We start from the raw sequence: 71,695 nt of genomic DNA, 5'->3' as shown, positions 1-71,695 counted from the left end.
GAGTTGAATGAAGGGAGCCAGGACATGAAACTGCTTGAGGGCCTGGAGCTAGAAGAGCCTGACAAATCATTTTTTATCGTTACTGTGTCCCTCAAGGTAACAGTAACCACCAGGCCCAGCCTTTCTTTCCCACAGTCAGAAGCACTGGAAGGTTCTACTTAAGACTTCAGGGAAGCCGGGCGGTGGTGGCGCACGCCTTTAATCCCAGCACTCGGGAGGCAGAGGCAGGCGGATCTCTGTGAGTTCGAGGCCGGGCTGGACCGATAGCCTCCAAAACAATACAGAGAAACCCTGTCTCGTAAAAACAAACAAAAAAAAAAAAAAAAAAAAAAAAAAGACTTCAGGGAAGAAAAAAAAAACAAGAAACAAACCCTCCAACCCTATTAGTATTTTATGGCATAGGAATCTGGAGTGCAGAGAGATGAAATAGAAACTGTAGGCCAACTCACAGCCTCCATTTTTTCCTTCTTCTTTCAAAAACAAACAAACAAACAAACACCAGCTAGGTATTATGTAACCCAGGCTAGCTTATTCCTCACCAAGTAGTCAAGGATGACCTTGATTTTCTCATCCTCCTGTCTCAATCTTCCTAGCGCTGGAATTGCAGGTGTGTGCTATCACATGTGGCTCACACGGGCTTTGGAATGTCACACATGCTAGGTAAGCACACTGGACCCTTCAACCAATGTCCCAAGCCCTCTTTCCCCGACATTTTTATGTGTGACCTTCAGGGCCTTCAACACATCTACTTCGAGTTTCTAACCCAATTCAAGTGTGAATTGAACCTTACTGCCATTATCAGGTGCTGCGGGGGACGGACCCACAGATGAAGGTGAGCTCTAGACTCCAAAGTTGTCTTTCTCTCTTTTTAAGGACGCGCGCGCACGTGTGTGTGTGTGTGTGTGTGTGTGTGTGTGTGTGTGTGTGTGTGTGTGTATGTTTGTATGTTTGGGGTTTCCCAGAGAGCCTAGAAGGGGATGTCATATCCCTTGGGGTTGGAGTTACAAGAATTTGGTGACCCTCGCTGTGGGTCCTCGGATGGAGCAGTAAGTGCTCTTTACCACTGAGTCAGCTCTTCAGCCCAGAACTTCTCCAAGGAGCTAGCTTAGTGAAGCCATAGCTCTTTAAAAATCTTTAAATTTTATTTCATTTAATGTGTGTGGGTGTTTTGCCTGCATGTATGTTCATGTACCACACGTGTGCCTGATATCCACGGAGGTCAGAAGCAGGTGTCAAATCCCCTGGAACTGGAGTTACAGACAGCTTTAAGCACCGAGTAGGTGCTGGGAATTGCCCAGGTCCTCTGGAAGAGCAGCCAGTGCTCTTAACTACTGACTCACCTCTCAGATTCTATTCTTAATTCTCTTAAGAGAGGCTGGGCAGCCATAAATGGTCATCTGATAGAGTTTGAATTTGGAATGCCCTCAAATGTCCATCTATTTGAGGACTTCATTCCACAGCCTGTGACATTACTGGGAGGCGATGGAATCTTGAGGAGGTGGGGCCTACTGGGAGGATACTGAATCATTTGGAATGTGTCCCTGAAGGAGGATAGTGGGACTCTGGCCCCTCCTGCTTCTCTCTCTGCCTCATGGCTCCCTAGACAGAAACAGGCTTCCTTTGTCTTGAACCATTGCCACGATGGACTGGCCACCGTTGGGCCAACAGCAATAGAGCCAAGAGTTCTTTGACTGAAACCTTTGGAAATGTGAGCCAAAATCAGCATTCCTTCTTTTTAAATTGATCATTAGAAGTGTTTCGTCATAGTCACAGCAGCTTAGTAATAGTCCACCCCATAAAAACAGGCACTACTCTCATATTTGCACCTCCCATATCGCGTTCAAGTCCGAGTCCAAACCCTTGTCACACCATTCCAGACAGAATTAAGGCCATTCTGTCTGTGACCCCTCCAGATTCTCCAAGGGTTCTTGTAGGGATCAAATGAGACTGTTGTCACACCATTTTTTAAAGATAAAAATAAAAGAATTGCTCAGAGGAAGAATGTCTGCAGGGGAAAGGTCTGGCTAGCTGTATGATTTCATTTGTTCAATTCTTTTAGGAAAATACAGAGAAACTGCTGAGGCCTGCAGGGGCCGTTCTGGGCACTTGGGAGACACAAAATCAAGTAAAGTGTGAATCCTTATTGAGAAGGGGATGGGAAGCCAGGCAGGAAGAATACTGGAACTACACATGACATGACAAAAACACAGTGTGTCTCCAAAGGACACACGGGTCATTCTATGTGTGTGACGTCAAATCTAATCTGTTAGGTTCTATTGGGAGCACACACCAAAACTAGGAGGTCTTCCAGCCTCAAGGGCCTTCACCTTTTGGGGAAGACCTAAGTGAGACATTCCAAACTACCTGGGATCCTGGGGTCTGCTATGACTTCTGAAAATGAAAAGAATTCAAAGTCATTTGACTGGGAGAAAGTTACGGGGTCAGGAAAGTTAACAAAACAACTTCTTTAATTCCTGCCTGCCAGCACAATTCATTGTTTGATTTCCTTTTTAAAAATATAGATATCTTAAAAGAAACAAAAAACAGAAGAGGGGCTTGGGGGATAGATGGCTTAGGCAGTAGTACAAGAGCAAGGTCCTGAGTCTGAGCCCCAGCACTCACATAAAAGGCCAGATGTGATGCACAATCTTGTTGTCTCAGCACTGCGGGGGACAGGGACAGGTAGATTCCTGTGGTCCATTAGCCTCATCAGCAAGCTCTAGGTCCCAGTGAGAGACCCTGTCCTTAAAAAACAATACATGAGAGTGAACTGAAGTGAAGGTAATGGAGGAACGCCATTTACTGGCTTTCTCTCTCCTGGCTTGCCCAATCTGTTTCTCTCTCTCTCTCTCTCTCTCTCTCTCTCTCTCTCTCTCTCTCTCTCTCTCTCTCTCTCTCTCTCTCTCTCTCTCTCTCTCTCCCTATCTCTTTCTTTCCCTCCTCCTCCTTCTCCTCCTCCTCCTCCTCTTCCTCCTCCTCCTCCTCCTCCTCCTCCTCCTCTTCTTCTTCCTCTCAAGAAGCGTTTCTCTGTAGCTTTGGAGACTGTACTGGAACTCACTTTGTAGACCAGGCTGGCCTTGAACTCAGAGATCTGCCTGCCTCTGTATCCTGAGTGCTGGGATTAAAGGCAGGCACCACCACTGTCAGCATCAGCCTGCTTTCTTACAGTTTACAGGACCACCTGCATAGGGGTGGCACCATCACAATGGCCTGAGCATTCTCTTACCAGTAAGTAATTGAGAAAATGCATACAAAACTGGAGAGATGATTTGGTCATTAAGAGCACTGGCTGCTTTTCCAGAGGTCCTGAGTTCAATTCTCAGCTCCCACATGGTGACTCACAACTATCTATAATGGGATCTGATGCCTTCTAGCATTCAGGCATACATGCAGACAGAGCACTCACACATAAATAAAATTTATCAAAAAAAAAAGAAAAAAAGAAAATGCGCTACAGACTTGCTCCCAGGCAAATCTATGGAGTCACTTTCTTTTCCTTTTTTTTTTTTGCTTTTTTATTAATTTACTTTTTACATTCCAATCCTAGTTCCTCCTTCCTCCTCTCCTCCTGATCCCCCACTTCCCCCATCCCACCTTCCATCTGCCATCTGCTCCTCGGAGAGTCTACTAAGTCTGTCCCATCATCTCGTTGAGGCAGGATCAAGGAACCTCTCCACCCCCACACCCCTGTGTCTAGGCTGGGCAAGGTATCTCTCCATAAAGAATGGGCTCCACTAAGTCAGTTTGTGCATGAGTGTTAGATCTTGGACCCATTGCTAGTGGCCTCATAGATTGTGGAGGCACTTTCTTGATCTACAGTGCCTCTTCCCAAATGACTCCAGCATGTGTCAAGTTGACATAAAACTAGTGAGGACAGGTGACAGCTATGCTGTTGGCCACAGGAGCAGCAAGTGGCAATTGAAGTTTGGTTTTAGCTCACCAGAAGGAAACTCTGATGGGCTCATCTTGTTTCCAGGCCTGCAGACCCTGGAACGTCTTTTGCTTCGGCTGTGTCTCTGCATGTTTGCTGCAGCCCTCTTTCTCTGGCACTGAGCACGGTGTGAGTGGATGTGGGGAGGTCTCCACTGCCTGTAATAAAGTGTGTCTATCTCTTGGTAACACCCCGTTCTACCAGCCATTTTCACCTGTGGATTGTCAAGTAGATGGCCCTTCCCTAAGCTGTGCTGTCTAAATTGGTAATAATAATGATAGCCTATACAGAGTTTTGATGGATAAAAGTAAACACAAGGATATGTTTCACAGCTAGGGCCTGTGGATTTCACCTAAGGAGCTGCATGGATTGTAGCTCAAGTTAATGATTGAGAAAAACCAATTGAGTCCCAGGAGCCCAACTAGTTTGAATTCTTTTAACCTTAATATCAGGATATATGTTCACAGGTTTCAGAGTGCATCATAGCTGAAACACAGCTTTAAAAATAACAAAGTTAGACTAATATGGTATTGTTAAATAGCTTTGAGGTGAACCCCCCCAAATCTAAAGTTTTAGAAAGGCACATAGTTCAATGTGAAACTCTAAGGTCAGGGAATAAGAACAAAGCAGCCCAATTATCATTGGCTGACATACCTTTCTTGCTAGGATTGGTTGATGGCCAAAGGGGATGACTAATTCCTTATACACATTTTTTTTGCCCTCAATCTTCTGATATTTAAAAAAAACTATTGAGTGGGTATGTACCCTAAATATTTAAAGTTGAGCTGATTGATTCTTTTTCATATATAAAAGTTTAGGTTAGGTTTATGATTCCTTTAAGGTTCCTTATAAGTAACAAATAAGTAATAAAGTAATTGGCCCTTTCTTTGTAGCTGCAAAATGCAGCCTGCCAGTAAAAGACCTGACAAGAATAGCTTGCTTCCTCACATAGTTCACCTATAACAAGTTGCCTGAGTGTGGATGTATGTAAGTTCTTGGGATAATTTGTTTTTCACCTGCAGTATGTAAAATGTTTAATCATATATGAGATATGGAAAACATGCTTTTTTCTTTTTTTACTATTTCTTTTGTATTCATTGTAATCATTCACTTGAAAAACAGACTGTAATCACATTGTAATTCTTATTACAATGCCTGAAAAACTTTGTTGGGATATATAAGCTACAGAAAAAAACTATACAGTAGAAAGAACACAGAAAGAGTATGAGCGAACAGAGAATAAAGAAGGAAGCCATGAAGAGAGTGTGTGAGTGTCTTTTTCCCTAAAACCCCTCAGATAGAAAAGTCTAGTTTACGCTGACTCCATAGACTCCTCTCAAACCCTGTGTTACTGAAGCATGCTGGTTTGTGTGGTTGCAGGGGCATGTGTATGTGCGTGCACATGTGAGCACATGTGTGTGGAGGCAAGAAGACAACCTGGGTATTATTGAAGTGTCTACTTTTTTTTGATAGAGGTTCTGCCTGACCTGGACCTCACTGGTAGGCTGGCTGGTCCAATTTGTACGTCTTCCTAGGTCTGGGATTACAAGTGTGTATGCACTCAAAATGCAGGACCATGGGGCGGTCATCTGAGATGTAAGCTGGGCAGGGAATCAGATAAAGCAAGAACTTAGGCAGTAGCACAGGGTGAGTGATGGTTAAGGAGATCACAGACGCTTTTCATCACGTGGATTCTGGGGATGGAGCTTGGCTCCCCATGCTTGCACAGCACACATCTTATCAGCTGAGCATCCCCCAGGTATGGGGCCAGTTTTCATTAGAATTTCAGTTGTTTTGACTGTTTTTTTTATTTTATGGGTGTGAGTGTCTTGACTACATGTAAGAATGTAGTGTGCATGCCCTGTCCCCATAGTTGATAACCACTGGTGGGTGCTGGGATCCAAATTCAGGTCCTCCTGCGGGGAGCAGTGATTGCTCTAAACCACTGAGCCATCTCTCCAGTCCCTAAAGAAAAAAATGTAAAGGCAAGTATTATCTTCTCAAGAGGTATGAGAATTGTTAATAAGATCTTAAGGACAGAGGCTGCAGTGAGACTAATGCCCATGGAATTCCCATTTCAATATTCATATTAATCATAATGTTTCTACCACACATGATTATACAGCTCTCCATTCAGTGGCTAATCCATTCGGTGCTATGGACTCTGACTTGGAAAACAAGGAAGCATCTTCAAAGGGACTTGAGATAATTTGCCTCTAGATTTTTCTGTTCTCAAGGCCATCTAGTCAGTGGAGTTTGTACAGACTGCTGCCTGCAGAGGTAATTATCTTCTCATTCGCTCAGGGCAAGGTCCAAGGTTGGCTGTGTTGCCCCCTAAGTAACATTGTAACTTATCAGCATCCCCCGGCACGTTGGTGTGGTCTGGAAGGAAAGGGGGTGTGCTTTGTCCCCATGCTCTTTGATTTGTGTGGGCATATTTACTTACTGGGTATATCTTTGGGTACACAAATGCAAGGAAATCCCCCCTGTCATTTTTCACACATGGCATAGTGCACATGAGAGGTCTGGCAACTTTGGGAGTTGGTTCTCTCCTTCCACCAGGGGGTGCTGGGGCTCAAACTCAGATCCTCAGGCTTGGTGGCACGTGCCCTCACTCACAGAGGCTTGATGCTATACCTGTCACTCTTGATATATTCATCTCGTCTTTCTTTGAAATCTTACCATGAAAAAAATTCATTCTTTTTCAAGTTAATTTTACAATTTTTTACTGTTTATTTTATGTGTATGGGTATTTTGCATACATCAATGTCTGCGTACCCCCTAAATGCAGTGCCTTTAGAGTCCAGAAGAAGGCTTCAGATCTCTGAAACTGAAGTTACAAACAGCTGTGAGCTGTCATGTGGGTACTAGGAATTGATCCTGGGTTCTCGGTGAAAACAGCCAGTGCTCTTAACCTCTGAGCCATCTCTCCAACTGAAAACAACTTTTCTTTTTTGGAGGCAGGATTTCTCTGAGTAGCCCTAGCTGTCCTGGAACTCACTCTGTAGAACAGGCTGGCCTTGAATTCACAAAGATCTGCTTGCCTTTGCCTCCTAAGTGCTGGGATTAAAGGTGTGAGCCACTACTGCCTGGCTTGTCATTGCTTTTAAAAATCATAAAAATGGCATGCATTTACTGTAACCAGAGACAGTGCTAATTAGGATCTGTAGAGGAAAATTGAGTAATTCCAGTAATTCTCAACTCTCTCTCTCTTCCCATCCCCTGGAAGCAATAATAATTGAACAATAACTTCATGTGTAATTTTGTACATCTTTCAGATTTCATGATCATGACATACACACACAAAACACACACACACACACACACACACACACACACACACACACACACACAACCCACCAAGGGTGAGAAATTACTACAGGGAAGGGATCTTCTTTAATACTGTGAGAAAATGACGATATAAAAAAAGTCACTCAGGTTTTTTTTTTTTCAACATATAGCCATGCCTGACTGGCCTGTTTTATTGAAGGACATGGGGGTAACAACAAGTGAAGACAGCTGGGACCCCAGGTAGGGAAGAACACCCTCCCCTCCCCGTATGCACCCACTGCCCCCCCAAAAACAACCAACTATAGGGGAGCAGCAGAGACAGTGACGGGGGTTTGGGGAGGGCAGGGAACAACACTCGAGAGCAGCAGTGAAGAGACCATGCGTGTGCTGAGAGGGCCCGAGGTGGCCCTGGATGAGTCTGTCTTCCTTGCAGGCATGTATAAAAATAAAGGTAGGCCTTTCTTCCCCCGCCCCTGCCCCGCCCAGTGCTGCTGGCCACCGTCCCAGCTCAAGTTATCACCGAATTGCGATCAGACCCACATCTGTCAGCTCTGGATCTTCTGTGCTATTACAGGGTTCTTTAAATGTTCGCTCAGAGCCTGGGCGTCCTTTTGCATCTGCTCCAGGATGAGCCTCATGGCTGGGTCACTCATAATCTGCTGCACCTCAGGGTCAGCCGTGGCTCGTCGTTTCACATCCTCAGGGCTGTCATGTCTGTTGTACAGCGCTGGTAACCATCTGCTGCCTCCTTACAGCTGGAGTCCAGGTCTCGCACCTTCTGGTACACATCCAGAGCTTTTGTATAGTCCCTCATGGCTTCCAGGGCGGCTGCTTTCCGTGGGTAACCCTTGATAAGGATTGGCTCCAGCAGGATGCACTCCTCACAGTCCTTGAGTGCCAGCTGAAACTCCAGGAGCTTGGTGTAGCAGGCAGCTCAGTTACTGTACAGTTTGGTATCTTTTGAGTCTGTTTAATGGCTTCTGTATAGTGCTTCATGGTCTAGGGGTAGTGTCCTTTCTGGAAGTGTTCTCCTCCAAAGCCAAGTCAGGGTTGATAGTATGCCCGTCGCTCTTGCTCCTTCAGGATTTTCTCTGCCTGCTGGCACTTCTTGAGCACATCTGGGGTTCTGTGCTCTGCCAGAGATTTATTGTAGCAATCAATAGCATCCTTGGACCTTTCTTCTTTGAAATCGGAACTGCCAATCCGGGCATAAGCTTTGGCACTCTGCTGGTAATCCTCTCGGTTCTCTCTGCCCACTTCAATTGCCTTCTTACACAGCTCCCGGCATTTGTTGTAGTCGCCTTTCTCAAAGTGCATAGCTGCTTGATTAGTTATGTAAGTCATGTTGGTGCGGTCCAGCTCCTTGGCCTCCTTTTTGGGAGGAGGTGGGGGTGGGGGTGTTGCTGCCTCTTCCTCTTCATCCATACTGTCCAGATCAGCCCCAAGGAGGACACTGAGAGTAGTCATGATCCAGGGATCTTGTATTTTCGTGGCCAGGTCTGAAGGCTTGTTCTGTAGCTGTTCTATGAGTTTCTGGTAGGTAGGGTCACTGAGCAGTGTCGTTGTCCTGGGATCATCCTGGGTACAGATTAGGCAAGTTGAAAGGATTCATGAATTTCCTCTCTACCAACCTGGCCTCCGTGTTCTGCAAGCCCTCCTTTAGCTGGAGGTTATTGGCTTCATGTTTTAAACCCTCTTCATAGGTTCGCTTGGCTTCTTCGAACCGGTTTAGGAACTCAAGGGCTCCTGCTTTTCTTGAGTAACCCTTGCCCCAGCCAGGCTTCAGGTCAGTCTTGCAGCAATCCTCATAGGCCTTCTGGTAGTCTCCTTTCTTGGCACAGGCTGCAGAGCAGTTGCTACAGAGCACATGGTTCTGGGGATGGAGTTTAATTGCCTCAGAGTAGCACTGTAAGGCGTCATCAGTGTTTCCAGCACTCAGGGCCTTTGCCCTTCTCCTTTAGCTCATTTACCTGGGAACACTGTTGAATCAAATTCATCCGCCCCGCCTTCCCCACTCAGGTTTTTGTATCAAAAGATTCCATAGTCTTCTGCTCACACTTTTAAATTTTTATTTATTTTTCTCATATAATACATCCTGATCACCTCTACTCCTCTCAGTCCTTCCCCCTACCTCCTCTCTCCCCCAGGTCCACTACTCCTTTGTTTCTTTTCAGATAAGAGTAGGCCTCCCAAGCATATCAACTAAACATGGCTTAACAAGATGCAATAAAACTAGGCACAAACACTCATACTGAGGCTGGACAAAGCAACATAGTAGAAAGGAAAGAGTCCCAAGAGCAGGCAAAAGAGCCATAGGTGCCCCCACTGTCACTGTCAAGAGTTCTACAAAAGCTTCAAGGTAAACAATCACAACATATATGCAGAGAACCTAGTGTAGACCCACATAGGTGCCCATGATTCTGCTTCAGTCTCCTTGAGCCCCTATGTGCCCTGCTTAGATGATTCTGTGGGCTATTCTACTGGTATCCTCAACCCCTCTGGCTTCTACAATCCTTCATCTACCTCTTCTTTGGGGTTCCCTGAGCTCTGCCTAATGTTTGGCTGTGTGTCTTTGCATCTGCTCCCATCAGTTGCCAGAAGAAGCCTCTCGGATGACAACTGGACTGGGCACCCATCTATGAGCATAATATCATTAAGAATCATTGACTTTTTTTCTGCAGGTCATTTTTGGATCTACCCTAGGTCTCTGGGCCATCCATCTTTTGTTTCCTACCTATCCAGGCAGTGTTGGGCATGGGTTCCCTCTTGTGTCAATCCCACAAGCTGTAAACTGCCATTGCCCCAGCATAACTTGCAGGAAGGACAAATTGTGGGCCAAAGGTTTTGTGGTTGGGTTGGTATTCCAGTCCTACCACTGGATACCTTGGCTGATGCCTTAATTATGGTTTCCTTTAAAAGCAACTCTTATAAGGAAAACATTTAATTGGGTGGCTTACAATTTCAGAGGTTTATTTATTTCACTATTATTATGCTGAGAGAAATGGCAGCATGCAGGCAGACATGGTGCTGGAGAAGGAACTGAGAGGTCTACATCCAGTTCGGCGGCGGAAAAACACTCGGCTCATCTGGGTTGCTTGTTTGTCTCTTGTGAGTAATTTCTACAATAAATACTTACTTATACTTTCAGTAAGTGTGCCGTTTATCGTTGCAGCATCCCACTCCCTATGAGCTTATGGGAGCCTATTACATTCAAACTACTACGTTCCACTCCCTGACCCCCATAAGCTTATAAGAATATCGTAATTCAAAATACATTTAATCTAACACCAAAAGTCCCCATAGTCTATCACCATCTCAACAGTGTTTAAAAGTCCAAAATCCAAAGTCTCTTCTGAGATTCATGTAATCTCTTTAACTGTAACCTCCGATGAAATAAAAAAAAAATATAGTGGCACAGAATATATACTACCATTCCAAAATGTAGGGAAGGGAGTATATGGAGGAAATTCTGGACCAAAGCAAGACCAAAAAACCAGCTGGGCAAGCTCCAAGCTCTGCATGTTCATGTCTGATGTCAGAAAGTTTTTCAGATCTCCAATTCCTTTCAGCTTTGTTGACTGCGACACATTTCTTTCTTTTTGGCTAGTTCCACCCCTTGTTAGCAGCTTTTCTTGGCAGGTATCCCACAGTTCTAGCATCTCCAACATCTTGGAGTCTCCAAGGCAATCCAGGCTTCAACTTCACAACTTTATGAAATGGGACACCCCTGACACATGTCTCGCCTAAACAGTTTCCTTAGGTGTGGAGACCAATTCTATAGCTCCTTTCTTCCATTCTTAACTCCAGAACCATGTGGCCAAAGCTGCCAAGTTCTGCTGTTTGCTGGGACTGGAACATGGTCCCTTTGTTTAGTTGCATCTTCACCAGCTTTCTGTTTTCCTTCACAGCCTAAGTTTGGCTATTCTTGAATTTGTCCTGTGGACCAGGCTGGTCTCAAATTCAGAGATACGACAGCCTTTGCCTACTGAGTGCTGGGATTAAGGCATGCACCAGCATACCTGGCTCTAAACTTTTCTTTAGGTTCTTTTAACAAGTTGGAATCTTACCCTGAATACACCACTACCTTAATCCATTTCTTTTTTTTTCCTCTTCCTTTTTTAAATTTAAGTTATAAACAAGCTTGCTTCACATGTCAATCCCACCTTCCTCTCCTTCCACTCCTCCCCCAATCCCCCACCAGGCCCCCTAGTCCTCCACCCAATCTCCACTCTGATCCCCAGGGAGGGTGAGGCCCTCCATGGAGGATCTCCAGAGTCTGTCGGTTTATCCAGGGCAGGGCCTAGGCCCTCTCCCAAGATTCCAGGCTGAAAGAGCATCTCTCATTGTGGGATGGGCAGCCAAAGTCCATTTGTATGCCAGGGATAAATACTACCCAAGGCCCCATAGATTGCCTAGGCCTCCTCACTGGCACCCACTTTCAGGGGGTCTGGATCAGTACCATGCTGGATTCCCAGCTATCAGTCTGGGGTTCAAGAGCTCCCTCTTGTTCAGGTCAGTTGTTTCTGTGGGTTTAACAAGCCAAGTCTTGACCCCTTTGCTCATCAGTCCTCTCTCCCTGTCACTGGGTTCCTTGAGTTCAGTTCAGTGTTTAGTTGTGGGTATCTGCTTCTGTTTCCATCAGTCATTGGTTGACAGATCTGTTTCCCAGACTCTCTGGCAATGGGACTGTAGGCTGGAACTCCCCTGATCCATGTCTAAAATCCATTTATGAGTGAGTACATCCTGTTTGTCTTTTTGTGACTGGGTTACCTCACTCAGGATGGTTTCTTCTAGTGCCATCCATTTGCCTGCAAATTTCAAGGTTCCATTGTTTTTTCTATTCTGTAGAGAGATGCGAAGTGCCACACCCTTAAGATGGCACTAGCTTCCACCTTCTGCTAGCCCGACAGCAAGTGCTGTCTGTGATAAACAACTCCTTATTTGGTCAAGGCTGGATATCAGGTTTGCTTCCGTGTATGTGGACCAATCTGCTGTTGCCACATGGCTTACCAGGGTTGGCCGCCCAAGGGCCTTTTTAAGCTGTGGGTGGGCACTCTCCGGGGTCAGAAGATTGTTCAAGGTTCCTGAATAAACTGCTTAAAGAAGAGTCCGAGTGTTGCGTCTTCCTTGCTGGTCGAGGTAGTCGTGACAAGTGGTGGCCCGTATGGGGACCCTCTGCAATTGACTCAGAACTTTCTGCAGTCAGGGCATCGCGCTGGTAAGTTCCCAAGGTAAGGTGGGATAAAAAAGGGACCAAGACAAGAGCAGGGTAAAAAAGAAGAGAGTGGACAGCCTTGTCTTGCTCCTGATTTTAGAAGAATCGTGTTGAGTCTCTGTCCATTTAGCTTGATATTTATTGGCTGTTGGTTTGCTGTATATAGCTTTCATTAAGTCTAGGTAAGTTCCTGTTATTCTGGATCTCTCCAAGACCTTTATCATGAAAGGGTGTTGGATTACATTGATGGATTTTCATATGTTGAACCATCCCTGCATCCCTGGAATGAAGCCTATTTGATCATGGTGGATGAGTTTTCTGATGTGTTCTTGGATCCAATTTGCCAGTATTTTATTGAGTATTTTTGCATCAATGTTCATGAGGGATATTGGTCTGAAGTTCTGTTTCTTAGTTGTGTCTTTGTGTGGCTTCGGTATCAAGGTTATTGAAGCCTTGTAGAAAGAGTTTGGCAAAGACCCTTCTGTTTCTATTGTGTGGAAAGCTTTGAGGAGAATTGGTAATAAGCTGTTCCTTGAATTTCTGGTAGAATTCTGCATTGAGGCCATCGGGACCTGGGCTTTTTTGGTTGGGAGACTTTTGATGACTGCTTCTATTTCCTTAGGGGCTATAGGTCTATTTAAATTGTTTATCTGTTCTTGATTTAATTTTGGCAAGTGATATCTATCAAAAATTGTCCATTTCCTTTAAAGTTTCAAATTTTGTGGAGTACAGCTTTTCAAAGTATGATCTGATGATTCTCTGGATTTCCTTAGTGTCCATTATGACCCCCTTTTCATTTCTGATTTTGTTAATTTGCATGTTCACATTCTGTCGTTTGGTAAGTTTGGATCAAGGTTTGTCTATCTTGTTGATTTTCTCAAAGAACCAACTCTTAGTTACATTGATTCTTTGCATTGTTTTCCTAGTTTCTACTTTATTGATTTCAGCCTTCAATTTGATTATTTCCTGCTGTCTACTCTTCAGGGATGAGTTTGCTTCTTTGTGTTCTAGGGCTTTCAGTTGTGCTGTTAATTTTCTAGTGTGACTATTCTCCAATTTCTTCATGTGGGCACTTAGTGCTATGAGCTTTTCTCTTAGCACTGCTTTCAAAGTGTCCCATAAGTTTGGATATGTTGAGTCTTTACTCTCATTGAATTCTAGGAAGTCTTCAATTTCTTTTTTTTTCTACTTTGACCCAGGAATGGTGCAATTGCACATTATTCAATTTCCATGAGTTTGTAGGGTTTCTGTACTTTGTGTTGTTGGATTCTAACTTTAACACATGGTGGTTTGATAAGGCACATGGAGCTATTCCAATTTTTTTTGTACCTGTTGAGGTTTGATTGTTGCCAAGTATGTGGTCAATTTTTGAGAAGGTTCCATGTGGTGCTGAGAAGAAGGTATATTCTTTTGTGTTTGGATGAAATATTCTATAGATGTCTGTTAAACCCAATTGGGTCATAACTTCTGTTAGTTCCTTTGCTTCTTTGTTAGGTTTCCGTCTGGTGGTCTCATCTAGTGGTGAGAGTGGAGTATTGAAGTCTCCCACTATAAGTGTGTGAAGTTTCATGTATGATTTGAGTTTTAGTAATGTTTGTTTTACCAACGTGGATGTCTTTGTATTTGGGGCATAGATGTTCAGAATTGAAACTACATCTTGGTGGATTTCTCCTGTGATGAGTATGAAATGACCTCCTTCATCTCTTTTTGATTGATTTTAGTTTAAAGTCTAATTTGTTAGATATTAGGATTGCTACCCCCAATTGTTTCTTGGGTCTATTTGATTGGAAAATCTTTTCCCAACCCTTAACTCTGAGGTAATGCTTGTCTTTAAAGTTGAGGTGTGTTTCTTGTATGCAGCAGAAGGATGGATTATCTCTTAGAATCTATTCTGTTAGCCTGTGTCTTTTTATGGGAGAATTAAGACCATTAATATTGAGGGTTATTAATGACCACTGATTGCTTATTTTAGAGTTGTTGTTGTTGGTATGGATTTTCACCCCTCTTTTCTTTTGGCTGTTGGTAAATTGGGATTATGTATTGTCTATGCTTTTCTGGTTGTAGTTAACTTCCTTGTGTTGGAGTTTTCCTCCACAACTTTCTGTAGGGCTGGATTAGTGGGTAAGTATTGTTTAAATCTGGCTTTGTCATGGAATATCTTTTTTTCTCCATCTATAGTGATTGAAAGCTTTACTGGGTATAGTAGTCTGGGCTGGCATCCATGGCCTCTTAGTGTTGGTAGAATATCTATCCAGGACCTTCTGGCTTTCAGTTTCCATGGAGAAGTCAGGTGTAATTCTGATAGATTTGCCTTTGTATGTTATTTGGCCTTTTTTCTTAGCTGCTCTGAATATTCTTTCTTTATTCTTGATTATTATGTGGTGAGGGAATTTTTTTTGTGGTCCACTCTATTTGGTGTTCTTTAAGCTTCTTGTACCTTCATTGGCATGTCTTTCTTTAGGTTGGGAAAGTTTTCTTCTATGATTTTGTTGAATATGTTTTCTGTCCCTTTGAGGTGGTTTTCTTCACCTTCTTCTATACCTATTCTTCTTCTTTTTTTTTTTTTTGTTTTGTTTTTCCAGACAGGGTTTCTCTGTATTGTTTTGGAGGCTGTCCTGGAACTAGCTCTGTAGACCAGGCTGGCCTCGAACTCACAGAGATCCGCCTGCCTCCACCTCCCAAGTGCTGGGATTAAAGGCGTGCGCCACCAACGCCCGGCTATACCTATTATTCTTAGGTTGGTCTTTTCATGGTATCCCATATTTCCTGGATATTTTGTGTTAGGGATTTGTTGGACTTTGTGTTAGGGATTGTTAAGATTTTCTTTGCTCAATGAATCTATTTTCCCCCTAGTGTATCTTCAACACCTGAGATTCTCTCTTCCATCTCTTGTATTCTGTTGGTTATGCATGCATCTGTAGTACCTGACTGTTTTCCCAGCTTCTCTATTTCCAGCATTCCTTCAGAATGTGTTTTTTTTATTGTCTCTATTTCAGCTTTGAACCCTTGCACTGTTTGAATTGTTTCCTGTAATTTTTGTTTTGTCTTTTCCTCTCTTTCTCGAATTTGTTGGATTTTTTTGTTTGTTTTTTCTTCCATTTCTTGCATTTTTTGGTTTGCTTTTTCTTCCATTTCTCTAAGGGATTTTCTCATATCCTCTTTGAGGGCCTCTATCATTTTCATGAAGTTGTTTTTAAGGTCTTTCTCATCTGCTTCATCTTCATTGGGCTGTTCAGGTCTTGCGGGTATAGAGTCTCTGGACTTTGGTGGTGTCATATTGGTTTTTCTGTTGCTGGGTGTGATTTTACATTGTCTCCTTCCCATCATTTCTTCCAGTGGGTGCGAGCAGGTTCAATACTCTGGTGGCTGCTGGGTGTGATTTTACATTGTCTCCTTCCCATCATTTCTTCCAGTGGATGTGAGCAGGTTTAATACTCTGGTGGCTTTCCTCTTGCATGGATGCAGCTGGTCCTAGTATCAGGGCCTTGGCAATCTTTGGTTAGGTTGGACCCTGTCAGGATTGGATCTGCAGTGTGCATTCCTCAGGTCTCTGGTGGTTCTGCTCAGAGCACCAGAAGTTAGGCTCTCCTGTCCCATGGGTGGAGAATTGGACTTGGACACTGGCAGTCTCTGGGTGGGCTGGCTGCTGCTGGGATGGGAGTTGCAGTGTGCAGTCCCCTGGCTTCGGCTAGTTGTGTGCAGATTACCAGAAGGGGGGCTGTAAACACGCCAGGCCTACTTAGACCCGTGGGTGGAGAAAGGGACTATGGTGCTGGCAGTCTCTGGGCAGGCTGAATCCCGTCAGGATGGGATCTGCTGTGCACAGTCCCCAGATCTCTGGTGGTTCTGCTCAGGTCACCCGAAGGTAGGCTGGAAACAGTCCCACACGTACCTGGCCTGTCCCATGAGTGGAGAATGGGACTTGGATGCTGGCGGTCTCTGGCTGGGCTGGCTCCTGCCAGGGTGGGAGCTGCAGTACTCAGTACCCTGTCCTCAATTCTTAATCCATTTCCTAATCTATTTAATCTCCTTGAACACAGGATTTGGCTTTATTCCATGTCCCAGTACCCCATTCCATAATCTATACATTTTGTATTTTTAATTTTCTCAACTTGCTCCTTTTCATTATAAATCTTTGCTGAAGTTAATACTAATAATCACAAGATAGAGTCTACACTAGGCTGTTTTGAGATTTCTTCTGTCAATGGAATTAATCTAAATCTCTTCACTTTAGCCTTAGGCAAATGTTTTGGAAAAGGGCCAAAAGCAGCCACATTCTTCACCAAAATACCATAAGACCCATCTCAAAGCCACATATTAACATTCTTCTCCTCTGAACACTCTTGATCTCCACATTTCAAATAACTCTTAGCACCACTGTTTTCCATGCTCCTATTAGTGTGGCCCATTAAGCAGTGCTTAAAGCATCCCACTGCTTTCCTAACCTCCAAACAAAAACAAGGTCAGGCCTTTCACAGCAATATCCCAGTCCCCGATACCAACTTCTCTCTTAGGGCTTTTATTGCTGTGAAGAGACACCATGACCATGGTAACTCTTATAAACAGAAAACATTTAATTTTCAGAGTTTTAGTCCATTATCATCTAGGTGTGACACGGTGGTGTGCAGGCAGACATGGTGCTGGAGGAGTAGCCAAGTGTGCTACATCTTGACTTGTAGGCAACCGGAAGTGGTCTGTCATACTGGGTATGGCTTGAGTATCTATGAAACCTTGAAGCCCACCTTCACAGTGTCATACTTCCTCCAACAAAACCACACCCACCTCCCAGTAGTGCCACTTCCATTTTCTTTCAAACCACCACAGGGGTAAACACAGCTGCTTGAATTTCAAAATGGCAGTTGTTACAGCATATCTGGAAGGCAGAGTTTCTCAAGCCCTTCTTCATAAGCCTAGCTAATTCACCATTTCCTCTAAGTGGCACATCCTTTCACGAACTTCCCTTGAATTTGTTAGCCTGCTCATCCCCAGGCCTAGGAAAGTCACTTCTATCCTAACAACACGTCTGAGTTATTACAACTCTTCCATACACCTTGCTTCACGATTAGGTGGCATGGGAAGTCAATGACAGGAGGCTGAGGAGGGAGTACACAGAACTGTGGGAGGATATTTTGGTGACACTATACAGTCACTTTCAGAAGCCAGTGGAGGTATGCCCTTCATAGTTCTTAAGCTAATGATAAAGCAAGACAGAATTTATTCATAATTAAAGCTGGCAGGGGATGTCTTAAGTCACAGTGAAAGCCAAAATGGAACTAACATAGGACCATATGACAATGAGAGTCCTAGGCTAAGACAAGAACTATAGACAATGACAAAAATGAAAATGTCCAGACCACTGGACCATCCCCAAACCAGAGCTTCCTCTGAAGTGCAGATTGTGGAGAAGGGGTTGAGAAATAGGTCTCAAACCAGCTGCAGGGGAAGCACTCACCTGGTGCTGATGTTGATATGCTTTGGGGTTAAATCTGAGGAGAGGTTTAAGGCCATCCCAGAGGTAACTTTGGGCTGGGCTTCTGTAAACAAGATACCCCTGCTCTATGGTGCTCCTTGCTGTTGTTGATTCTGATGCACCAGCCTGACTCCATTTTAAGATTAAAAGCCATCTTGTTGAAGGTCAAAATGAGTTCATTCCTGTTTCCTGCAAAATTTGGATTTGACCAGGTCTTGACCCATCTTCTGGAATCTGACATATCCCACACCCTATACCCTGACCTCTACTCTGATAAGATAAAAGGTTCTGCCAAATAATTTTGATGTATTCAGGCAAGTTTCCACATAAACAAAAGTCCTCTGGAAATCTCCCAATCCCTGGAAACCCATACCCTTGAAGTTTTGGGGCTAATATAAACCCTACCTTCTCCTGTGTTTGATACTATTTTCCCAAACCCCACTTAAGGGAGACATCCCTGTCTGACAGAAAACAAAGCTTGCTTAATTTGACCAAAGAATTTGGGTAATTATATTTACTGGGTAGGATTAACCCTTCTACCATATATCCCCTGTGATGGCTATTCTTGGTTGTCAAGTTGACTACATCTGGAATTAACTAAAATCCAAAAGGCTGGGCATACATGTGAGGGATTTTTTTCCTTAATTAAATAATTTGAAGTGAGAAAATCCACTTCTAATCTGGATATTCGAGGTAGGAGACCTACCTTTAATCCAGATCTTTTGATGTGGGAAGACCCGTCTTTTCTCTGGACCCCACCTTCTGCTGGCCACCTGTATAAAGGACATGGATGGTGGGAGCTCTCTTTTGCCTGTTTGCTCTTACTCTCACGAGCAAGTCCGTTCTTTCACTGGCATTACAGCCTGCTTCTTCAAGATTTCAGCATATGCTGAAGACCAGCTGAGACACCCAGCCTCATGGACTGGACAACTACTGGATCCTTGGATCTTCCTATGGTAGACAGCCATTGCTGGACTAGCTGGGCTACAGCCTGTAAAAATTATAATACCCCCCACATGTGTTCATTCTATAAGTTCTGCTCCTCCAGAGAACCCTAATATGTAAAGAGAGGCCTTTTTCTTGAGAGAAGCCTTCCTGCCAGCCTGGTTCTAGAGCCGCATCAGTCCCAAATAAACACACAGGAGGCTATATTAATTATGAAGCTGTTGGCCTTGCTTGTTTCTTACTGGCTAGCTCTGACTTAAGTAATTACCCCATAATTGTTAATCTAAGTATTTCTCTTACCGGAGAATAGTTCCGGGCTTCCTACCCCATGGCGTTACATCTTGACTCCCTGTGTTTCTCCTTCCCAGAGTTCTCCTGGACTCCTAGTCCCACCTATCTAGATTCCTATTGTCCAGCAGTGCTTTACTGACAAATGCACAGGACTTCCCCCGAACACTAATACAGATACAGATTTTGGTACTAGAAGTGGTTCAAGAGCAACAGAAGTATAAGGATGAATTTTTTAAAGTATCTGGAACAGGCTTTCCAATTTGCCAGTAGCTTACAGTTACTGAAGTCTCTCTTGGAAACTTGGAGAGTACTGAAAGCCTGTGTTGTGAAGTATTCTTACAAACGTCAAGGAGACAAATACATTTGATTATGCCGAGTCACCAATTGTGAGAGGCAATGGATTTGGTGACTCTGTTTATAAAACTGTTGATAGTTTGTGAAAGAACAGGGGAAACTATAAGACTAGTTGGTCCCAGCATCTCTGGATTGATTGGCAAAGGAAAAGAATGAGCTCTGTGATAAAATTAACCAACTTTAACATCTCTGAATACGGTGAAGGACAACAATGAACTTAGTGATAAAACTGACCAACTCCAGATTTGAATACACAATCTAAAGGTTTTTAAGTATGCTCTGGAACAGAATCTTCTCTCCAGCAGCCACAGAGCCCATGTTGTGGAGAACAGAACCAAAGCCCTCATTATAAGGTTGGCTGAATTACAGCAAAATTTCAGCTCAGCCTTGGAGGGTGTCAGCAGTTAATACAAGGGCATTAATGGATAAAGAATGGGAGTTCTATAGGGAACTCCTATAGAAGCTGACAACATTGAACTCTCAGCTTCTCAAGGGTTTATCTCATCCAAGGAAGTAGTCTCTCCACCCTCAACAGAAGATTAATCCTTCGTTGTCTGCTTAACTAGCTGTGACCTCTGAAGGCAAGACAATACTGATTTCCCTCAGGGCCCACCAATAGTTGTCTCTAGACCTATAACCAGACTTAAGGCAAATCAGGCTCTTAGAGGGATAGAAAGAGTGGTCAACATGAGGAGTGCCCTACACGCTACTACAGAGCTTAAGGAGTTCCTAATTCATTCAAGCAGAAGTCTGGGGCATATGTGTGGCAATAGATTTTAAGGGTGTGAGATAATGGCAGAAGGAACATAAACTGGTTCAGGCTGAGCTTATTGATATGGTCCTCTGAGTGGGGATTCTAGGTTTAATATGGAAGCTCACATAGTCTATAAAAGGTATCAAACATTTGTTTGAATGGTTGGCTGAAGTATTTTTCAAAAGATCGCCTAGTCAAAAGGAGTTGGGGAAGCCTGATATTCCTTGGCTTAGCGTTGATGAAGAGATTTTAAGGGGCAGGGAAATTGCAATGCTAGAACAGATGTGCTGTGTAAAATCTAATCCTCCACAAAGGGAAGGCTCAGAAGACAAGCCCTTCGCTAATCCTATAACAAAACAACTGTGAAAGGAGCACCAGCACATCCACAGAGCTTTGTTGTTGCCTCTTTCCTTCCTCCTGACCTTAGGGCTGGAGATCGTGCTTCTCAGTTGGATGAATTAAACACAGTGAGTTTAACTGGGCCCGGAAGCAGCCAGGGCCAGGTGGCAGCACTGAATTGCCAAAGGCAAGGCGATCATAGCTGTTATAATGGGCAGTGAAGGGCTCTAGCAGGCAGGCCTGAGCATGGCAAGCATGGCACCTGCAGGTTTTGCCCTTCCCCTTCCCTCTTCCTTGCTAACCTATTAGATTGCATTACTAATAGCTACCAAGGTCTCTTCCCTTATTTGACCATTCCATTATGACTGACTCATTCCTGAGACTGACCACCAAGGTCCAACTACCCAAACATCAAGATCCAGCAATTAAAAATTCATTATTTTGATTAAATTAGTTAAAATACCCATTGAGAACTTACCAACTCACGCTAGCTCATTCTAACATGGATCTCTCCTTTTTTCTTCTTAAAATTACACCTGCAAAACAATTTACTGCTGTTTCTGCCTGATTCAGATTCAGCCACCTTGTCTCTTGCCTTGATTAATAAAGTATCTCTTTGTGTATGGAAATTGGTGTTTGGGTGTTGTCTGTGCCTAATCTGGGGTTCATAGTGGAGCACCCTGCAGTAAGTGGGCCCTACAGGCAGCATAAATAAATTAATGTCCATAATGGACTGATCTGTGCAGGTCAGGACAGGCAGAGTGAATTTTATGGTGGTATGACTCATATCGACCTTTGGCACTGGCTAATTCATCACGGTGTTTCTAGACATGGAATAGATAAGAAGCCTACTGCACTTTTGTATAAGCAGAAAATTTCTCTAACAAATGAAAGAAAGTCTCCATTGGTTATTAACAAAAGAGAATCTCAGCCCATGAAATAATTTCTAGACTTGAGTCAGTTTGCAGACCCCGGAATCCCTGAATGAAAGGATAGCCAGGTTACTTCAAGGAAGGACTGTGATAAAATATCTAAAGGTTTTACTATTGGCTTTCTTTAGTCTTTCCGCAGAGGGACCTACGGACTTTACTGTATACTGGGGGAAAGGAAAGGATCAGACTGTGGTCTTCTGGATATTGGTTATGAATTAATGCTGATCCCAGGAGACTCCAGGAAACATTGTGGCCCTCCAGTTAAAGTAGGGGCTTATAGAGCTCAGGTGATTAATGGAATTTGGCTGAAGTCAAACTTACAGTTTGTCTGGGAGGTTTGGTAGGTCCTTGAACTCATCTTGGCCCAGAATATAATCTATCCCAATATAATTGGGATAGATACACTTAGAGAAGTTGGCAGAATTCTTACCTTGGTTCTCTGACCTGTAGAGTGAGAGCTATTATGGGTTATTATGTTTGGAAAGGCTAAATGGAAGGCTTTAGAGTTGCCTCTGCCAGGAAAAATAGTGAATTAAAAACAGTATTGCATTCCTGGAGGAAGTGCAGAAATTAGTGCCACCATTAAGGACATAAAAGCTGTGGTGGGAACTACCTCTCCTCCCTTTAACTCTGTCTGGCCAGTTCAGAAGACAGATGGGTCATGGAGAATGATAGTTGATTATTGAAAACTCAATCAAGCAGTGATTCCAATTACATCTGCTATACCTGATATAGTGTCCTTACTTGAGTAGATTAACACATCTCATGGTACAAAGAATGCAGCTATTGATCTAGAAAATGCCCTTTTCTCAGTATCTGTCCATAAGAACCATGAGAAATAGTTTGCTTTCAGTTGGCAAGGCCAGCAGTATGCCTTTATAGTTTTAACTCAAAGATGGATATATTAACTCTCCAACCTTGGGTCATAACTTAATTTGAAGGTATCTTGATCATCTATCTTCCACAAAATATCACATTGGTTCACTTTATTGATGATATTATGCTGATTAGAGCAAGTGAATGGGAGGTATCAACCACACTGAATTTGTTGGGAACACGTATGTGCACCAGACGATGGTGTCTTAGGGTTTCTATTGCTGTGAAGAGACACCATGACCACAGCAAGTCTTATAAAGGAAACATTTAATTGGGGTGGCTCACTTATAGTTCCAGAAGCCCAGTCCATTATCGTCATGACAGGAAGCATGATAGTGTGTAAGCAGACATGGTGCTGGAGTAGTAGCCGAGTTCTACATCTTGCAGGCAACAGGAAACGGACTGAGACATTGGGGGCTATACTGGGCATAGGAAACCTCAAAGCCTCGCCCACAGTAACATACTTCCTCCAACAAAGCCACCCCTCCTAATAGTGCCACTCTCTATGAGATATGGGGGTCAATTACATTCAAACTACCACAGATGGGAGATAAATCTATAACACAGATGGGAAATAAATCTAATCAATATTCAAGAGGCTTATACATCAGTGAAATTCTTAGGAGTCCAGTGGTGAGAGGCATGTAGAGATATTCATTCTAATGGGCTGGAGGGATAACTCAGCCATTAAAGGCTAGGCTGACAACCAAAAAATAGAAGAGATATTCTTTCTAAGATGAAGGATAAGTTACTGCACTTGGCTCCTCCCACTACCAAGGAAGAAACATGGTATGTAGTGGGATCGTTTGGCTCTTCCACATGTCCAGGCTGTTGTACAGGCTGCACCACCACTTGCACAACAGCAAATCCGATAGACCTTGTGGCATCAGGGGCAGATAGAAATGCTGTTTGGAGCCTTCGGCAGGCCCTGTAGGTGAATCATTAGAAGAGAACTTCAGGGTTTTGGAGCAAGGCTCTACCATCTTCTTCAGACAACTATTCTCCCTCTGAGACCTGTTATTTGGCCCTAGTGGAAACTGAACTGTAGGGGTTTTTTTTTTGTTTTTTGTTTGTAACTCTTAGGGGAACCATCACCAAGTTCCCAATGAATACACTGAGACTTATTTTTACTTGTGCATGCCTTGCCTTAGCTTGACTTATTTCTAGCGAGCTTTTCTTAAATTATCCCATTATTCTTTAGCCTCTGGGCTTTTACCTTTCTCTGCTCTATATACCCTTTCTTCCTTTTTACTCCATGGCTGATTGTGTGGTTGGGTGGCTGGCCCCCTAGTGTCCTCTTCTTCTCCTTTCCTCACTCCTCTCCTCATTCTTCTCTCTTCTATCTATTCTATCTGCTTGACAGCCCCCCTTATTTATCTCTCCTGCCTACCTATTTTCCATTCAACTCTTCTTTAGGCAAATCAGGTGTTTTAGGCAGGCAAAGTAACACAGTTTTACAGAGTTAAACAAATGCAACCTAAAACAAAGAATACAACACATCTTTACATCATTAAACAAATATTACACAGCATAAAAAATATAGCACATCTTCAACTGATAGTCCACAACACTGAACTTTTGACAGTGGACCACCAAGTTACCATGCGACCTGAGCTGCCCATCATGAGCTGGGTATTATTTGACCCAAGCCATAAAGTAGGACATTCACAGCAGCAACACATTATCAAATGGAACTGGTACACATGTGATTGGACCTAAGGCACAAGTTACATGAAGAAGTTGCCCAAATGCCAATGGTTTCTACTCCTATCACTATGCTGTTCACTGCCAAGCATGCACCTATAGCCTCATAGGGTGTACCCTCTGATTGGTTGACTGAGGAAGAGAACTGACTTCCTCAAGTTCTCAGTTTCTCAGAACTGAGTCTAGGACGTGGTTTACTAATGACTCTGCATGTTATAGAGGAACAACCCAGAAGCAGACAGCTGCAGCATTACAATCCCTTTTTGGGACAACCTGGAAGACACTGAGGAAAATACTGATCTATGAGTCATTTTATTTCTATGTTCCTTTAGCAGAGCAGTAGTGTTTAATTTCCCTCTAGGTCTGTGGCCTGTTTAGCCTCAGGTTCTTGGCTCCCCGAGCAGTGTTGGGCATGGGTCCCATCTCATGGAGTGGGCCTTAATTCCAATCAGACAGTGGCTAGTTACTCCCACTATTGCACAAGTGTATCTGGCTGGCAGGTCACCATTGTGGATCAAATAGTTTGCAGCTGGATTGGTGATTACATTTTTCTTTTGGTAGCGTGCAGAATACCTTCCAGTACCTTGAATACTATTCAGTAGGAGTGAAGGTTCCATGTAGACACCGTGTGCTTGACTTCTCCATGTGCAGTGAGTAATGGAGGTGTTGTCTTCAGCAATAGGGCCTTGCTGTCAGTTTGTGGAGGGCAACTAATAGCCTCGACAATGTCTTTGGTTGTTTGGGAGTTTCCATGGGGATCCTTTGTTCAACAATTTGACTAGATGTAACCCATTCCTGTTGGCTCTCTCTCTTCCTCCTGGTTGTTGTCTCAACATTATAAGCTCTTAGCTACTGCTCCAGCACCAAGCCTGCCTGCTGCCATACTCTCCACCGTGCTGGTCATGGACTAACTCTCTGAACTGTAAGCAAGTCCCAAATAAACCTTTTCTCCTGTAAGTTTTCTTGGTCATTGTGTCTTTCCATAGCAATAGAAACAATAACTAAGACACCAACCATAAAAGGGAAGTCATCCCCAAATTGTTAGAAAGGAGTAACTTATTCTATGCTTTGAGGTGGGGTGTGCATGCAGGTTGGAGTCCTAGGTTGCTGGATGAATTGTTAGCAGATTTTTATGCACATTGCCCAAGTCAAGTAGAGTCTCTGGTTGTGAAGTCATTCCCTATGCTCTTTTTTTCTTCATCAGAGTGACTTCTTACTAGCCTGAATCAGGAGAAAGACTGATTTGAACCAGCTTCCTGACCCTTTAGAAAAGTCAACACGATCAACCAAACCAACTTCTGAAAGAAAAGTAATGTCAAGCTTTACTCAGAACAGGTGTGGATTGGGGTGATATCTTGTTTGTACTCTAACATTAAAGTTTGCCTGAAGATTGGAGGGTGGAGCTAGCCACTAGTTAATCATAGAGGTCTGGAGGTCTGTACAGACAGACAGGAAGTGGTATGGCTGGATGGAGAGAAGAAACGATAAAGTGAGAGGAGACAGGAGCTCACTCTCTTTTCAGAATGCGTATGGCTGTCTGCTCTGCTTCTCTGATCTTTCAGCTGGGTTTTTATTACTAAAACCAACTAGAACCTGTGCTACAGTGGAATTGCTGCTGTTTATAGTTTCCATCCTTCTCTCCTTTCTTCTAGAAGTTTCTACCACCCTTTCTTTCTGCAAAACACAATGTTCAATAATCTTATTTCATTTGGTCCCCAAGAGACTGACTGTTCTATATCTTTCATCTCCTCCTTAGGTCTATTGCTGAATATTTGGTCTGTATGTTTGTTGGCTGCCTCCTGAGTTCTTTTCACTCTACAACTCTTGGCAATTTGCTGTCATCAGTGATGGCAGGTAGCATCATTTTAGCAACAATGATCTTCTTTACTTCACCAAAATCTGTGTGATGTTCTGCTGCTTCTTCAAGAGGTGAAGCTTCTTATCACTCTTCCTGAAGTGAGCAGAGTGATAGTTAAGAAAACTGACTTCCTGATGATGTTCAATAATAGCTTCATTTCAGCTTATTTGGGGACTTCCCATGCTGGCCAAGGTGGCCAAGGTTCATAGGACTCTGAATTACATAGTCTGTCTCAGCCTAGGGAGCAAGTCCAAAATGAGTGAAAACCTGAAATCTCAACTGGGTGTTATGCTACACACCTATCGGTTATAGGATTATAACACCTATAGGTTACAGGATTATAATCTCAGTATTTAGAATGTTCAGACAGGAAGATTGCCACTAGTTCCAGGCCAACTGTGTGTCAGAAACAAAAACAAAACAAATCAACATAAAAGAGAACAATGTTAAAATTAATATTGATGAAAAATACTCCTAAGAGGGAACTGGAAAGATTGATCAGTAGCTAAGAGCACTTACCCAGAAGACCCAGGTTCAATCCCCGGAATCCACATTGGATGGTTATAAGGGGATCCAATCTTCTGATCTCTTAGGTACACACACACACACACACACACACACACACACACACACACACACACACACACTTAAAAGTAAAACAAAACAAAACATAACAACTTACATATTCTCTGGGAATTAAAATGGTTAAAAAATAAAAGAGGACCAGAAATTGAGGCATAGGGAGATGGGGTGAGCTGGGAAGAGTTAAGGGGAGGAGTTGAGGGTGAATATACTCACAATATGTTGTATAGAATTCACAAAGAATTAATGAAGATATTTTTAAAATGCTTCTAATTACAAGTAGTAAAATACTTTCCTTTGGATTTTTTCAAGACAGGTTTTCTCTGTGTGACAGCCCTATCTGTCCTGAAACTTGATCTGTAGACCAGGCTGGCCTCAAACTCACAGAGATCTGCCTGCCTCTGCCTCCCAAGTGCTGGGATTAAAGGTGCATGTCACCACGGCTCAGCAATAAATGCTTCTTAACTGTTTGCTTATTTGGTAAACAATTCCAAACCTTAGGTTTGTTGTTTTGTTTGAGGCCAGTTCTCACTATGTAGCCCTTGCTGCTCTGGAATCAGTGTGTATGTAGATGAAGCTAGCTTCTAAGCTGTGGTCATCCACTCACCTGCGCCTTCCGAGTGCTGGGAGTAGAGGTGTGCACCACCACGCTCAGCTCTACATTTAACTTTAGGACTGTCCATTGCACCTCTCATCTATCTACGGCAAGGCCTCGGACCTCGGGCGCTCCTCTCTTCTTATAGACTACATACAGCTCCCATTCTTCACATTATTTCTTGAGAACAAGAAAATCCAATATCCCAGGCCACTGAGCTGCAAAGGAATCTGCTGGGAATGAGTTAGGACAGCCTTCGGTCCTTCGTGATTGCTACTCAGAGTGGCTCATAAACCATTCCAAGGGCAGCCAGAGCCCACAGATGACAGCGAAGGACAAGCTGAGTGCTGACGTCTGAGCATGAGGCTGTGTAATGCTGTTACATAGAGGAGGCTGAACATAGAGGGTATGATCCAAACGAGACATTACGCTGTCTAACTGATTTCCAGGTTTTTTTTTTCTTTTTTGGATTTTCGAGACAGGGTTTCTCTGTATTGTTTTGGAGGCTGTCCTGGAACTTGCTCTGTAGACCAGGTTGGCCTTGAACTCACAGAGATCCGCCTGCCTCTGCCTCCCAAGTGCTGAGATTAAAGGTGTCCGCCACCAACGCCCGACTGATTTCCAGGCTTTTTTTTTTTTTTTTTTTTTTTTTTGGTTTTTCGAGACAGGGTTTCTCTGTATTGTTTTGGAGGCTATCGGTCCAGCCCAGCCTCGAACTCACAGAGATCCGCCTGCCTCTGCCTCCCGAGTGCTGGGATTAAAGTCGTGCGCCACCACCGCCCGGCGATTTCCAGGTTTTTAAAGTTATGAAGTGTATTTGCCTTTTGTTAAACAGATTACATAAGCACATGTCAAGTTAATTGCTTGAAGCTAAGTGTGAAGCCTCCTGTTGGTAACCCCAGCACTTGAGAAGCTCAAGTAGAAGGATTGTCACCAGCTCTAGGTCAGCCTGGGCTATAGTCTCAAAAACACCAGGAAAAAAAGAAAAAGAAAAAGTAAAAGATTGCCCAAGACACCAGACAGTGTTTGCAGGAATGACTAAAAATCCTTAGGGGGCATTTTCAAATAATGACTTTTGCCCTTAGATCCTAACATGCCTTCGGAGACGTCAATTTCAGATGTTAATGATTCATAACATAGTAAATACATAGTGCATACCTATTAGGTGTCAGGCACTTCATCATAGTTGGAGACTCAGATAGGGACATCTTCCTTCAGTTTTCAATCTGAGGATGGTGGAGCTGGCGTGGTTGAATACTGATTAAAAAAAAAAGACTCAAACAGGGGGAGGCCAGGAGCTACTACTGGACCAGTACTCTAAAAGACAGGTAGGTATCCTGTGGTATGAGTGATTTAACTTCATCTGTGGAGACATGGGAGGAAGAGAAGTGTCCACAAGGAAGAGAGGATGGGATTTGAAGCTGACATAAGCTTTGGGTCAGAACAAAAGAACCAGAGACAACCTGTGTGATCCAGGCACATAGAGGTCCTGGTAGGTGTTACGAAAAGGAGGAGAGGTTGGAAGGAGCCCACCCACAGAGATCATTGTGGGTTACACTGGATTTATGTCATTTAAAAATTGGGGTGAAAAGATTAGAAATTTAGGCAGTTCTACACTCAATCAATGAGAATGAAGTTCCTTGGTATGTTTGTTTCTCTTTTCTCAAGAACAAACTAGGGAGGATTCAAGACAAAGGTCCCTAGGAAAGCAATGGTATAATGTGATTGACCTCTCCTCCCCTGGAGCTTTTAATTCTGGTCAAGATTTACTGTGCTCCAGTGGAGCCTCTATGTGTAGATCCAGTCAAGGCTTATTACTTAAATTTGGAAGTGAATGATTTCACGTTATTACCCAATGCAATGTGACTGTGGTTTTCCATTCTTCCACAGGTGCACTATTGAGCACTGTGGCTCAATCTTAATTTAAAAAAATTGCTTACCTGCCTGAATAGTAAGGTATTATGACTAAACATTAATGATATTTATACGAAGCATTCTACTAGGTACACAGTATTTTAAAAGTGAGTTTTTATTATGACTTATATTAAAAATTCAGTGTGTGTGTATGTGTGTTGGATGTATTTGTTACTGTAAAGGCTTAAGTTGTATCTATAATGGATGCATTTTTCCATCCAGCTTTATTTTTGAGACAGTATCTGACACAGAATTAGAAGCTCACTGGTTAGGCTAGTTAGCTGCAATCCCACTCCTTTACGAGTTAGCTGTCACCTTGGTCTTTCACTGTGTTCTTGTGCTTTGAGCTCAGGTCCTTGATGCACAGCAGGTACTTTATTGACCGAGCCATCTCCCTCGCCTATTGCTCCTCCATGCCAGATCTGTGTGGTATGAGAACCCATGGGGAAGGGGGAGGAAGAGGCTTCTTAGAGATCCTTTCTAGAGGTCTGAGAGGTCTGTGAAGTCAAAGCTATTTTCTATCTTAAAGTTAGGGTCTTCCTACGTAATCCTGGCTGGCTTGGAACTCCTCCCTGTAGACCAGGCTGGCCTTGAACTCACAGAGATTGATCAGCTTCTGTTATTTGAATGCCTGGATTGAGAGTGTGAGACGCTGGGCGGTGGTGGCACACGCCTTTAATCCCAGCACTTGTGAGGCAGAGGCAGGCGAATCTCTGTGAGTTCGAGACCAGCCTGGTCTACAAGAGCTAGTTCCAGGACAGCCTCCAAAGCCACAGAGAAACCCTGTCTCGAAAAACCAAAAAAAAAAAAAAAAAAAAAAAGAAAAAAAGTGTGAGCCACCACACCCCACCAAAGTGTTTTCTTAATACCCAGAGGTTATTATTCTTTCAAGGTGTGGTGGGATTGTTCATTACCATGCAAAAACGAATAGTACTAATCTTCAAAAGCAGCTAGACGAACCAATGGTTTTCTAAAGGAGACAGTTGTTTTTTGTTTTTTAATTTTTGAAGTTACTTGGCATGTATTTTAAGGCACAAACCCAATGCAATTAATGTTGACATACCCTACAAAAAACACAAGTTCATTCAACCCTTAATTTTTTTTTTAGGCGTTTTAACAACAAGATATAACTTGTTCTCTAAGTCCGCACTCCTTTCTGGACTGGTTACTTCACCCTGGCCAGAATTGCTTCCATTTCTGCAAGTCAAACGTCCCGTTCCACCTTAAATATGTTCACCAGTGTTGGTCCAGGTCTGGCCAGCACCGCGCTGGGCTGTAGGGACGCCCGTGGTGCCCCAAGGGCAGCTTAGACTCAAGTTCTCAGCACTGACTGAGGACGGGGTGAGGCACCCGGACTTCCGGCTCAGCTAGGCTACACTCGGCCGCTTCCAGGCCGAAGTCGCCCGGAAGGCAGCACCAGACGCTAGAGCCAGAGAGGGCGTTTCCGGCGCGCCCCGCCTGGTGAGGGAGGAGCCACGCCCACACCGAGGGGCGTGGCCTCCGGCCGGCGCGGGAAAAGGACCTGCGCCGCGTGTGCGCGCTCAGCCGGCGATCGCGCGCAGCACGTTCAGGGTGGGGATGGCGGCGGCGGCGGCCGGGAGCGGGACGCCCAGAGAGGAGGAGGCTCCCGGAGGGGAGGCAGCAGCTACGCAGGCCCAAGCCCCGACGAGTGCATCCGGGGCTCGGCTCTCGAGGCTGCCTCTGGCGAGAGTAAAGGCTTTGGTGAAGGCGGACCCTGACGTAACGCTCGCGGGACAGGAAGCCATCTTTATCCTGGCGCGTGCCGCGGTGCGGCGGGAAAGCAAGGGCGCCGGGTCGGGGGCGTGGCTTTGGGGGCGTGGCGCGAGGGGGCGGGCCTAGGTATGCGGCCCTGACTTGTCTTGAGGCTCAGGAAGGCTTCTGCAGGGCCCTTGGAGTTTGTTAGCCACTCGCCTCTTCTCGAGGGCCCACACAAGTTTGGCTTGCGTCTCCGGTGGCTCACACAGAACTTGAAGGGGTCCCTAAGTGAATGAGTGGGGTGGATTTGTAAGTATCAGCAGGGGAATGATGAGCTAGCCTGTTAGGGAAAGGAATAGCAGAAGTATCTTCATGAAGTTCAGGGCAACCTTAGCTTCTAGAACTTTCCTGTGTGATAGAGTCCCCCTCACCCTTCTTGCTCCACGTATACACAGGGTCGCCCACCTCAGTGGATTAGAATCAACCAGTCTTCCCTCTGATTGTTTGTTTCACAGGAGCTGTTCGTGGAGACGATTGCAAAAGATGCCTACTGCTGTGCTCAACAAGGAAAGAGGAAAACTCTTCAGAGGAGAGATTTGGGTAGAGTCACTGTGCTACCTCAGGGTGGACAAGGGAACCATGGGCTAGGCTGGCTTGCTTTCTTTCGTTCGTTTTTGTTTTTCGAGACAGGGTTTCTCTGTGTAATAATGCCTAGCTAGAGCTTTGCTCTGTAGGCCAGGCTGGTCTCGAACTCTCAGAGATCCACCTACCTCTGTCTCCTGAGTGCTGGGATTAAAGGTGTGCACCATCACTCCCCGCCAGCTAGGCTCTCTTTTAGCTGGTTCACAGGGCATCGCTGAGGCAGGGGGGAGTTTGGTTTTTGATTTATTCGTCTAGCTGGTAACCCATGGGCATGTGTAAGGCTTAACAGATTGTCTCTCACTCTTTTCTGTGTTCCCACTCTCATTCCACTTTAGAGTGGCATGAAATGTAAATTTAGCTATTAAATAGAACTGTAGGAGGTCTTACTGAACAGAGTTTGCGTGGGCTTTTGTAGAGAGACAGTATGTAAGAATTAATAGTACAGAATTGGATCTCAGGACATCAAGGGATGTATTTTATAAGTGATATCATTTGCATAAAACCCCATGCCTTGGTATTAAGTGGATTGTGCAGTTTTGGGTCTGATGTACAAATGACAAGAGCTAATCAAATATCCTTTTCCCTTATTTTTCAGATAATGCAATAGAAGCTGTGGATGAATTTGCTTTTCTAGAAGGTGAGTTCAACATCTCCACATATCGTTCCCCTGCACATATAAAGACAGATGCTTGGTTCTCCTCTGTATACATGGCAACAGTTCTCCCTGCTTCCTATTTTTATGGAAAAAATATTTTCCATTCTTGGGAATTAGCTTAAACCCGTTAGCTTAAAAGAAGGAGTGAATATAAAAAACACTAGTGGAGCCGGGCGGTGGTGGCGCACGACTTTAATCCCAGCACTCTGGAGGCAGAGGCAGGCGGATCTCTGTGAGTTTGAGGCCGGGCTGGACCGATAGCCTCTGAAACAATACAGAGAAACCCTGTCTCGTAAAAACCAAAAACCAAAACAAAAAACAAAAACAAAAAAACCACTAGTGGAGTTAGCTGGATTTAGAGTTTGAATCCCACTTAAATCTCCATCCTTAAATATCAGTCTTGTCCCTAATCATGTTAGTAGTTAGAAACAATGTGTAAATTTTTTAAAAGATTAACTTTTATTTATATGTATGCTTTGTGTGTGTGTGTGTGTGTGTGTGTGTGTGTGAGAGAGAGAGAGAGAGAGAGAGAGAGAGAGAGAGAGAGAGAGAGAGAGAGAGAGAGAGAGAGAGAGAGAGTGTTTGATATGCCACATGTGTGCAGGTACCCACCCACAGGGGCCAGAAGAGGGCATCCAGTCCCCTGGAACGGGAGTTACAGGTGGTTGTGAGCTGCTAAACTGGGTGCTGTGAACTAACTCACGTCCTCTGGAAGAGCAGCAAGTGCTCTTAATCATGGAGTGACCTCTCTGCCCAAAGTTCCTAACTTTTAAAGACAGGGTCTCATGTAGCTAAGCTTGAACTCTTCACTGTGTAACTTGAGATGACCTTGAATATCTTTTCTTTTTTCAATCACCTCCTAAGTGCTGGTAAATAATAATAATAATAACAATCATCATCATCATCTTTGCTTACTCTTTTACTGTTCTGCCTCCCTGTGCCAACCCATGCCCTGACACTCTTTATATGTTCGTTTTGAATACCTTCTAAGATACCTTTCCAGTGTCTGCTTCAAGTCTAGATTTTTGAGTATTCTCTTTAAATTTTAGATCTTTGTCTTTCTACCTATTTGAATTAAAATAGCTTCTGTTAGTTGCCCACCTTGCTTTATAGCCCAGTGTAGGTCATCTTTGGCAGTGTTCTGTGTATGCTTGAAGAGAGAGTATTCTAGTTGCTAGGTACGAGGTCAAGGAATACTGTGCAGTATTCTGTTTTGTTTATTCATTTTATAAGTTACCAAGAAAGAATTGACTGTTAAATTCTTCAATCACAACTGCAGGTTATTTTTACTTATAATTCTGGTTCTCTTTATTATATAAGACCATGTGGTTAGGTGTGTAAAAGTTTAATATTACGTTACTTGTGACAGCCTATAGTATTTAATTTATAGATGGGCTGTTGTTATTTCTAGTAGTGATTTTGAGACTCCCACTTAATTCTCCCTTCCCATTTGGACAGACTCTGAGGTTTATCAATTGTTTCCCTCAGCCTGCCAAACGGCCCTTCTCAGTCCTCTCTCAGATTGACAGATACCTTCAGGGCCACCATAGCTTTGGAGGCTGGCCTTATTTTGTGACTTTGCCCTCTCTAGGTTGTAGATTTGCCTCTTGATTCGTTTTCAGTTAGTGAGAAATTATTTTAAAATAAGTTTAGCTTTATTCCTTGTTCTCAACAGAGATTTACCAAAGTTGCCAGGCATGGTGGCTCATCCCGTAAATCTCAGTCCTTAGGAGAGACTGAGGCAGGAGGATTTTAAGTTTGAGGCCAGCCTGTGCTACAAAAGGAGCTCCAGTCCAGCCTGACCAGTGACATACTGCCTCAAACAGCAACACAAAACCCTAAAGAAAGTTATGATTTTTTAGTTAGAAGTGTCTCTGGTTTGATTTTTTTTCTAATGTTATCCCTCTGAATCATGCATAATTATAGGATTAAAAATGACCTTGGCCCCTCCTTATACTTTGTAGGCTCCTTCAGTCCAGTGCTTTTCCTTCTGTGCAAATATGAGGGTAATGAGGGCCTTTGGAGGGTGTGTGTCTGTAAAGTGGTGTGGCGGTTGCTTCGCAGCTTCAGGTGAATAGGAGTGGGAGCAGACGTCATGCTGAGACCCCTCCAGCCAGAATGCAGAGTGCTTCCTGGTGTGATTGCTGGAGGCTTCTAGTGTCCCTCATAGGCAGCTCACTTGGCTATTTTGGAGAAACTCCTGCGATTTTCTTTCTTTCTTCTTCTCCATATATGTTTAAATCCCCGGCTTCTGCATATAGGGAGGGTTGTAAGAGGTGTGTGTCATGTGGGTCATTAGCTCCTTTCCTCTCGCTTCTCTGTCTGTCAGTCCTGGTAATGGGGCTAGCTCAGTGGTTCTCAACCTTCCTAATGCTGGGACCCTTTAATATAGTTGTTCATGTTGTGGTGACCCCAAGCATAAAGTTATTTTCATTGTTGCTTTATAACTATTTTATACTGTTATGAATTATAATTAAATGTATTTGGAGATAGAGATTTGCCAAAGGGGTCAGGACCCACAAGTTGGGGACCGCTGATGTAACACCTGCTGGTTCTGGGCTGGGGATAGCGTCTCCTCTCTTCCAGCCCTCTCCATTAGGCTCAATTCTTTCTTGCTCTATTTATAAATCTGCTTCAGTGAGATGTCGGTAATTCTGTTTTTGTTGTTGAAATTGCCCAACTGCTAGTGAATCTTTGTTCTCTGATGTCTTTTTTAAAGCTTTTTCTCTTTTGAATAGACTTTTGGAGGGTATGCAGACTTGTGTGCTCAGATGCCCAACATAAACTGGGACTTTCTGAGAAAAGACTAGAGAGACTGGAGAGATGGCTCAGCAGTTGAGACTGTACTATAGCGGAGGGTCCCAGCTCAGTTCCAGCACCTGCATTGGGGGCTGACAACCTCCTGTAACTCCAGCTCCACAGGATCTTGATGCCTTCTTTTGGTCTCTATGGGCATTGTAAACACCCACTCACATGCTAAAACACATGTAATTAAAAGTGAATCTTTTAAACTTATAAATGCTTTGCTTTGAGAGCCTTTATAATTTTTTAATATTCACTGAGTGATGCTTCAATTCTCTTATCCAGCTCTAACCTCAATTCTGTGCATTGGTAGACTTAATTCCCAACTGACTACTCTCTCTATGACATCTCCCCTGGGTCTTTGGGACAGGTATTCCTCAGGTTGGGATTGTTGTTACTGGCAAGACCCCATGTTTGTGACACTCCCCAGACTGACACCTTGCTTTCTTTACACATTGCCCTCTCTGTTTTTAGGGACTTTGGATTGATTACAGAGCTGGGTGATTTTGTGAGCCTTCGCTGCATCCTTCATCTTTCCCTGTGCAAGCCTCAGCTTTGGAGAGAGTCTGTGCGTGTACAAATCTTGTTCTCCTTTACCCAAGCTACAAGAAGCAGAAATCTCTGGTACATTCTCCACAAAGTCTTCCATTATTTGAGTCTGTCTTCCAGGTCAGGCCCGGATGTAGCTGGTGCTGCTCGGGGTGGAGATGAAAGGACTGTTCTGCATGAGCGGCTCAGTGATGGAGGAAGACCAGGATAAAGGTCTTTGGCCAGATTCATTCCTGTTTTACAGCCCTGCCTGTGCTCTTGCCCTGTGACTGAGAACCATGCCATCAGGCACAGCCTTTCCTCATCTTCCTACCAACCATCCTGAGTCAGCCTTTTTATTAACTTTGTTCTTTCTCAGCATGGCAATGGAATGTGGGTCTATAATTGATGCGATACCACTTCTCCTTAGGGGTCAAATCAATGTGGTCCTAACAGTTTTATTGATGTATAATTCATGTGTCACAAACAATTTAAACTAAAGCTCGGTGTTTTTTTTTTTGAATATTCATAGGTATATGTATCGAGATTCTGAACATTTTCCTTTCAGCAGATTCACATGAGTCTTTTGTGTATGACAAAATTTAGATAATGTTATTTAAATTTTATCTATGCTATGGTATGTATTTGTACCCTTTCCTTTATGTTGTGAAATATACATAATATAAAGTTTCCCATTTTAACTGCATTTCAGTGTGTTGCTCAGTGGCATTGAAGGCATTGAATATATTCAAAGTGTTGTACAGCCATCACCATCATTTGCCTTCAGAACTTTGTAATAATGTTCTCAGCCTGGAACATCGCGTACATGGAACAGTAACTTCCTGTCCCTTTCCCTTTCTCCTGTGCCTGGCTAAATTCTTTTTTTTTTTTTTTTTTTTTGTGAGAAGGTGTAGGTGGTGTATTTGGAATACTTAGAATGTTCAGAAAGGCAACAGAAAGCCTTGCCAGGGCTTCTTACAGCATTCTTCAATGTAGATCTCTTTTAAGATACAAAGTCTTTTCTCCAGAATAATAAACTCAGTCTTGTAGCATGTTAAAAATAAACTTTTAGAAAAGTACTAGGTTATAGAATAGAGCTTTTGGAGCCAGGCGTTGGTGGTACACACCTTTAATCCCAGCACTCAGGAGGCAGAGGCAGTCGAATCTGAGTTCGAGGCCAGCGTGGTCTACAGAGCAAGTTCCAGGACAGTCCAAAACAATACAGAGAAACCCTGTTTTGAAGAAAAAACAACAACAATAACAAAAAAACAAACAAAAAAGAGTTTGGGATTCTGCTTACAGAGTCCCCTATGACTGACATTTCAGTGTTACCAGGAATTGATGTTAATGGGTTACTGAGTTTTTTTTATCTGAATTTCACTACTTTTTCCATTAATAACCTTTGATTTGTGAGTATTATTCCTGCTTCTTGTGTCTCCCTAATCTTTCTTCAAATTTCTTAGTTTTGTTTTTAATTTGTGTGTGGTTTGCATATGCAGAGATATCTGCTTTTATGAGGATTCCAGGGAGCAACCTTGGGTCATCAGGCCTGAATTGTTGGCAGTGAGTGACTACTTTACCTGCTGGTCCATCTTGCCAGCTCTATTTCCTTGTCAGTCTGTCTGTCTGTCTGTCTGTCTCAATTGTGAGTGTGTGTGTTTCACCTTTAGGTATGCCATGGCACAGGAACAGGAGCAGATTGTAAGTGCCAGTGTTTACTTACAGGACCCACATCATCTGATATTGTTGTGAGGAATTAAGTCAGGCTTGTGACAATTTTATTGAGAACAATCAGACTTCTCATACCTTTTTCAGAAACAGACTATAATGACAATTGCCAGAATACAATGAAATTTGCAAGCTTTACAGGATACACAAGATTAATGTCTAAGACCAATTGTCTTGTCAAGTTTCCATGCTTCTGTGACTTCTGAGGGAACAGAAACACAAAGTGGCCTGGATGCTTCATTGCCTGAGGGAGTGTGCCAGTCTCTCAGGACCTGGAAGGCACACGGTGCCCCAGGAGCCATAGACTCTAACCTGAAAGCATGACGAAAGCCTCTCAAGGCAGCTAGACCCGGCCAACTCCATAGCCCCCTGCAGCAGGTGCTTTTCGTGTTGAGCCATCTTGCTGGCCCTTTCCTTGTTTTTTATGACATTGACAGCCTTGACTAATGCTAGCCAAGTACCCTGTAAACTCTTCCCCAGCCTGGTTTGTGCTTTTTCTGTGGTTAGTTAAGCCTGTAACTGCCTATCATTTTGAAAGTTACACAGACAGCCCGGCATTGGTGGCACATGCCTTTAATCCCAACACTCGGGAGGCAGAGGCAGGTGGATCTCTGTGAGTTCGAGGCCAGCCTGGTCTACAGAGCTAGTTCCAGGACAGCCTCCAAAACAATACAGAGAAACCCTGTCTTGGAAAAACAAAAAACAAAAGCAAACAAACAAACAAACAACACACACACACACACACACACACACACACACAAAAGAAAGTTACACAGACCCACCAATAGACCTGTATTACAAATATTTGAAAGTATACACGTTTTTTCAAGAGGAAGTTAAAGTTACATGTTTTGGCCAATAGTGGGAGAGATCACTGTGTGCTATCAGCATGTCTTTATATGGCAAGGTTAATGTTTGCATTTATTTTCCTGTGTGTGTGTAGTGTGCATTTGTTCACATATGTGTGTAAGCTAGAATTTGATGTTGGGTGTCTTCCTCAATCGTCCCACTTTATTTGTTGAGGCAGAGTCTCTAAGTTAAACTCAGATCTTGCTAGTTTGGTTATCTAGCCAGCTTGCTCTGGTCCCAGCAGCCCCTTCCTGCCTCTGTGTTGGGATTATTGATGGATCGCCACGCCCACCCAGAATCTATATGAGTGCTGGGGGTCTGAACTCAGCCTCTCAGGTTGATGCAGCAAATAATTTTAGCTGCTGAGCCATTTTTTTTGACCACATTCTTGAAAAAAAATTCCTTAATGTTGGTGTATGCTTTAAACATTTAAATAGAAAGGTTATTAGATGCTGTCACTAGAAAAAAGTTAATGCATTTGAAAATTTTCTGGGCGCAGTGACATGCCTTTGATCCCAGCTCTTGGGAGGCAGAGGCAGCAGATATCTGAGTTCAAGGCCAGCCTGGTTTACTGAGTGAGTTCCAGGATAGTCCAGAGAAACCCTGGCTCGAAATAAATAAATAAATACTAGGTAAATAGAACCTTCTTATACTGGACTAGAGAGCTGGCTCAGTGGTTAAGAACACTTACTGCTCTTACAGAGGACCAGGGTTGGTTCCCAGTTCCCAGTACTCATGTAGTGACTCACAACCATCCCTAACTTTAGTTCCAGGAAATCTGACATGCAGCAACACACATGATTTTAAAGGGTAGCAGTATTGATCTAGGCATGGTGGCACATGCCTTTTACTCCCGGCATTCATGAGACAGTACCTCTGTGAGGCCAGCCTGCTCAACATAGTGAGACCTGCTCAAAAGAGAAAAAGAGTTACTATTGAATTCAATTAGTGTATTTTAATTTTTGTTTCCTTTCTACTTTTGGGTGCTAGGTGATGGTATGAAATGCATATAGATTATCAAGTGTCATACTTCCTGATCTTTAGACCCCCTTCCTCCGGTGACATTCCTGTGATGTCATATTACAGGAAAAAAAAAAACAAGCAAAAAAACCCAAACCAAAACAACAACAACAAACAAAAGAATCAAGATGCAGACTTGATTTAGGTTGACCAGTCAATTGACTTTAAAGTTGGTTATCCTGGACTGCCTCAGCAGGCCCCAATAATTACACTTTTCCTTAAAAACAGAGCTTTTTCCTGAGCAAGGGTAAAAGGATGTCAAAGTCAAAGCATGGGAGAAAAGGCTTTAGTTGTTGCTGGCTTTGCAGATACAGGAGGCAATGAGTCAAGAAATGTGGACAGTGTTTTGATCATCAGTGGTGGCCTGCATAGACAGAGCCTCACTCAGTACCTGCACAGAGACTCAGCCATAGAGACGAATCGTGAGTTCTCCAGGATATCGTCCTGAGCACTGTAGTCCCCGCATCTGGCTTTGCTGCTTGGCTTTCTCTGCTGATCTCAATATCTTAAGTTTGCCATGGCCCCTTGTCCACCCCAGAGTCTTCCTTTTGTGTTCTGTATGGTAATTTGTTGATGCAAACCGTTACCTTGTCCCTGCTGCTTGTGACTTTCAAGTTCTATTATTGAAATAAAACTGAGCTAGTTCTTGCAACGTGAAGGAAACTTTTAGTCACTGTAACGGCTAGCAGCATGTCACTATGGTTTTAATTTGCTTTTATCAAAAGTGTTATGCAAACACTTTGTCCCAGCCCCCACCACATACATATTTTAGTGTCTGACGAGTAATTCTTACTTGTGTTCCTCTCTTGGTGAGATGACTCAAATGAGGCTCTTGGGCTACTAGGACTTCCTGCATTTTTGCTTGTCTTTTTAAGGCTGTGGATAAGCAGGCCTTCCGTTTGTCAGTATCTCCTGTGCTCTGTCTCCTTCCTCAGTGTCACTCACGGGCCAATGGGCCAGAAGGGGCTGGGCATTTCCCATGTGTCTGGCTGGGTGTGCTAGATGGAGGAAAATGTAAATTCATGAAACCTGATGTTAACATTATAGAGCCTAATTGTTACCTGTCGGCACTTTTTGTATGCATGTGTGTGTCTGTGTGCATAAGTTCGTTTGTGTGAAGAGGCCAGAGGTGTCTATTGGGTCCCCATGGACCTGGAGTTATAGGTAGTTGGGAGCTGCCTGACATGGTCCCGGGAATCAAACTCCTGCCTTCTGGAAGAGCAGTTTGCTCTCTTAACCACTGAGCCAACTCTCCAGCCTCAATATAGCTTTTTGAGACAAGGCGTCATGCATTCCAGGATGGCCTTGAAATTGCTTGAACTTCTGATCTTCCTGCCTTTATTTCTCAAGTGCTGGGGTCACAGGCCACTCCTATGTTTATGCTGTGCTGGGATCAGACCCAGGGTCTTGTGATTGCATCGCCTACAGTACGTCCTCAGCCCTAACGCCTAGTGTTTAAAAGCGTATCTCATAGCAGAGGTTCGAAAAGTTGACAGTCTGCCCCTGTTCTTTCTTCGTATTAAAACCAGGGATCTGATGGCCCCACTTCATGCTAAGTAGCTCAGAGCAGCTCGAGGTTAAGGCAGTTTTCCCTTTATGCCGTCTGACTGTTGGTTCAGAATGCATTCTGTCTCATCTTGGATTTTATATTTCTTCCCTCCTTTCTCATAGAAACTTGTTTTAATTTTTTTAAGATCTTTTGGTTTCATTCTTTTAATTTTGCCAGTTGCAATATTTTTGTTTTTACCTTTTTAAAGAGGCAAATACTTGTCTAGGTCAATTCTAGTTTGCTTTCTACTGCTGTAATAAAATGCTGACCACAAGCAACTTAGAGGAGGAAAGGGTTTATTTCATCTTACGTTTCCAGGTCCCAGTCGATCATAAAGGGGACTCCAGAAAGGAACGGGAAACGAGACCCTGGAGCAAATGCTTGTAGACTTGCCTCTGGCTGTGCTCGGCCAGCTCTCTTAACCTCCCCAGGGCTACCTGCTGAGGATGGCACTGCCCGCAACGGGCTGAGCCCCCATGTCAGTTAATTATCAAAGTAATCTCCCACAGATATGCCTACACACCAGTCATCCTGGCAGTTTCTCAGCTGATGCTTTCTTCTCAGATGTCTCTAGATTTTGTCAAGTTACAGTCAAGGTGAACCAGGGCAACATTTGTCAGCATATGTGTGGCTCTTCATGTTGTAAAGATTATCACAGATACAAAGCAAGTTTAGAGAGTCTTAGTCACTTAGAATTTTTTTATTATTTTTAAAATTTAAGCTTTAAAAATTTAATTTTGACACTTTCATCCATGTATACAATGCACATGCTCATATCCATTATCCTTTCTTCTTCTCCCACTCCTGCATCTCCCCCTTTCCCCAAAAGTCCCCACCCATTTTCATGTCTTTTTTTATTTGTTTGTTTTGCTTTTTGAGACAGAGTTTCTCTATGTGGTCCTGGAACTTTCTCAGTAGGCCAGGCTGGCCTTGAACTCACCTGCCTCTGCTGGGATTTAAACCATGGTTCTCAATCTGTGGGTGGAGACCCCTCAGAGTACTGCCTAAGACCATCTGCATATCAGATATTTACACTATGACAGCATAATTACAGTTATGAAGTAGCAATGAAAATAATTTTATGGTTGGGGGATGTGGTGGTTTGAATAGACTAATTGGCCCCCATAGACTAATTGTTTGAATGCTTGGCCCGTAAGGTCTGGTAGTACTAGAGGTGTGGCCTTGTTGGAGGAAGTGTGTCACTGTAGGGGAGGGCTTTGAGGTCTCATATGTTCAAACTGTGCCCAGTGTGGGACACAGTCTCACCTGCTGCCTACGGATCAAGATGTAGAGCTTTCACCTTCTTCTCCAGCACCATGTCTGCCTGCGTGTCACCATGTTTCCCACTGTGACAATAATGGACTAAACCTCTGAAAATGTAAGCCGGCCTCATTTAAATGTTTATAGGAGTTGCTGTGACTGGGTGGTGGTGACGGAGACACGTGGATATCTGTGAGTTTGAGACCAGCCTGCCTGTCTACAGAGTGAGTTCCAGAACAGCCAGGGCTGTTAAACAGAGAAACCCTGTCTCAAGCAAGCAAGCAAGCAAACAAACAAACAGTTGCCGTGGTCATGGTGTCTCTTCTATATAGACACTCTAACTAATGGGGTCACCACAACATGAGGAACTGTATTAAAGGGTCACAGTGTTAGGAAGGTTGAGAATCCACTAGATTAAAGGCCTGAGCCACCACTGCCCAGCTATTTTATGTGCAGTCAGCCATACTTGCTGTGTGTCTATGACTGCATGGGCTGTGTTTTATCCAGAAGACAATGTCACAGCACTCTTTCCTATTCCCCGAGTCTTAGAATCCAATCCATTGTTGTCTCCTGGGCCTTGGAAGGGGTGATATCAATGTCCTAAATAGAACTGAGGATTCAGTAGTCCTTTATTCTGTCCTCTGAGCAGTTGAGTCTCTGCGCTAACTGTCTCTCATTGCAGAAAGAAGCTTTTCTGGCGGAGAGGTAGATAGCAGTTTGGCTGCATGTCCACTTAGCATAGTAAGTTCTCCCTTAGGGTATATAACTTCCTCCTGCCATGGACTTTCAGTACTGGCTATATATTTATTCCCAAGGAAAGGACATCATGTCCAATCAGATAGGAGTTAGTTGTCCCCCAACTCACACCACTATTGCCTGTGTGAGGCCATCTTGTCTGGCAAGTCATTATTGTTGGGATCCAGGGTTCACAGCTGGGTAAGACTGTTAATGCCTTTTCTCCCCCAGCAGTCTGCATAACGCCTTCCAGTACTATGAAAGCTAGCCAGAGGGGGAGGAAGCCGCAGTTCCAACTTGATTTATCTGTGGGAGTATATGGTGTCTTTAGCAGTGGGTATCTTTTTATTTAGTCCTGGTAGATGATCAAGAGCAATGACAATACCTTCCATTTTTATTTTTTGAGACAAGAATCTATATAAATTTATTTGTTCTGGAAATCAGTATATAGACCAGGCTGGCTTCTAGCTCACAGAGATCCACCTGCCTCTTGCTCCTGAGTCCTGGGATTAAAAGTGTGAGCCATCATGTCCTGCATCTTCCAATGTTTTGAAAGCCTCTGAGATCTCTTGGCCTACAACTTATAAGCAGGTATCCCACACCTGGCACTGGGAGTTTTGTTTAATGACCTATGGCTTCTGGGAGCAGAATTATCTATTCATGCAGGATACCAGGCAGGCGTTGAAGCTTACAAGGCTCTGTAAGAAACAGCTTGCTGCCTCCAGGTGGTACACAGCTGTCAACCCAGTGCTTGGAAGGTAGAAGTTGGAGAATTGGGAATTCTAGGCCAGCCTAGGCTACATAGTCAGTCTGAGACCAACCTCGGCTACATGAGACTCTGTCTTAAAACAAACAAATGAATTAAATAATGCATGATGATCTGTGGGAACGAATACTATGTTTGGTTGTAACATGCACCATGGTCTCTTTTCTCTAATGCCTATTTAAAAAAATGAGTAATTCCCTCCCTCTAGCTTCATATTAATTAATGAAGAATTCTACTTCTAGCAGATTGCGGTGTCACAGACTTCAAAAGGTAGTGGAAGACGGGCGATGTAGCTCGTGGGGTCTCGTGCTTGCTAGCATGTGTGGCCTTTACCACTGGCACTGCATCAAACCAGATGTGGTGGAGCAAGCCTGACTGTAGTCTCAAACCTAGTAGGTGGAAACTGCATAATCAGGAGTGTGAGGTTACCGTCAGCTACATAGTAAGCTGGGGGCTAGCCTGGGTTCCAGACAAATGGACCAACCAACTAACCAACACATTTAGTGACTACAGAATAGCATGTATTTTTGGAATAGAGAGGAAATACATCATGAATATTTTTCAGGACAGAAAGCAATGTGACACTGTAACTGGGACTTTTGTTAACTTGGTCTTGTCTTTTTTCACTGAGTATTTTGGACTCTCCCATTGTGAATGTGGGTCGCCTGTGGTAACAGAAGCTCTACATAAGAAATGAGGGTGATTTCTAACTCTCAGAAGGGAACTTCTCGAACGAAGGCTTGTCAGCACCCGAGTCAGCTAATGAGTGCCTTTCTGAGAAAAGACTCATTTTGATGTGCTAATAACCCCAGGTTTCTTAACCCAAACACACCTGCAGAGATTATTAATGCCACCCTGGAGGGCCTCTTTGGAGACAACTGGAGAGCTTTTACCTAAGGCAGACAACATGTCCCTTACACTCCCTGCTCCTAAGAGTCCAGTGTCACAGAGGAGAGACTTGGTTTTAAAAAGACATCTGTGTCCGTCAGCTCATGGCATATTTCCAATGAGCTGGTAATGAACACATCTCTACCTCATTAGAGAAGATAAATAGAAACTGACCAGGGAGCTGCAGGGCTCGCCACCCTCATCTGAGGGTTGTCATATCCACAAGTCATAAAGCAGATGTCAACACCCAGCCTTTCAGACAGACCAAGCCACTCTAATGAATTCTCTAAAGATGCTCAAGGTGTTTTCAGGAAATGTGCATCACTGCAGGACAACTGAAAACTACTCCAAAAAATTATTTCGAAACAACAGGCTGCTGACAGCACTGCTGACTCCTCTCGCCTGCTCTGAGATGCTCTGTCTTTTGTGCTTTGGAATTGGAGAATACCAGGGGGGATGCGGCTAGGTGTTGAAGGATTATTTCTGGATTCCTCCTTTTTGCACTGGTAGGACATGGTTGCCTGCCAAAGAGACAAAATTAGCTCTTTCCTGAAGGTTACTCTTAATGACTGGAGACATAAAACAGTGATTTCATCGAGCAATCTGTAAAAGTAAAGAGGGAGGAGAGAGTGCTGGAGGGAGTGAGGGAGATAGAGATAGATAGATAGATAGATAGATAGATAGATAGATAGATAGATAAACAGCCCTTCACTGGGGTAACACTGGGGACAGGAACAAGAAAGCAACTATGTCAGTAGGTGAGAGAAAATTCAGTATCTATACAGCAAGGCCCAGTGGGTTCGGATGCCGTATGCACTCATGGCCCAGCAGAGCCTGGAATGTCTCAATAGACCAGTCCTAGTAGAATTTGACAAGGGCTCTTCAGTAAAACTTGGTGTATGTGTGTGTGTGCACAAGAGTGTGTGTGCGTGCGTGTGTGTGTGTGTGTGTGTGTGTGTGCGCGCGCGCGTGTGTGTGTGCATGCAAATGTGGAAGCCAAAGGACAGCCTTGGGTGTCGTTCCTCAAGAGCTTGCTTTTTGAGACCAGATCTCTTATTGGCCTGGGACTGGCTAAGTAGACTAGGCTGGTGGGCCATTGAGCCACAACCATTCTCTGTCTCTGCCCCCCCACCTCTGAGATTACAGACTTTATGCTGGCTTTTTGTTTGTGGGTTCATGGGGTTGAAATAAGGTTTTTACACTTGTGTTTCGAGCATTTTACTGGCAGTGATGTTTTCCCACTCCTGCACTAGACTTTTTGAAAGGACTATACTTCTCTAACATTTGATTCTCCTATGTAGCCCTGGCTAGCCTGGAACTCAACCTGTAGGCTAGGTTGACCTTGGATTCACAGAGCTCTGTCTGTTTCTGCCTCTTTGCTGACATTTAAAGTGTGCATCACCATGCCTAGCTGATTTTCATAGTTTTATATAGCAATTTAGAAAAATAGTATATTGTAGGCAGGCATTTCTTTCCTGACTGCCCAGTCCCAAATAACCAATTCAGAGGCTGACTATTACTTATAAATGCTAGGTCAATAGCTCAGGCTTATTACTAACTAGTTCTTTAAGTTAACCCATATTCTTTATTTACACTCTGCAACATGGTGCTACCTTTATCAGCATGACATGTTCATCTCCTGATCTCTCTGTGTCTGGCTGGCAACTCTTGACTCCACTCTTTCCCTTCCTGTCATCTTTAGTTTGGTTGTCCTGCCTACACTTGCTGCCTGGATACTGGCCAATCAGTGTTTTATTAAACCAATTCAAGTAACAAATCTTTACAGGGTACAGGAAGATTATTCCACAGCATTTTTCCCTTTTTGCCTAGTTAAAAAGGAAGGTTTTAACTGTAACATAGTAAGATTATGTACAATAAAAATAGTTATCAAGAATTACAGTTATAATATCCTGTCTATTTGTATTTGGGAAGATTAGCAGAAGTACTCTATTATCTATCTTATCTTTGTGAGTCCAAATTATCTTAGTAACTATTTTATCTTTTATCATAATTAAAGAAAACTATAGCTATATAGTCTTCAACTCCATCAAAGATCCCAGAAGACTGAAGACTTCAAACTGCCTGGACAGTCACATCCAACTCTGGCCAACAGGCCTAGTATATCTGACAGACTTTTCTAAGAAGCAGAGAATTTTGAAGAATTGTTCTATGTTGTTTTGTCAATGCTCAGCTGTTGCCTTTCTTGTGTCCTGCTGGTCCAGTTTGGACAGTAACCATCAGCAATTGAGGCAAGGGCAATTTCTTTGCCCGCATGACTAGCTGATGCCAAAAAGAAAACAAACTCCATGCAGAGTTTCTTTGATGCCCATCATCCTCTCTGAAGAAGATTGGTGCTGCCAGGAGCAGACAAGTCTCACTGTCATGAAAAGCCTTAGGTTATTAAACATATTAAGTGTTATATTCTGTTGGTCTTTGAAGTGTTTGAAGACCATCTATCTAAATATCTCTGTATATGACCTTGAAAATATACCTAACATGACTACAAGTTTGAGTATTATATATCACTATTAATTTGTATTTCTTAGTTATAGATTACATTTTTAAATGAGCTTTTACCCCAAATGAGAGTAGAAAGATAAATACAGTATAGCAAAAGTAACCTTAAATTTGTATCATTAAACTAAAATTCATACCAATGTAAAATATTTTGAGATTAATAGTTGCTTTTTGGATTAAAGTAGATTCAATAAGTTGCCCTTTCCCCATCATTTCTATATTATATACCTCTTTCTTATTTTAGAAAGAGATCTCTAAATTTAACTCCTTTGTTTAGCCCCTTTTTATTATGACCAGTACAATTTGCAACCAGTCCTCTAAACAAAGACAAACATTCATCATCCATTTTTTGGAAATGTGGACATAGTTCCACATTTAGTTCCACATAGTAGTTCTCTAAACTACTTCCTCTTGATTGGGGACATTGGTAATCTTTGAGGGACCCTGAGAAAATTTAGAATTATGGTCAAGTCCTGACTAGAGTATTCTATGAGACTGGATCATCTCAGTCAGCAGCCTTGAAGCTGTTCTGAATGAAGAACTCCTAGGAAATTGCAAGAGAGGCGTTTCGGAATTCTGGTTCACCTAGACCATTTGTTTTCATTGGTGTCTGGTTCTATCATTCTGAAACTACATAAATTTTAAAAGGCAACATGCATATCTACATTAATACAAGTATGGACTGTGCATTGTACACAAGTTAGGCAAAGATAATTTCTGTTATATGTTTGAGCAGGTAAAATATATATCACATGCCTTGCAGTTCTTTTAGGTTTATTTTTTTATGTATGCAGTCAGGATTTCAAGGGGGTCTTCCTTTATCAATTTTTAACTTTGAATGAATCCACAGTCTTTTATTTTCTGTGGAAATAAAAGTAGAACCTCTCCCCTTTGACTTAAAATTTGAAGACAAGATATTTTAAAAATATATGGGTTGGTTGAATCTAGCAGTTTCTATAATCCAAGGCCTCTTAGCAGCCAAAATAATTAAAGTCAACACATTAATATACATAATCCAGACTCTATGTATTTTCCATCTTTACATGGCTTATTTCCTTTATGTTGTTTCCCTTTTAAGGTCTTTATTATTTTTAAACTATATCTTTAAATATAAGACTACATATACCCTTTTTCTTCTCTCTCCCAAGCCTACGCACATTTTCAAACACACTGTGACCATTTTAAGTCTCTTTTTGTCTGAATCTGTCCTTACTGCATATTTGTAACCTTTTCTATCTGCAAGAGCAAAAACAACAAACAAACAAACAAACAAACTGCTGTTAACTTAGATCATGGCGTGTTGGTGGCTGGCTCCTTCCCCTCTGTTCCCCGAGAGTCTAGTTTCATGGGGAAGTACCTTTTCTGCCAGTTCTGGGAGCCATGCTGACCACCCCAACCCTAGGAAGTTTCTGCTGTTCACTGCTCATAATCCCATCTAAGTGATAGCAGGGCCTCTGAAAAGAGCCGCAAGGTTTTTGCCACTAACACTGAGTCAGGAAGCCGAGCCTCTGCTCGCCATCAGCATACAGAGTCCACCCAGGAAAATGCTGCTGCTACCAAGAAGCCGTGCTTGACGCTATTCTTTTGTGTGTTTAAAATCCTCTTTTAAGCTTTTGTCAGGTTTTATGCGGAAATTTTGACCCCATATTGGAACACCATATGTATTCAGACATTTCTTTTACATCTGCCTGTTCCCATATACTCAGTGGCTACTTCCCAAATAATTGACTTGGAGGCTTAATATTACTTATAAATGCGTGGTCAATAGCTCAGGCTTATTACTAACTAGCTCTTACATTTTAAGTTAACCTGTATTCCTTATTTACACTCTGCCATGTGGCGGTACCTTTATTAGCATGGCACGTTCATCTCCTACTCCCTCTGCATCTGGCTGGTGACTCCTGATTCCAACCTTCTCCTTCCCATCATCCTTAGTTTGGCTGTCCCACCTACACTTCTTGCCCGGCTACTGGTCAATCGGCGTTTTATTAAACGAATTCGAGTGACAAATCTTTACAGTGCACAGGAGGGTTATTCCGCAGCAGTATATAGCCTGCTTTGGGGGTGAGTGCAGTGGACATGCCTCTATTGAGAGCCAGCAGTCAATGGCTGGGGACAGATGGATGGATGGTCCTCCTTCACCGATCCCCAGGAACACATTACCCACTGCTCTAAAAGATAAGAAGAGGATTTGGCAGTTGCAGGAGACTGAATGTAGTCTGGAGAACATGCTGGTGACTGACTGATTATTCCATAGGTCAAGTCAAACGCCTTTTTGCTTGATGTCCTGTGTGGCTGCTATGAGACTCAAATAGAGATTGCCTAGTGAGACTGTCCAGGTGTTGGAGGGGATCTAGTCCTCCTTTCTATGCTACTATACCTGGTATACCTCCCCATCAGTCTTTCTATGCTAATATACCCCCACAGCGCCCTCTTGTTCCAGCCACTCTTTCCTTGAGGGCGCTCTGGTCTAGCCAGAAGGCACCCCTGCCTAGTATATGTTCTGTCTTACCCCCTTCCCCACCTGCCATCTTGCTTATGCTCAAGCCTAAGTCTGACACACAAAGACACTCTGTCCCCCCTTAGAGGAGGGTGACTGTATCATGGGCCCCCATGCCCATATGTCTCCTTATCATAGGGCTTCCCTCATTGATATATGACCTGCGTCTCTCTTCACACAGCTGCTTTCATGAGGGTAGCAATGGCTCTGTCTACTTTGTGATTCTAGCATTGGGGTTCCCCTGAAGGTCTGATGTGAAACAAGTGGAGGGTTAAGTTTAGAAACTGTTCTTTCACTGATTGACCTCAGTCCATTAAATACACACACACACACACACACACACACACACACACACACACACACACACATAGAGAGAGAGAGAGAGAGAGAGAGAGAGAGAGAGAGAGAGAGAGAGAGAGAGAGAGAAATCATTTAAGTGAGTAGTATGTGAGTCTAGGATCAATGTAGGAACTTTGCTTTAGTTTATTTAAGTTTTTCCAGGCTGACCTTGAAAGTGATATGTAGCTGAGGATGGACTTCAGCATCTAATTCTGCTCTCACTTCTGGAATGCTAGAGTTACATGTGTGCACCACCACACCTGCTTTTAGGCCGTGCTGGGGATTGAATCCAGGCCTTCATGTGTGCTAGGTAAACACTCTCAGATGAGCTTAAAGCCCCAGCCTACTGTTCGAACTTTAAGCACCTCAGCAAATAGATAAAATAATGTGAGTTGTCAGTTAGATGTGGTAGCACATGCATTTAATCCCAGCACTTGGGAGGCAGAAGCAGGTAGATCTCTGCGAGTTTGAGGCCAGCTATTACATGTGGTATGAGAGTACTGCTTTCTATAGCATTATAAAATTTCCTGGAGCTAGGGAGATGGCTCAGTGGGCAAAATGTAAGCAAGGACCCGAGTATGGATCCCCAGTACCCACATATAAATCCAGGAACAGCAGCACATGTTTGTAACTCCAGCAAGGGGATGCAGAGACAAGTCTTTCCCTGGAACCTGGTGGCCAGCCATTCTAGCTGAATGGATGAGCTCCAGGTTAAGTTTAAGACCTTGCCTTGAAGAAGAAGATGAAAAGTGATTGAGGAAATTGAGGAAGCCACTTGAGGTCAGCTCCTAGCCTCTGTGCAACCCCCCCATGCATATTTACAAAGAGTTTTCCACCTGAGGTCAGCTCCTAGCTTCTCTGCACACCCCTCTCCACCATGCATATTTACACAAAGAGTTTTCCATGTTTCATTGTTTTTTGACATGGGCTTTATAAAAAGTTTGCCATATCCCTCTGCTCTGTTGTCATTTTTTATTGAGACAGCATTAAATTTATAGTTTAATTTAAGGAGAATCGACAATTTAAAATTATTGAGTTTCTCAAGAATGGGGTCTGCTCCTCCATTTATCCAATTATTCTTTTATGTTCCTCAGTAGAATTTTAATGTTTGCTTCTTGTGGATGTTGCCTGTGCCTTGGATTTTATTCCTTTAGTTGTGCTTGTGAACAAAATCATTCCATATAATATGCTTTGTAACTTTGTGGCATTTTAATTCACTATTTTGTTAGGGGAGACTTTTGAACTTGATGAGCTTAAATCTCGCTCAGATCTTAAACTGTGTTAGCTAGATTTAGCTTGGTTACAAAAGTAATACATGACATTATTAAAATAATTAAGAATATGTAAAAGTAATAAAATGGTTAGTAAATTTTCTTCAGGACCTTCACTTTCACCTTAGAGTTCATTTCTATACATTGTTTCTTTCTTTAAAAAATAGAGGAGTAAACATTTAGTAAATCAAAACTGTTTGTTTTTGCTTTTCATTTATTTTTCCAAACTGTTTTTGAAACATGAAATAGGATATAGTTGCTTGAACTACAGATAACTACTAATATTTTTTTTAGGTCAAAACTCATAGATGAGGGTTGGGAACATAGCTCAGTAGGAAAGTGTTTGTCTAGTAGGGCGCCCTAAGTTCAGTTCTCACAGCTGGCGAGGAAAAGAAAACAACTTTACGGAGGAATGCAGGCAATTTTACACAGCTTATCCAACTATTTCCATTCCATCTTCTTACCCAACTGATGCTTCAGACAATTTTCCATGGGAAGCATAACAGTATCTTTATGGTTTATTCTCCTAGAATCTTTCTCTGGCACTTTTTAAAAATTTTTTTTTTCTGTTTTTGTTTTCAATACAACCCAACCTCAGTTTCCCCCCTCCCCTCCTCCCATACCCCCTTCCTCATTCATTCCTCCTCTGTTTCCCCTCAGGAAAGAGCAGGCCTCCTAGGGATATCAGCGGATCACAGCATAACAAGATACAATCGGACTAGGCATAAACTCTCATATCAAGGCTGGACAAGCCAACACAGTAGGAGGAAAAAGGGTCCTAAGAGCAGGCAAAGGAATCAGAGACAGGCCCCCCACTTCCCATTAGGAGTCCCCAAAACAAAAAAAGCAAGCTAGCAACCATCACATATATGTGGAGGACCTAGCACAGACCCATTCAGGCTCTGATTGCTGCTTAGTTGATTCTGCGGGCCTTGTTCCGGTATTCTCAACCGCTCCAGCTCCTACAATTCTTCATCCCTCTCTTCTGCAGGGTTTCCCATGCTCCTAGGGGAGGGCCAATGGAGATCTCTTTCTCTCCCTAATGTTTGGCTGTGGGTCTTTGTATCTGCTTACATCAGCTGCTGGGGTAATCCTCTCTGAAGAGGATTGGGCTAGGTACCAATCTATCAGAATTTCCTTAGGAATCATTTTATTGATCTTGTGCCCCTATATCCTAGGTCTCTGGGCTACCCAGCCTCATGCTCCTGCTCATTCAGGTAGGATCCAGCATGAGCTCCCTCTCGTGTCATGAGCCTCCAGCTAACCAGTCATTGTTTGGCCACCCCAACAAGTTCTGCACCTCCATTGCCCCACTCATCTTTCAAATGGAATAGATTGCAGTTTAAAGGTTTTGTGGCTGGGTTTGTGTTCCTGCCCTAGCACTGGAAGCCTTGCTTGGCTACCGAAGATGGCTGGTTCAGGCTTTGTATCTTCTATTACTAGGAGTCTATCACTAGGTCACCCTTGTAGATTCCTGGGAGTTTCTACTACACTAGGTTTCTACATCACCCCTCAAATGCCGTCCAATTCTAGTCATCCCTCTCTGGGCTCTCCTCCTCCATCCCTGCTCCTGCATTGATCCTCCCTGTTCCCATCCCCATCTGCTCCCAGTCCACCTGAAAAATCTATTCTATTTCCCCTTCCTAAGGAGATCCATGTGCTCCTCCCCTGCCCTGCTTGTTATTTAGTCTTTCTCAGAGTGTGGTTTGTAGCATGAATATAATTTCTTAACAGCTAGTATCGGCTTATAAGTAAGTGCATACCATGTTTGTCTTTCTGGGTCCCGGTTGCTTTGCTCAGGATGATTTTTTTTCTAGTTCTATGGATTTATCCTGGCACTACATCTAACACCACAATAACTTGTATTACTCTATTGACATGTCTGTCTTCTTACATATCTCACATTGGCCATCGTTTCCTCTTGATAAGAAGTTCAAACACAAAAATCAAATAAGATACTTCTATAAAATTAGACTGAGAAACCTTCTGAAGACCATGAACAGTAGCAGAGAGAAGCGGAATGTCCACTCAGGTTTCAGATTTGAAATAAGAGTGAAACCTGCTGCAAGCAACAGAGTTTAGCCTTTGACTTTCTTGTCTCACGTTCCTAACAAGAGCAGGAGGGAAGCACAGCCCTCCCCAGTTTCTCCTGCCAGACACTGCTAGCAGTCACCTTGGTTTGCTCAGTACCATTATGCCAAGAATGTCCTAAGTTTGCACTTTTTTAAAAAATGGAAATTAGATTTTCCCACACAATATATTCCAATTAGTTTCTCCTTCCCCAACTCCTCTCAGTTTCTTCCCTCCAATCCAGATCCACACCACTTCTGTCTCTCATTAGGTCAACTTCATATATGTATATGTTTTAGAAAGCTTCTATTGTATTAGGTTCTCACATGACCTGTCAAATGGCTCCCAGTTTTAGCTGTCTCCTTTTGTATTTTCTCTCCCACCCCATCTAACCCCCATTTGATCTTTGCACCGCAGTCCCCCACTCCACCCATAAATATTTTATTTCCTCTTCTTAGGGAGATCCATCCCTCATCCCTAATCCCTTACTCAATACCAAAACCTCCTTGGTTATATGAATTATAACTTGCTTATCAATGTTTTAACAGATAACATCCACATATAAGCCGATACATATCATTTTTGTCTTTAAGGTTCTGGGTTACCTCACTCAGGATTATTTTTTTTCTAACTCCATGCATTCACCTACAGATTTCAGTATTTTTTCTTTTGGTTTTTCAAGACAGGGTTTCTCTGTGAAACAGTCCTGGCTATCCCGCTCTGTAGACCAGGCTGGCCTTGAACTCACAGAGATTTGCCAAGCTAAGTAAAAAGCATTTGCATCAACCCAGGTATGGGCTTCCATAGCTAGTAAGGTTCAATGCAGTTCTAGGTCATAAACCTCCAACCTGGCTGCAAGCTTTGGGCCTGCCTTTCACCACCTGACCTGAGAGTGGGCAGAGTCAGCTGATACAGCTCCACTTGAGGAGGACCCAGGTGTGGTAACTTAACAGTTTAAAGGTTGCTCCTGTGGTTGAAAAAGACTAGAGATATGCAGCAAAAGATGGGAAAAAACAATCTCTAAATAGGTTCCAGCTTGTTTTACTATGTGTGTAGGCTTAAGAGAGAAAGAAAAAGGGTATGGACATTCATAGAAAGAAATAAATAGTTTAAAAGTAATAAAATAAAGTCTTTAAAGAGAGAGTAAAATCAATATAAAAGAAAAAGCCATGTGAGGATGGGAAATACACAGGGGGTCTGGATCCTGTATGCTTTGTGTTGGTTTTGAATTTTTTGATTGCTGAAAAGCAAAGGTCAGCTGCTAAGAGACCTGGAATTGAAAGAGGGACAATTAAATCAGTCTAGATATTTTAAGAATGCCTTAACTTTAAAAAAGTAAAAAAAATGTATTTGTTAAATGGAAAAATGCTTTGGAGAAGTGGTTTTGCTTTTGTTTCCACAGAAAACATGAATCTGGGGATTTGTTCCATGTTGAGATGGATCTGGTCGGATCAAGGGAGACCTGAAACTTGGCAGGTGATATCTATCAACAAAAGTTATAACTGTCTTCCCAGGACTTGGTCATTATCTCAGATTTTTTTCTCTGGGATCCTAAAGATGCCTTCACCCACATTCAGTAGGAAGCAGACTGCAGAACACTATACCCATGTTCCCAATAAATGGTGTGGGAGGCTTTTGGTTACTTTGTGGATTATGGATGTTTGTTATAACTTAGGGGAATATACAACTATAGGATAAGACAACTATTAATCTCGGACATTTTGCATTGGCATGAATTTTAGTATATGGTTACAAATTCAAAGTCAATTTTGTTACATTCTATAATGTTTTTCTCTTGTTTAAAGGACCTTTGTATATTGATAGACATTTAAGGTAATTTTTGTTGCCACCCACTGTATATATGTTTCTACTCTTGTTTAAAGGATTTTTGTATATTGATAACAATTTAAGTTTTTTTTGTTTTTTTTGTTGTTGTTTTTTGTTTTTTTTTAATTTTATTTTCCATTTTAAATTTAGATAAGAAATGAGGTTGCTTCACAAGTCAGTTCCAGGTCCCTCTCCCATTCCCTCCCCTCCTCCTGTGCCCTCCCCCCAACCCCCTCCCCCCCGTTATCCCCTCATTTCCCCAGGGAGGGTGAGGCCCTCCATGGCGGTGTGCATAGTTTAAGGTTATTTTTGCTAGACCCATTGTATATATGTTTCTGTTCTTGTTTAAGATATTGAATCTAGGCAGTTCATTTAAAAATGTAAGGTAAAATTCTAGTTTTTAAAAGCTATTATTATTATGAACTATTTAGGATAATTAAGAAATGCAGGCCAGTAGTTAGTCATCTATAACAATCAAATTTGAATATATGCTAGGTATGTTTTCTAGGTCATATAGAAAAATATTTTAGACAGATGGTCTTCAAACCTTTCAAAGACTTACAGAATATGGCATTTAAAATGTTTTGTTAATTTAAAGATTTTTCATAACAATAAGACACTAATTTACTTCAAAAGAGAGATGATGGGCATGGGCATCGAAAAACCTCTTATGGAATGTGTTTTCATTGTGGCAAGGGTAGCTACTGGGCAAAGGAGTTGTTATTACCCTCGACTGTGTACAGTGTGCTGTGCAGACTGGGCATGCAGGACCCACAGGAAAGTGACTACTGAACTTTGCCAAAACATGGTAGGATCGTCCTTCATGGTTCCTGCTTCACATAAGAAACTGCCAGACATTTGGTAGGGAATAGAGGAAAGTGACTGACAAACTGCCAGTAAAGGTGAGACAGTCTTTCAAATTTCCTGCTCCATTGAAAAGTCTGCCAGATACTATGGACCTGTAGGCTGAAGACAGATGCTTCAACATTGCAGAGGAACTTTGGGTGACTTCCAGGCAGTTGGATGTCTCTGTCATTTCTAGAGTTTTTGGAAGTTGTTAGCAACACATTTTTCATGTACTTAAATAATATTATATTCTTCTGGTGCCTTTGATGGAGTTGAAGATTAGATACTTATAGTTGTAGTTTTCCTTAGATATGATAGAAAGTAAGTTAAGTAAAAAAAAATTGGATTTACTGGGTGTTGGTAGCACACGCCTTTAATCCCAGTACCTGAGAGGCAGAGGCAGGCAGATCTCTGTGAGTTTGAGACCAGCCTGGTCTACAGAGGAGTTCCAGGACAGCCTCCAAAACAATACAGAGAAACCCTATCTCGAAAAGCAAAAAAAATGCATTTACTAAGATAAGATAGATTATAGAGTATTTCCTTTTAATTTTCCAGTAAATGAACTGGAATTCATTAAATTTTGAAGGTGATCTTTCCTTGATAATTGTTCTTATTGTGTACAATCTTATTATGCTAAAGTTAAAACCTTTCATTTCTTTTTATTTAGACAAAAGGGAGAAATGTTGGGGAACATTATTTTAAGGTGTGTGACTTTTGCTTATGCTGCACTTGTTTAACTCTGTGAAGATGTCATTCTTTACTTGTCTAAAACACCTGATGATCTAATAAAGAGCTGAACCGGCCAATATCAAGGCAGGAACAAGGGTAAGTGGGGCTGGCAGGCAGAAAGTATAAATAGAAGGAGAAATGAGGAACGAGAGGAACAATGAGAGAACCAGGAGAGGAGGGCTTCAGGGGCCAGTCACCTAGTCACCAGCCACCCAGCTGGACGAAGAGTAAGAAGGAAAGAATCGGGATACAAAAGTAAGAGAGATAAATGCCCAGAAGCAAAAGGTAGACAGGTTAATTTAAGATAGGAAAAGATGGCTAGAAACAAGCCAAGCTAAGGCTGGGTACTCATAATGAAAAATAAGACTCACTGTGTGATTTACTTGGGAGCTGGGTGGCAGGCCCCACCAAAGAACACAAAAAGCCAAAAGGAAAAAAACATCTTACTACAGGACCTTGCCAAGTACTACTTTGTAACAAGTGTAAAGGTTTTGATATGGCTTTCCCATCAAGGGTTCATGTATTGGACCCTTGGCCTTCAGTGTGGTAGTATTGAGGTGATGGGACCTGTAAGAGGAGACATCTACTGAGAAGTGACGGAAAGTACTAGCTTCAGAAGAGATTAAGGTGTTCTCTAGGAACCTCAGCCAGTTCTCATGAGAGTTAGTTGTTGTAAAACCAAAAGTCAAGACTGGTCCTTCCTCTCTCTTTGGTTTCTTTGCCATGCTTTCTCTTCCTCTCATCATGGTGCTACCATTTATCAGAAGATCTTCTCTGGAGTTTAACAGATAGTGTTTCCTGCCGGAATCTCCAGAATATGGACCAAAAGGCCTCTTTTCTTATACATTGCCAAGACTCAGGGATTTTACTACAAAGCACCTAACACCACATCTGTGAAGACATGGGGATACTAGGTGACTGTCCTGGCTAGTTTTTATGTCAACTTGACACAAGCTATAGTCATCTGAGAGGAGGAAACCTTAACTGAGAAAACACTCCATAAGACTGGGCTTTAGGCAAATCTGTAGAGCACTGTCTTAATTAGTGATGGATATGAGAGGGCAGGCCATTGTGAGTAAGGTCACCCCAGGGCTGGTGGTTCTGGGTTCCTTATGAAAGTAGGCTGAACAAGGTAGAGGGAGCAAGCCAGTAAGCAGCACCCCTCCATGGCCTCTGCATCACCTTGGTTCCTGCCCTGCTTGAATTTCTGCCTTGGTTTCTTGACTATCTCTAGACTGGGGGACTACAGCCCATGATTCACTCTAATAAATCATATATAATATTCCAGCTATATATATGTATATATGACATGTAACTTATTAGTGTGCACACACATGTGCATGCACATGCACACACACACACACACTCACACACACACACACACATACACACACACACAGCACACATCCTATCAGTTCTGTTCCTCCAGGGAACCCTGACTAATACAGATTGTGGTATCAAGAGTGGGCTCTTGCCCTGAGGTCACCACTCCCTTTATTCCATTTTGAATCAGGCTTTTCTTTAAACATTTTTATCTCCTTGAGCTCAGGACTTGTCTCCAACATTACATTTCTCAGTGTTCCTTTTCTCCTCAAACCATACATTTTATATTTCTCATTGCCTAGCTTGCTCCTTTTTATTATAGATATGCATGAGAGTAATCACTGACAATCACGTGACACAGTCAACACTAGGCTGTCTTGGAATCTCTGCCAACACCATTAATCCAAAACTGTTCAATTTAGACTCCAGAAACTATTTTGGACAAGGGTGAAAGCAGCCAAATGCTTAAAAAATATTATTTACCAGGATAGTCTCTAGGGAACTTGCTACTATTCTTCACCTCTGAAACCTCTTGAGCTGGCTCCCCATAGCTCTTATCACCCTCAGCATGTCCCTACTATAATGGCCCATCAAGTCCCACTTAAAGCATTCAACTGCTTTTCTAGTCCAAAGCCCCAAAGTCTTCCATATTTCTCCAAACAACAGCATGATCAGGCCTGTCACAGCAATACTCCAGTCCTTGGTACCAACTTCTGTGTTATTTACTTTTCTATAAAGAGACACCATGACCAAGGTAACTAAGATAAAAGAAACATTTAATTAGGTCTTATTTACAGTTTTAGAGGGCTAGTCCATCATCATCATGGTGGGAAGCAGGCAGGCATGGAGCTAGAGCAGTAGCTGAAACCTAGAGAGAGACTGGGCCTGGAATGGGGCTTTTAAAACCTCAATACCCACCTCTAGTGACATACCTTCCAACAAAGCCATACATCCTAATCCTTCTCAAATAGTCCTACTTCCTAGTAACCAAGCATTTGAATATATGAACCTATTGGGCCATTCTCATTCAATCCACCACTTACCACTCCCTGGGTCCCATAGGTTTGTGGCCATAACATAACCCAACATGAATTTAGTTCAACTTCAAAAATCTCCATTGTCTTTCTGTCTCAACACTGTTTAAAAGTCCAAAGTCTCTCCTGAGACTCAAAGCAATCTCTTAACTGTAACCTTCTGTAAAATCAAATTACAAAAGCAGATCACATACTCCAACATACAATGACACCTTTCCAAAAGGGAGGAAATGGAGCCTAGTGAGAAAACACTGGATCAAACAAAAACAAAAGCCAGCAAGGCTGACTCCAAATTCTATATCTCTGTGTCCATGTCCAAGGGCTTAGATGACTTTTCATATCCCACAAGTTCAGTTTTTGTTGACTGCAACACACATAGCTCTTGATTTTGTTCCACAGAGAAGGAAGGAAGGAAAGAAGGAAGGAAGGGAACGGAAGGGAAGGAAAGAAAGAAAAAAAAGTTTTCTGCTTTCCTTGCTGGTATGCCATGACTCTGGCATCTACAACATCTAGGAATTTCTAACACAATCCAGTCTTCACCTTTATAGCTTCTCACAATGGCCTCTCCTGCCCCCCATGCAGGGATTCCCCTGACACACATCTGGCCTCATCAGCTTTCCTTAACCACAGAGTAAGAGTCTGCAAGTCTTCTACTCCTCTATCCTTCTTGACTCTAAAGCCCGGATCACATGGCTGTAGACTCCACGTTCTTCTATGTGCTGGAGTTAAAACTTGGCTTCCTCACTGAATTACATTGTGTAAGCTTTTGGTTGTTGATGGTTTTCTTTGTTGCCTAAGCCTTCCTTTAATTCCTTTTCATAAGGAAGCTTAGATCTGTGATGACTGTTCTTCATTGTTAATTTGACTACCTCTGTAATGAACTAAAAACCCAATTCACTGGGCACACCTATGAGGGACTTTTAGTTAATCAGATCATTTGAAGTAGGAAGATCTGCCTTAAATCCAGATCTCTTGAGCTCAGAAGACTCACCACAAACCCAGGCCACACCTTCTCATGGCTGTCTTTTAAAGACTAAGGAAGAAAGAGGCTTTTGCTCTTTCTTGCCTGCCTGTTGTTCTTGCTTCACTGGCATTGGAACCAGACTCTTTGGGATTCCATTGCATACTGAAGATCATCTGAGGTGTCCAGTCCCATAGACTGAACAACTACTGGATTCTTGAACTTTCCACTGGGAGACAGCTTTTGTTGGACTAGTTGCACCACAGCCTGTAAACCTGTATGCCATTCTAATATATCCCATTCTATTAGTTCTGCTTCTCTAGAGAATCCTGACTAAATACAGCTTCCCTCAATGCACTGATTCAGGATATGTAAGCCAAATAAACCCTTTCCTCCCCCAATTGCTTTTGGCCACAGGGCAATGGTAACCCTAGGTAAGATAATTATTTTCCAGACATTTATGGCCTTGATCTTGGCCTTCATAAAGCAGAAATAATAGTAGAGATAATAGCAATTACATGAACGAAACAACATGTCTGCTAGATGGATACAAAGAGATAGCTGGGTGTGGTGGTACAAGCTTAATAAACTCTTCCGAGGTGGAGGTCAGAAGATCAGGAGTCCAAGGTCATGCTCCTCTACCTAGAGAGTCCAAGGCCAGCCTGGGATACATGAAACTCTCCTTCAAAAGACAACCAACCAGCTGATCCACTAGTAGAAAAAGGAGAAAAATCAACCGAAGAAGTAGTATCTACAAAGCGCATAAAGTTAGATCCCTGTCTCCCTGTCCAGCAGACCAGCAATAACGGTTTAGCTGCCCAGTCTTGCGTTTTGTTTTCTACATTTATTTTCTTCTTGGCTAAATAAGCACCAGCAGCTCCTTCTGTGTCTTGAGTTACATTCAGAAATTGCTAATTTTCCAGTTTGTGGTTGGAAATAGTACTCAGGGCTTCACTTGGAAAATTTTGGGAGAAGACTCTTACAGGGATTTTTATATTGAATTGAACTAGAAAGGCCAAAGATAACCAGAAGCAGGGCTTGGCATGTGGCTCAGTAGAGTGCATGCTGAACATGCATGAAGCCCGGGCCTTATTCCATGGGTCTGATTCCTAGCACCCTGTGAATCAGGCTTGGTGGTACAGACTTATAATCCCAGCAGTCAAGAGGTAGAGGCAGGAGAACCAGAAGTTCAAGATCATCCTCAACTACTTAGTGAAATTGAGTTCAACCTAGAATACACAAGATCCTGTCTTATCTAAATAATAATAAAAAAGACAAGCAGGTTCAGAGCATGCCTCATGGCTTGCTCAGCCTGCCTTCTTATAGAACCCAGGACCACCAGCCCAAAGCTGGTACCACCTGCAATGTTCTGGGCCCTCCCGATTAATCACTAATTGAGAAAATGCCCTATAGGCTTGTCTACAGCTCAGTCTTATGGAGGCATTTTCTCAGTTGAGGCTCCCTCTTCTCAGATGACTATAGTTGCGTCAAGTTGATGTAAAAGTAGCCAGCACAGATGCTTTGCCCAGCTTGAGCCAGTTATTAAAAACATCACAAGCCCCAGTGCTTGCAGTAGAACGGAGGACATATTACCAAGGTGATGGGGAGAGAAGGACAGTGTGGATGTAGGTGTGGAACCAGTGTCTTCTATCTATCAAATACCTTGAGATTTCTTTCCCAGTTCTTGTTTTTTAAAAGTATATTTTAAACAATTATGTGTATCTATGTGATTCTGTGGGTTTGTGTTTATGAATGCAGTGCCCATGGGGCCCAGAGGAGGGGCTTGGATCTACTGTAGCTGGAGGGTGTGAGCTGCCCAACATAGGCACTGGGAGCCAAGTTCAGGTCCCCTGCAAGAGCAGCAAGTGCTCCCAACCACTGAACCATCTCTTCAGCTCTTGCCAGACATTGCTTTTAATGGACTAACCACAGATAAGCTTCAGAAGTACGCAAACTAACTAGCTTTGGGGATGGTTTGTGGTTCTGGAAGCAGGGCCCCTGGCATCAACATCACCTGATAATTCATTAGAAACGCCTAGATCCCATTCCAGACCCTAGTCCAGAGTCATAGATGCTGGGAGAGGAGCTCATATTCATGCATTCTGATGCAGGCTTAATTAAGTATGATAACTCCTGGTCCAGATGATCTGAATGACAGACTTTATTAAAAAATCTCTGAAAATTTCATGTGTGTGTGTACTGTATCTTGACCATACTCAACTCCCCATAGGACTTCTATATCATCTCTGTCCTCTCTTCATAATAATAATTAAAAATTTGGTGTGTGTGTGTGTGTGTACATGAGTGCAGGTGCCCATGGAGTACAGAAGATTCCCTGGAGCTGTAGTTGCAAGGATCTGTGAGCTGCCTAACATGGGTACTGGGAACCAAACTCTGGTTCTCCGGAAGAGCTGGAAGCACTCTTAACCATAACCACTTCTCAAATCCATATATATATATGCTTGTTTAAACCACTGAGTCAAATTAGTGTTGTTTATATGAGCACAACCATGTTGTCAGTCCTTGGGTATGGGAAACATACCAGTGTTCACACTCCTAAAGAAAATGAACTCTCCCTCCTGCAGCATCTATCAACTACTGAAATCTCCTTTGCTAAGGGTGGGCCCTCAGGATGTCTGCATTTCCCCCCATGGTGGCATTTTTAACTGGCTTGATCTTCCACAGGGCTCATGCAGATGATTACAGGGGTGATGTTACAATAGCCCTGCCAGGTCCAGAGGTTAGCTTTCCACAGCAACTTCCCCCATTCTCTGGTTCTTTCTTTCTTTTTTTTTTAATGAGACAGGGTTTCTCTGTATTGTTTTGGAGGTTATCGGTCCAGCCCAGCCTCAAACTCACAGAGATCCGCCTGCCTCTGCCTCCGGAGTGCTGGGATTAAAGGTGTGTGCCACCACCGCCCGGCCATTTTCTGGTTCTTACACCCTTTCCACCCCCTTCTTCTGTGATGTTTCCTGAGCCTTGGTGGGGGTGGGGTTGATATAGATGCTAAATTACAAAACTCTGAAGATTTTCTCAAACTAAAAGAGAATTGACCCTATTCCCCCTACCCCTTTCCTTACAGTATCTGCCTGTGTGGTACTTTTCGTTTTTGTTCTTTTTTCACTTACAAAATTTTGGCTATGTTAATTTAGTCACAAGCATCTGACTGGGTCAAAGTGACTCAACACCACCAAGAATCCCTTTCACTTCTGATTCATAATTAGCGATTTGGTTTTCTTTGAGGGCTTTTACTGAGCAGGGTGATATGGCACAGGGGTGGAACTAGTTTGGTATGAAAACTGTGGTCCTTCTCCTCATCGAGAAAGCACAGAGCAATCTAAAGACACAATGCATGGGGAACCCAGCGTCCTCAAGTCAACTTCTCGTGCACTGCTTCAGCACAGGAAAGATAGATTGCTGCCAAGGGTTACCGGCAAAAAGGTGTTCAACTTCAGGAGCCTTCAGCCTGCTCCTCAGAATGTGCAGCCTCCAAAGCAATTCGACTGAAAAAAATGGGAGAGAGACTAGTGGCATGGCATTTCATGCTTTTGAATAGTTAGAGAAAAAAAAAAATGGGGATGAGAGTATCCTGTTACCATGGCAACTTGGAGAGAGCTGTGCTGCCTGTCGAAACAGTGGGACTGCTGAAGCCTGGTCTTGATTCCACATGAGAAAAACAGGGCTGCTGTGGGTTGGGTATTGAGTGGTAAATATTCTTTTATTCATTACAGTTCTGCCATATGGCCTGACTGTAAAAAATAATGAATTAAATGAAACGCATGCACAGTGACTATGACAGATGAACATCTATCCCTTCATGCACCCCCCCCCCCCCCCCCGGGAGGCACTCCACTTTGCCACTATAAGCTTCTGTTCATCCCTTGCATTGAAGGTTCAAACCCATCTCCTCAGGGGAAGGTCCCTCATTGACTGGCCCTCAGGCAGCCACAGCCTTTAAATATCACACAACACATTCTATTCCGTCCTGCAACCTTTCATACTCACATAAAATATGCCCTCTGAGTAGAAAATGACAAGAAGGTTTACTTTGCTAATGCCTATTGAGTCTAAAGAGCAAGGCTGCTCACAGCATCCTTTTAGCTAAAGCTGCTCACAGCATTCTTTTGCTCACTGGGTTGGAGGGTAAAGACTACAGCAGTAGCAGCAGCAGCAGGGGGATGGCTCAGGGATTGAGAGCTCTGGATGCTGTTTTAGAGGACCCAGACTCAGTTCCTATCATGCACATTCACCTACAACTCTAGTTTCAGGGGATCTGGTGCCCTCTTCTGGTACCAGGCCCATACATACACACATGCACGCAAAACACTCATATACATAAAGTAAAAATTATAACCCCCCAGTAGTATCAGCACCACCTGGGAACTTGTAAGAAACCCCAGACCTGCTCAATCCAAGACTGTATAGGGTAGGGCTTAATATGGTTGTATTTATTACTTATTTGTGTGCATATGTGTATGAATGTGTATCTGGAGGCCAGAAGGATGGTGTCTACATATTTTAATTAATTTTTTGAGACAGTGTTTCTTACTGGATAGGTTGCTTGACCACCAGAAAGAGCTCCATCTCTCTTCTCCTCCAGTGCTGGGATTCCAAGCCCATGCACCCCACCAGACTTTTTCTCATGATTCTTTTGGTGATTGGACTCAGGCCTGGTGCTGGCAGTACAGAGGCTTTCCTCATCCAGCCACGGGAATTTCTTTTTGCCTCTCAGGTGACCTGATGCACATCAGGTTTGAGCATGTGTAAGAGTTGTGTGTGATGGGGGATGTCCTGTATATATGTTTCTCTTATTGGTTGATGAATAAGATACTGTTTGGCCAATAGAGGCAGGAATATAGGTAAGGCTAGGAAACCAGGAGAATTCTGGTGAGAGAAGGAGAGATAGGCCAGTTTACGGGTAAGCCACAACCTCGTGATAATACATAGATTAATAGAAATGGGTTAATAATAATAGACAGAGACAGCCAGTAAGAAGCCATAGCAATCGGCCAACTGTTTTATAATCAACATAGCATCCATGTTTTTATTTGGGAGCAAAGCAGCTGTGGGACCAGGCTGGAAAGAAACACCAGCAACATGTGTGTTAGTGCTTTCTATTGTTTTTTCCTTTGGCTTTCTCAAGAGTTTCCTGTGAAACTGATAAATGTGAGGCAGCAACAGTGAGTGATAGCAAATAAGTGTCAAAGAGCCCTTTCCTTTGCCTAGATAGGACTTTTCAGAAAGAACAGTTTCTGAGGACATTCCTTGTGCTTCACGTATGACTGGGACCAAGTACACAGCTTGCAGAAGAGTGCTGGGCAGAAGCCTGGCACGGTGGCACTGTGGCAGTGTGGCACTGAGCAGGGACCACCATCCTTAGGATGCAAGCTAGGCATTCATGAGAGTGTTCCTACCTACTGTCTTCAAATCTATCTGTCTGACTGTCTATCTATCTCCATTCATCCATCTGTCCATCCATCCACCCACCCATCCATCCATCTTTAGTGTGTGTGTGTGTGTGTGTGTAGGCCTGCATATGCCTCTCAATATGCACAGTGATAATAATAAATTAAATAAAAAATCAAAGCATCGCAAAAGAAAAATCAATGAAACAATCACATTAGCAGGATAAGAAAAAACAAACTAACAAACTAACAAACCAGAAACAAAAGGAAACTTCTTCAACTTGATAAATGACATCTTCAACAAACTAATTAAATGACATCTCTTTCCATTTTGCTCACAGATGCAGGGTGCTGATTTGGACAACTATGTCTACTGAATGCTTACCATGTGTTAGCCAAAGGTGTCCAACTTTTGACATTGTTATACGACATTATCATCTACCCTCTGATGCACATGGTCTGTGGGATGCAACTTGGACTTGTCTGTTAGACACAATTAAAATTCTACAGTCATCTTCTCACATGAGGTGTGGCTTTATAGTTAGAGCAAAGATCAAAGAGTCCAAGCAAAGTGTTTTCATGAGATAGGTAGGCTCCTTTTATCCTTGAATCTTTCTTCTACCTCTATGCACATGTGATTATGGAGACCAAAGACTGGCACTGGATGTCTTCCTTAATATCTTTCTACTTAAAGCTATTTGCACACAGGCTCAAGGGCATGCACATGTTGGTATGTGTCTGAGTGTATGCATTTGTGCGTGCAAGTGAACATGCTTATCAAGTTGCAGTAAGACTAAGTACCTCCCCTTGTATTAAGGCAGGGGGGGGGCAAGGAGACCCAGTTTAAGGAATGGGTTCCTAAAAGCCAGCACAATAATCAGAGACAGTCCCTGATCATACTGCCAGGAGTCCCACGAGAAGACCTGAAAGACCCCTACCCAGGACCCCCTAGGAAAAGAAAAGCAAGGCCAGGCCGTTGCCTAATGAAAAAAAAACCCAGACCAGGTGCCTCGCCCAGCTGGCAGGATGTCAAACAGGATCTGTGGTCACCAGAGCAGTCATGGAACCCGGATAATAATTGCTGAAGCGTGCCAGGGTCTTTTATGTGGCAATACCAGGACACCTAGTCCTTGGCAACTACCCCTGCCCTCAGTTGTGTCTATGATCACCATAGTAGTCATGGGACCCGGATAATAATTGCTGAAGTGTGCTGGGGTCTTTCATGAGGTAATACCAGGAAACTTAGTCCGTGGGAACTACCCCTGCCCCCAAGATGAGCCAATGAAATGCCTGTTGCTAATGCTGATACTTATGTAACCATTAAAACTCTATAAATATTGTGCTCCCTGCAAGCCCGGTATGCTCTGCACCCGAGTTGCAGTAGCATCCGCAGGTGCCTGTGTACTCAATAAATCACCTCTTGCATTTGCAGCCAGTGGTCTGGCCCCGGTTCTTGGGCAGAGGGTTCGGTTCAGTGCCCGGTGCTTTGATGCCGAGGTCTTTCAGACCAAGCTACACAACTGTCACATGTCAGTCCCATACAGGCTCCCTGATTGTCAGTTCAGTCTCTGTGAGGCCTAGGAGCCCATGTCAGTTGATTCTGTGGGGTTTTTTTTGTGATGTCCTTGACAACTCTGCTCCTGCCATCCTCCTTCTGCAGGATTCCCCCAGCTCAGCCTAATGTTTGGCTGTGGGTCTCTGCAGCAAGCACTCTTTAACTGCTTATTTTTTTGAAACAGAGTCTCTCCCTGGGAGCAGGATCTTACCAACTAGGCTAGGCTGGCCAGCAAGTCCCGGGGGTCTGCTTGTCTCCAGCTTCCCACAGTTAGAATTATAAGCACATGCCATCACTCTCTTTTTCATGGATTCTGGAGACCAAACTCAGGTTCCCATGCTTAAACAGCTCATGACTGAGTCATCTCTCCAACCTCCAATGGATATGTTTCCATTAAGCATTACAGAGTACCCAACTGTGTTGGCTACCAAGAATATCACGGAGAATTAGCCAGAGTCTGTTATGAATGCTGCTCATAGCCTGGTCGAGTAGACAGACATTTGAAATTAATATAGGATGATGACAGCTTCTGCATAAGGAAGTGCTGGTGTTTGGGGAAGACCAACTCTCAATGGGCGGAGGATAACGATCAAGAGATGTCCAGGTGGATTTAGGGTGCAGTGTCTGGAAGGGCATCCCTGAAGGTGGAAAAGATTGTGTAAGTGCATGGAATTCAAAAGCAGAGCATGCTCAGTCAACTGCCTATACTTGATCTGGAGACTTAAGTATTTGGTGTTTGTGGTATGCACCTAGACTGCGCCCAGCTTCTTCAGAGTCCCATGAACCCTGTTACAAACCTCCCCCAAAATCATTCCCCCAAAACAGGTCCTACCAGGTGTTTGGCATCAGGAATTAGCAAATTGGTTTATATTTTAAGCAGCTAGTAAGGCCTATGTTTTAACTTTATCAATTAATTAGCTAATTAATTATGTGCTGTGGATGCAACCGAGGCTTTTTGTGTGCTAAGCATACATTCTAACTCTTAGCTATACCTTCAGGCACCGAATTTGTTATTGCTGTTGTTGTTTTCAGAGACAGGGTCCCATGGAGCTCTGGCTGACTCCTAACTTGCTGTGTGTCAAGGATGACCTTAAACGTGTGCTCCTCTGCAGCCACCACCCGTGTTTTGAGACTGAAGCATGCACCAGGTTTGCCAGATTTATGCAGCACTGGGGACTGAGCCCATAGCTTTCTGCATGCCTTGCTTCTTATCTTTCCTTCTTCCACAGATGTCTGTTATGCAAAGCTCTGTGATGCTGGGCTGTGGAAGCCATCTTGAATCCAGGAGGACAGCGGAGGAGAGAGGAGAGAAGAGCCTGTGATTGGTGCCATCTGAGCTGTTGAGCTGCAAACCAGTTCTGAACTTCCTGCATGGAGGTTCTAGTTCTATGATATGATTAAATGCCCTCATCATTCAAGCCACACACCAAGTTGTGGGTTTATTTTTATCTTATCTATGTTTTAAGATCTGTTTTTCATTGTATGCGTATGTATGTATGTACATATGCATACGTGCTCCTGTTTATGACAGCCAGAAAGCATCAGATCCTGGGAGCTGGAGTTACAGGTGGTTGTGAGCTGCCCCATGACTTGAATGCTGGGAACCACTCTAGGGTCCTCTGCAAAAGCAGCAAATGCTCTTAATTCCCGAGCCGCCTCTCTAACCACCTGTCTGTCGTTTGTTTTTTCACTTGCAACCAAATGCACTTGAACTGACACAGTATCACGGTGTCTAGAGCATGGTGGAAAAAAAAATCTCATGAGCAAATCCATCAGTTGACAAGTGTGTTCTCATTACAATTCGGAGACTACAATCCTTTAAAAAGAAAGCACACGGAGTATCTCTGACTTGTTTACTGACGTATTTCTTTTTATGATGTGCTGCCATGCTAAGTCCTTGACTTCCAGAAAGAAGCCGCAAGCCCCCAGATAGCTGAGCGGTCTCAGTTGTTTTCGATGTTCACCAGGTGGAGGGGATGTTTATGGCTGACTTGAGTAGCTCAAAGCTAATTATCGAGTCTAAGTGCTAACTGCTTCTTCTCGGCTGGTTAGCTTCCTCTGCCCAGTCCTCACTGCAGTGCACACCAGCTGGGGGCCAGGAGCCATCTGTTGAGTTTCAAGCCAGCTGAATGGAAGCTGCCCACTGAGAGTGATGGGGCCTGGGGAGATTGCTCAGTCAGTCAAATGCTAGCCTAACAAGCATGAAGACCTGAGTTTAATCCCCAGAATCCACATAAAAACCCAAGCGTGGCAGTGCATTCCTGTGATCCCAGCACAACAGAGCAAGAGACAGACAGGATGTCTGGGCCTGCTGGTCAACTAGCCTACTCTACTGGGTAAGTCCCAGATTAGTGAAAGACCCTTTCATAAAAACACACACACACACACACACACACACACACACACACACACACACACACACACACAAACAAACCAACAAAACCAAGGTGGATGACACCTGAGGAATGATATCCTATGGATTTCATATGCTCTGATACACATGTACACACATGTATGCACATCTGGACACACACACAGAGATGAAGAGACAGAGATAAAGATTCAAAGTCACAAAGAGAGAAACATGGGACAATTTGTTTCTGGGGGAACTTCTCAGCTAAGTTCCCATAGCTATAGAATTAAGAGGGCCCTGGAGGACACTTAAGTGCCTCAGAACCCTCAAAGTGGGTGGCAGGTCTCAGGGAGCACCAGTGGAAACAGGTGCCTGTGGGAAGCAGGTTGTGTAGTTCCATAGGCTGGTCATTAAGACTCACACCTATCCCAACGGAATCACCCAGATCCCAACGGAAGTGTGGCCTCTCAAGGCTGTGCTACCTCTCCTCTGACACCAGGACTCTGCCCACTTAGATTTCTGCCTCCACCTTCAAACCAGGCCAAGACAACTTGAGGAATGGTTAAACTCATGAACATTCTAGAACAACAGCTTACCCAGACAGTGTGGCTGTTCTCCTTTTGTCTTCTCAGAGTTATGGTCACATGCTTGTCTTATGGGGGTGTCTCTGGAAGGGATTTCTCTCCCTTATTCATAGGGTTATGTCTCTCTGTCCATCTGTACCACGTTTCCCTGATGGGAACCTCAGCTAGGACCTATCCAGGCCTTGCTCATGGCCAAGCTCTTCCTGTCTCCAGACAAAGTCAGAGGGAGCTCATTGCATGGCCACTAGGGGGAGGCACAGCCAAGGTCTTAGCCTCAGGTCTTTTCTCTGCTATGTCAACCCCTCCTCAGCATGTCCCTCACACACCAGCAAGTTCCTCACTCCATCTTCCCTTCCCTACCTACCCATCTCATTTCTCATCTTTAGCTTTCTGCTTTCGCCATCTTACCAAACAATCAAGTGGAAACTTCTATTCTCCTCCCCTTAAGATAGAATGACCTGGTGGCAAACGGTCCCTCTCTTCTATGTTTGCGCATTATCTTTATACTAATTGTTAACAAAACAACCACTTCCTCCAGATTTGGCTGGGGACAAGGCCACCTTTGAATGGCCGTCTGCTAGGGCAGGGAATCAGACTGAACACAAGGCCCCTGGCTCCTGAGGACCCCACAGAGGTATCGGTACCGGGGGCTGCCCGAATTATGAGCAGCCAGAGAAGCCATCACCTGCAGCTGATTAATAACACAGCCTGTGCCCAGACACAGTGAGGATTTGTGATTGGCATGGAAAGAAAGGCTAGTAATAAAGAGAAGCAATTGGACAGCACGTTGTGGAGAGTAAGTTTTAAAGGGAATACTATGTGAAAGCTGAGCTCACTCCCTTTCCCTTCAAGTCAGGCTGCCTGGGAGAGCTGGCCATTTGGCTCGGATTTCTTTAGATAATGGAATACTTAGAACAAGGGAGTAGCTAGTGTTCTTTACAAAATGTCAGGGCTCCCACTCAGGTGCCTCCCGAGGCAGCAGTGACAAGTGGAAACGCCTGGGGAGGCAACCCGGCAGAAAGCACCAGCACTTCTGAAAATATAAACATTTCCGACACTGAGATCCTACTTCTGGGAATAAGCCTGAAGGAATAATCCTGAATGGGGGAAAAAAGAAACATAAAAATGTTCATTGCCATACTATTCTGTAACAGGGAAACACGAGAACCAAATTAATTATTCAAAAATAAGAGGATGATTAATTAAATCCCACTAAATTCCCTTGATAAAATAATTGTGTAGTCATGAAAATTTTAATTATAGAAATTACAGCGATGTAGGAACATAATGATATGAAATTTTATGCATTTATTGCAGTGCCCTAAGATACATATTCCTTATATAACCAAAGGATATAAGGAAACAGAAAATATGACCAGTTGTGTTAAGGTGGAATTATTGATGTTTTAACTTCCTTCTTCAGTTAAGAGGTACTAAAAACTTTTCTATTCTTTAAGATTTATTTATTTTTATTTTATGTGTATGCGTGTGCATCTACATGTTTGTATGTGTATTGCATGCGTGCAATGTTTGTGGAGGCCAGAAGAGAGCATTAGATCCCCTTGCAGTTGGAGTTATAGAAGGTTGTGAACCACCATGTGGGTGCTAGGAGCCAAACCCAGACCTACTGCAAGAGCAGCTAGTGCTCTTAACCTCTGAGCTATATTTCCAGTGCTCCCCAACTCAATCTTTAAAAATATACACAAAGAATACACAGGATGCAAATGCTCTAAGGGCAGATAAGAAACAGGGCAAGAATGAACATTTGCCAAGGGTCTGTATTGTTTAAGCGACTGGGCTAGTTATAATTTTACATATGTTTGCTAACACAATTTTCATCTGTCTCCTAACTGGTGTTTCTTTTAATTTTTATGCAATGTGGAAAGTGAGGCTGAGAGATGCTGACTGAAGATAAATAGGAGGTAGAAGGGGTCAGATAAACCTTTAGTGTGATTTGGAGTTTGTCCAGCAGCTGGACAAATAAGGACCCCCCAGGAATTAGAGGGTCTGTTCCACCCCTGTTGTACAGGACTATTCCTCAAGCCAAACATCTGTCTGCGTGCTCAGCTGTGACCAACTGGGACATACTCCAGCCGGGCTTGTTGACTGCTCCTCTCAAGGAGGGATGGGAAGGGTCACAAGACCCTCACCAGAGTATGCGTCCCCTCCCTACCACCTGCTGTATGCAATGC

At 43.3% G+C, this 71,695-nt stretch overlaps 2 protein-coding genes across 4 annotated transcripts; one reads left to right on the top strand and one right to left on the bottom strand.

Annotated features, from left to right (window-relative positions):
• Positions 1-7,723: 7,723 nt before the first annotated feature.
• On the bottom strand, positions 7,724-9,219 carry Ttc31 (tetratricopeptide repeat domain 31). Its single transcript, XM_021231972.2, is given in 6 exon segments — positions 7,724-7,773; positions 7,776-7,943; positions 7,946-8,185; positions 8,188-8,804; positions 8,806-9,168; positions 9,170-9,219. Coding segments are annotated over 6 exon segments (1,473 nt in total). The 3' UTR covers positions 7,724-7,738.
• Positions 9,220-30,556: 21,337 nt separating this feature from the next.
• Pole4 (DNA polymerase epsilon 4, accessory subunit) lies at positions 30,557-67,990 on the top strand. Of its 3 annotated transcripts, XR_005873940.1 has the most exons (5): positions 30,558-30,839; positions 31,283-31,367; positions 32,005-32,046; positions 67,599-67,714; positions 67,796-67,990. XR_005873940.1 is itself a non-coding variant. In XM_040738105.1 (4 exons), the coding sequence occupies exons 1-4, from the start codon at positions 30,630-30,632 to the stop codon at positions 67,843-67,845; spliced, it is 387 nt and encodes a 128-aa protein (XP_040594039.1). In that variant the 5' UTR covers positions 30,557-30,629; the 3' UTR covers positions 67,846-67,990. The 3 variants fall into 3 exon arrangements, 2 of the variants coding, with proteins under 2 accessions (XP_040594039.1, XP_005078346.1); XM_040738105.1 differs by lacking the exon at positions 67,599-67,714 and having other exon boundaries at positions 30,557-30,839; XM_005078289.4 differs by lacking the exons at positions 67,599-67,714; positions 67,796-67,990 and adding an exon at positions 35,341-36,100 and having other exon boundaries at positions 30,569-30,839.
• Positions 67,991-71,695: the final 3,705 nt, after the last annotated feature.

This window comes from Mesocricetus auratus, unplaced genomic scaffold (assembly GCF_017639785.1).
Source record: "Mesocricetus auratus isolate SY011 unplaced genomic scaffold, BCM_Maur_2.0 Super-Scaffold_100676, whole genome shotgun sequence".
In the NCBI taxonomy this organism is placed as follows: domain Eukaryota; kingdom Metazoa; phylum Chordata; class Mammalia; order Rodentia; family Cricetidae; genus Mesocricetus; species Mesocricetus auratus.
The sequence above is the reverse complement of the archived record's forward strand: the minus strand, read 5'-3'. Positions and strand labels throughout refer to the sequence as shown.

What these genes read in the sequence shown, in the direction of transcription:
- Pole4 (XM_040738105.1), top strand. Translation starts at nt 30,630, where the DNA reads ATGGCGGCGGCGGCGGCCGGGAGCGGGACGCCCAGAGAGGAGGAGGCT. An exon ending in TCTTCAGAGGAGAGATTTGG is followed by an intron (nt 31,368 to 32,004) that starts GTAGAGTCACTG and finishes CTTATTTTTCAG; the next exon opens with ATAATGCAATAGAAGCTGTG. An exon ending in TGAATTTGCTTTTCTAGAAG is followed by an intron (nt 32,047 to 67,795) that starts GTGAGTTCAACA and finishes CTTCTTCCACAG; the next exon opens with ATGTCTGTTATGCAAAGCTC.